Below are 68,651 nucleotides of genomic sequence, written 5' to 3'. Positions count from 1 at the left end.
AGCCCCTGCTGGGCCTTAGCGTGGTCTGGCAGCGCGGTGCCCGCCCCGCCCCCACGGTGTTCTTCGTCAGCTGCTCCGTCTGCACGGCTGCCCTGGACTCCCTGGGCTCTCACTGAGCTCCCGCCACCGCTCAGCATGTGAACCCCCCGGGGTTCTCCCAGGGACACCCCTCACTCCGAGACAGTGCACAGGAAGGGGTCTCCCACGTCCCCTCTGCCTGGTTGGACGCAGGCCTGGGTTTCTCCCTCCGCGGGTCCCCAGAGCGTCCAGCTGTCTCCCCACCCCCCATAGATGGGCCAGGCCTTGGGGGAGACCCTGTCCCCCAAACCCAACACCCCTCTTGCTCTGCACTCTGACTTAGTGAGCGAAGGCCTCCCTCCCTCTCAGACTCCAAGTGGGTGTTGTCTTGGTGAGTTCAGTCTCCCTCCGCCTGCTGATATCTGCTTCGCCAGCCACTGTCTCCCTCCGCCTTTCTCTGCCTGTAACTCCATCACCGTCTCCCTGAGCCTCTCCCCGCCCCCATCTTCGTCACCTGCTCCCTCGCCAGGGTACAACACCCCTTCCATTCTGTCACCACTTCCTGAGCCCTCTCCGGCCTCTGGGGACTTGCCCTTGGCCCCTGGACCAGGTGTTAACAGGGAGGCTCAGAAGGACGGGAGGGCCCCGGCTGCTGTGGTTCAGTGGATTGAGTGCCGGCCTGCAAACTGAAAGGTTGGTGAGTTCGATTCTCAGTCAGAGCACATGCTTGGGTTTCGGGCCAGGTCCTGACTGGGGCCCTGCGAGAGGCAACTGATCGATGTTTCTCTCCCTCCCTTCCCCTTTCTCTAAAAATAAATAAATAAATGACATTAAAAAAAAGGAGGGGCCTCAGACAGGCCTCAGACAGGCCCCTGGAGCTGAGAAGGGGAGGGCAGTGAACAGAGTGGTGCCCTGCTTGGCAGGTGTTGGCCTCCAGACCCTCATTCCAAGGGGGCACACCCCAGAAGGGGGTGATCCTAGGGACAGGCAGGGAGTCAGGAGCCCGGGTCTGATGCGGCTGTGACCCCGCCCCCAGTGTGACATCTCAGCCCTCCCCCCGGGCCTGCCTCTCCTCTGTTCGTGGGGTCCCCTTTCGGCCCCCCTCCCACTGTGAGCACCCCGAGAGTTGACAACCGCTTCCATCCAGCAGGGGCTGGCTCTTGCCACCCTGCCCCGTTGCCATGGCGCCTGCAGCTGCAGTGGACAGCTATGGTGACTGTAACCAGGGAGCCCTATCCGTGGTCCCAGGCTGGAGCAGGGAGTGACAGGGATCGCCCATGGTCCCGCCTGGCGTCAGCAGCAGGGCCCAGGCCAGAGGCCTGAGAACCCCCTGCCAAGGGCCCGTTTCCCCACGCCACCCCCCGGGACTGAAGGGCCGAGGACCCAAGCGCTGTTCAGCACTGAATGCTCTCTCGTCCTTACGCATAGTAGGTGCTCAACAAATCTTTACTGAATGAAGGAATGAGCAAATGCCACAGGACCCTTTGAAATGTGTGTGGGTGGGTGGATGACCAGGACCCAGGCCTCTGGCGGGGGGCTCCCCCCTGAGGCACGTGTGGAGGTTTTACACCCAGGTTTAGGCGGTCAGTGAATGGAGTGAGGAGGCAGCTCTGGAGGGCGCCTGCAATTGCAGGGGGCCGAGTGGAGAGCTGGGTGCCCTCCCAGTTTGGCCAAGTGCCAGCTCTGGTCTCCCCGCCTTTTCCAGAGACCCCCTGCCACCTTCTAAAGGGCATAGGGGCAGGACCCTAGGTCCAGCGTCGAACTTTAAAGGAGGAGAGAAAGAGGTTTAGAGAAGGGACAAGATTACCCAGGATCACACAGCAAGTCAGAACCCCAGGTCCTTCTCTAGCCTCCCAGTCCCCAAACCTGAGCTCGATCAGGTTTCCCTTTTTGGCCTGGCCACCAGGAAGCTCAGAGGTCAGTTCTCAAACTGTCTGTCTCTCATAGGATAAGCCCATCAGAATCCTTTTAATAAACGAGGAAGGCAGCTGTCATTGCTTTGGGTCCGCTCATAGGCCCAGCACTGCGCCATGTCTGATCACCTAGGCAACCGGTCGAGCCCACACAAGGAGCATGTGAGACAGACAAGGATCAGATTCAGAGACGTACATCGACTTGCCCAGAGTCACACAGTGAGTGGCAGCAGCAGAATTCACACCCAGGACCCCTGGCTCTCACCCCCAGACATTTCCTCCGTAAATATTCGTATGCACATGAATGCCAGAGCTCTTGTCCGTGTGCCCTGGTGCCACCCCTGTGCCCCCAGGCGCCTCCCCCCGCTGCGCTGGCCCTCTCAGCAGCAGCCCCTGGAGAAGCCGCGGGGCGGGGAGCTGTGTGTTCCCCGGACCTCAGATGCAAGTCTACACTGTCCTGTGGGGAGACGCCGGGGCCTGCGCTGAGACAGAGTCTGGCAAAAAGTTTGTGTCGGATTTATCGGGCGGACATTGTTGAAATTCTTTGTTTTCTCTTTGAACTTGGGTTTTGTAGGTGAAGTCCAACGGGGGGCATTGCCGCCTGCCTGTGAGCAGGCGTGGCGGGGGGGGTGGTCCAAAGAAAGGAGAGGCCTTCCATTTCAGTGCCTTCGCTGCAGTCTCCCCGACTTTTGGACGAGGGACGCCCGTTCTCATTCTGCAGCCGACCCTGGACAGAGACCATGTGGCCGGGTCTGTGCGGTGGAGGGAAGGGCTGGGACCGGAGGGTGGGTTCCCGGCTACTCCCCTCCGGCAGGGGTTGGCCCGCCGAGTTCCCATGTTGAATGACAAATGTGTGGGACCCACCGATGCCGAGGGAAGTCAGCACCCCAAAAAAGAGACAGTGAAGAGGACCCAGATCCCAGAGGTGAGAGTGTGATGGGGCGAGGCAGAGTCGAACGCCCTCTAGGTTCTTTTCCATTTTTCTTTAAGTGATCTGAGTTCCAAGTACACATGTTTCAGAAGCGGGTGGGAAGGAAGCACAGTGCACCTACAGGAGCCGGGCCTGAATGGTGGGGTTTTCGGCACGATGAGGGCGAGGTTTTCAGCTCCCATTTAGACCACGCCCTCTTCCTCCGGGCGGGGCCCTTTCCTCCGGTCCTCCCGCAGAAGATGCCGGTCTTTCTCTCCCTGCCGCCCCCCGCCCCTCGAACCTGGGCTGTGGCCGAAGGGGGCAGCGGGAGGGCAGGGCAGGGCAGAGATGCTGGGGAGGGCTGAGGAAGGACCGCGGTATCTAAGGTTCTTTCACCACCAGATACATCGACCCCCCTGTCAGCGCCGCCTGGAGTGAGGGAGAGAGCGCAGGGGTGGGGGAGGCAGGTGGGAGGGCTGTGGAAGGGGAACAGGTGGGAGCAGGAAGGTGAGTCAACCAGGAGCAGCGCGGAGCAGCGAGCAGGGTGCAGCTGAGCCTCCCCGCCCCCTGCAGCTGGGTGCGTGCCTCTGCGAACCCCTGCGGCTGCCCTCCCCTCCCCCCACCAGGGCCCACACTGGCACTCGTTGCGACATCCCAGAAAGTCGTTGCTCTGGGCTTTTGTGAAAACTCGCCTCTGCCGTGTCCCCCGGATCTGCTTGCGTGCTCACGAAGAGACAGGCCCGCTAGAGGAGTCACGGACACTGGTGACTGAGCAAATGGCAAGCTGGGGACCAGGAGAGCATTTGGAAGGGACCGGAAGTGCCCCCACATAGCCATGGACGCGAGGCCCTCTGAGGTCCTGCCCTGCCCTTGTGGATGGAGGGCAGGCGCCCTCTGTGGTGCGCTCCTCGTTGGGGGTTCCCGGTCTGAGGGAAGCGTTTCTGAGCCTGAGGTCGCTTTGCTCACTGCTGCCGCCCCCGGGTGCCAGGGCTCTGCTGAGAATGAAGTGGACGCCAGAGCCTGAGACCTGGGAGGTCCTCCCGAGGCCTGCAGAGGCGGGCGAGGGACATCTCTGAGAGGCCTCTGGGGTGGGGGGTGAGACCCCGGGTGCTGTCACCTGGCAGAAAGGCGCCAGGGGTCCTTCTGAGAGCGTCGCAGCCGGGTGACCCCTGCAGGGCCCTGGAGGCGCACTCTGGCAGACCTGGATAGGGGCGGGGAGTTCCGCGGGCAGCCCCGCCCCCTCACTCAGCCCCCGCCTGCTGGAGGATGGGATTGGAGGAGAAGCTGGCAATCATCGCCCTGGCTCAAGCCAGCCCCTCAGTTCTGGGCCTGCGTGTGCTCCTCTGAGGCCAAGCCCGTGTCCTACCATCTCCCGGGGCTTGGCGGGAATTCAGTGAACTAAAGGATTCAAATGACGTCGTGCCAACGAGAGACATTAGGATGAGTTATTTGTTGGGGGACTTGGAGCCCAGGCAGCTTCTCTCTCCGGCAAAGATGCTTCAGGCCCTCTGGTTAAACTGCTAAAGCGCAGGGCATGCACCAGGCTTCACCCCACGGCGGCCACGTTGGAGGCGCTGGTGCGCTGTGGTCATTCTCTAAGCAGCTCACCGCACGTCTCAGCAGGGGCGCTGGCCTGTGGGCTCCCCGTGTCTCCTGAGGCAGCTGGCGCCTTTGCATAGATGATTCCTAAGAACACAGAGGGTGCCCTTTTCTTGCTCATACACCGAATGTTCGGTGCCCAGTTCACGTGCAGAGTGGAGTCAGAGCTGGAAGTAGCCCCCAGCCCCAAAGGTTTTGTGGTAGATGGCCAGGTTACGGCCACAACGCTACCCTGGTGCCTATGCCCTTCGCTGTGTGGCTTCGCCATGCTCCCAAGAGGGGAAGCCCAACTTGCCACCCTTTGAGTCTAGGTCAGCCTCGTGACCTGCATTGGCCCACAGAATGACCAAGGAGGTGACGGTGTACAAGTTCAAGGCGAAGCTCAAGAGACCTTGCAGCTTCTGCCTTCATCCTCGGAGGTTGCTGCCCTGAAACAGCGTGAGGGAATTTGTGGGAGAAGAGGCCCTGGAGGAGAGCCGGGGGCCCCCGGCCGACAGCCAGACCAACGGCCCCGCACACGGGACCTTCCGGCCGAGCTGGCCCTCCAGCCGGGCACAGCCGCTGGGTGAGCCCGGAGAAACCAGACGAGGAGCTGGCAGCCCACCCACAGCAGCTTGAGGAAGAAGAAAGCCTTGCTGTCTAAGTGTGGGGTGGTTTGTTAACCAGCACGGGCCGCTGAAGCCTGGACAAGGGAAGGGACTGATCCATGGTCCCTCATCTGCAGCAAGGCGGAAGCCGGGTCTGACTGTGACCGGGTTTCCCCGTGGCTCCCAGAGCCCTTCCCGCCACCGTGCCCTGCAGCCAGCCCCATGTGTGTGTGCACGCGTGTGTGTGTGCGTGGTGGAGTAAACCCTCCCCGCTCCCCCTGAGTTATAAAGGGTTGGCTGACGTCCACATGGGGTTCTCCTGTCCGTCATCTCTGGGGGGAGGGAGGGAGGGCTCATCCCATCCTACAGATGGTGAGACTGAGGCCAAGCTGACGGGCGGCTTGCTGACAGCCACGACTCGAGAAAGCAGCAAAGCTGTGACTCACACCCACTTAGACCTCTGAGGCCCACGCAGAATCCTTCCCACTGGCTCCCGGGAAGGAGACTGGGAGGCGTCACGGTTGCCTGCAGGGGCCAGTGTCTCAGAAAGGGGTGCACACACACACACACACACCACACATGCACCCACAGCACACACATGCACACCACACATGTACCCACAGCACACACACAGCACACACACATATCCACAGTACATGCACACACTACATGTGCACACACACCATATGTACACAAGCACACACACGTACAATGCACATACCACATGCAGACACACTCACAGCATGTTGGTCTCTTTCTTCTTCCCAGCCCTCCATCTTCAGCCAGCCTATCCCAATGGACCATATACTTTATTAAAAATATATCGTTACAAACTCCATTGTCAGTCTGGGCTGGGCCCAGGGGCCCGGAGGGACCACAGGAAGGGATGGCCTTTGTCCTGCCCTTTGGGGTCCCACGACTGCACCCAAACCCAATACCATCCAGGGGGCAGATGGCTGGCTCTGAGGGCTGCAAGGGACCAGCCAGCCGGGCGGGGGCAGGGGCTGGGCTGGGCGGGTGGGGGAGGGGCGCACAGGGAGGGCTGCACCCCCCGGTCCTGCAGCACAAACGGCAGGAGTGGGTGCGGTGCCTCCGTCTCTCTCCATGTACAGATATTTACAACAGAAAGTCATGAGCAACAGGCCACAGTCATGCAAAAGAAACGCACCCCACCCTCCTCCCCCCACACTAACCCCTGCCCACCCCAGAACCCCATGATGCCCACCCCCCCAGAAGTCCAGCCGCCTTCCCCAAGGTTCTGAGAACAAAGGGGGCGTGTCCTCAAAGGGTCGATGGGGAGCAGAGGTGGGGGGGTCTGGGTCCCCGAGCCACCAGCACATAGGCACCGGGGAGCTGGACTGGCAGGGCTGAGGGTTTCCTGGGACCTTCCCAGGCCTGGGTTCTGCAGCCAGTAGGGAGGGGGCCCCCAGCTTTAAAGCCCCCACCTCCCTCGAGGAGGTTCATGGAGCCAGGGTCGGCTCTGTCCCTGAATGTGGAGAGGGGTCCTGGCATCCCACGCTGGCAGCAGAGGCTCTCGCGGGAGGCGGGGGGCGGGGCCAGAGGTCAGATGGCCGACTCCCTGCGGTAGGAGACGCTGTCCAGCGGGAGGGTGGACTGCATGCGCTCCAGATCCAGGTGGCTACCGAACTCTAGCATCCGGATGATGCCCGCCTCCTCCTTGGGGCCTGCTTCCAGACCCAGGCCCGCGGCCACGGCTGCCGCGGCCGCCGCCTCCTCCTCCATCTCCTCCTCCTCCTGGCTCATGAGGGCCAGCTCGTTCTCGTAGCAGAAGGCACTGGGCGGGGGCGGGGGCGCGGGCAGCACGGTGATCTTGCTCTCCTGCAGTTCCCGGGCAGAGCAGCAGGGCGTGCCGGCCACCTCGTAGGTCTTGTGGAAGCGCGAGTAGTCCACCTTGTAGTGGCTCTTCTCCTCAAAGACCACGGGCTCGAAGCGGTGGCCCCACAGGATCTCGCTGGCCAGGTAGGAGCTGCGGGCCTGGGTGGTCATGGCCGTGGCCTCCACCATGCCCTCCAGGATGACCACGATCTCGAAGTCCTCGGACTCCAGCTCCTCCTTGCCCATGCTGTACAGCGGGCTGTCCTCGTCGATCTCGTGGACGATGATGATGGGCGACACCAGGAAGATGCGGTCCAGGCCGATGTCATAGCCCACGTTGAGGTCCCGCTGGTCCAGGGGCAGGTACTCGCCCTCCTGGGTCATGTAGGGCTTGATGAGCTGGGCCCGCACGTGGGCCTCCACGATGTGGCTCTTGCGCAGGTTGCCCACGCGCCACATCAGGCAGAGCTTGCCGTCGCGCACCGAGATGACCGCGTGGTGGCTGAACAGCAGCGTCTGCGCCCGCTTCTTGGGCCTCGCCATCTTGGCCATGATGGTGCCGATCATGAAGGAGTCGATGACGCAGCCCACGATGGACTGGACCACCACGGCGATGACCGCCAGGGGGCACTCCTCCGTCACGCACCGGAACCCGTAGCCGATGGTCGTCTGCGTCTCCACCGAGAACAGGAAGGCGCCCAGGAAGCCGTTCACGTGCATGATGCACGGCTTGGGGGTCGCGGGCGCCGCCCCGCTGCTGCCTGCCGGGGCCCCCGCCGCGGCCACCACTGGGCTGGCCTCCAGGTCACCGTGGAAGAAGGCGATGCACCAGAAGAGGAGGCCGAAAAAGAGCCAGGAGACGAGGAAGGCCGCGGAGAAGATCATGAGCATGTAGCGCCAGCGCGTGTCCACGCAGGTCGTGAAGATGTCTGCCATGTAGCGCTGCGACTTGTTGCTGAGGTTGGCGAAGTAGACGTTGCATTGGCCGTTCTTCTTGACGAAGCGGTTGCGGCGTTTCCGCCGGGGCACGTGGGCCTGCCCGTTGCGGCTGTGCCCGAGCATGTCCTGAAGCCGGCGTGGTCACCTGGGAGACGCAGGGCCTGGTGAGGAGGAGAAGCCAGACACGTGAGGCGCCTGGAAGCAAACGCCTGCCGCGGGGGGGTGGCCTCGCCGAGGGCCCCGGGGAACCCAGGCTCCCGGGGCGAGGCACCGGCCGGAAATGCTCAGAAAGGGAAGAGCCTGGACCAGCACCGGAGAAGTCCTCCGCCCCGGCCAGCAGACAGTGACAGTAGCAGTGGCTCTGACGACAGGGAGGTCAGGACCTGAGCCAGTGCCCCCAGGGCTGGCCCAGCTCCGGGACTGGGCCCTGCCCGGCCAGAAGCTGAGCCACCACCAGGACCCAGGTCCTAGTCCTAGGCGCGCACGCTGCTCCCCACAACCCCCCTCCGCCGCTGTTCCCGGCCGGAGCTTCCTGATGCCCATCCTGACTCCGCCCTCCCACCAAGCCCAGTGGGTGCTCTGGTCCTGCCCTCCTCCCTGGGCCCCGCCTCTGCCTTCTTAGGTCTTTTGGGGGCTGGATGTTCTCCTGTGCTGTCATATATGACAGCCGCTGGCCACCTGTGTGTCTTTATACTAACTTGAAATGAAATAAAAATTTAATTTGGTTTCACAGTTGCACTAGCCACACTTCAAGTTCCAGTGCTCGTGGCGAATGGCTACCCTACTGGACGGAGCTGCTACGGGACTTTCCCATCACCGCAGAGAGTCCTACTGGACAGTGCTGGGACCTGCAGCCTCTCCTGGGTCCCCGTCCTGTCCCCAGACTTTTTGGGAGTGTTGGTGGTGAAGACACCCAGGAGGGTCAAAAGAGGGGAAGGGGGAACCTGAGCTGTGGCTCCCGTGTAGGTATTGCTTTTCCCATGGCATAGGTAAGGGAAGAGAGGCTCAGAGAGGGGTGGTGACCTACCCAAGGCCACACAGCGGATAAGTGGGTCCTGTCCACATCGATGAATTCATGGTGTGGAGACCTGGGGGGGGGGCGCGGTTACACATTCACTGCCCAGCTGTGTCGCCTTTGGGCGATGCTTCCCGTCTCTTTGAGCCTCACTCTCCTCATTTGTAGAATGGAGATCAAACCCTACCTCACAGGACCCAAGGAGACAGCAGACACTCAGTTAGAGCCGGTTGCTCTCCTGCCCACCTCCCCGCTTCCTGGCAGCAGAAGGAAGCCGGTGAGAGGCAGGACCGAGCTGTCAGCCTCCCCAGCTGTCCCAGCAGAGGCGGCCCCTCACCCCAGTGAGTGGCGAGTGGCAGGTGCACCAGCTGGGCCCGTGGAGGCCAGACCCTCCCTTCCGCCGGGGACCCAGGAGAGAGACGAGGCACCAGCGGCTGGCAGGGCTGGCCCGAGCCTGGGTTCCTGGTAACATTTTGGCCCAGAATTATATAAGGCTGAAAGTTTCTATTTTCTGTTCTATTCTTCTTCCTGATCTAATTGTGCATCTGTGGCAATGTTTATACACTTCCCCGGTTCAGGACAACGCGGTTGCCGCAGCAACCGGTGCGCGCCAACGCTGTAATTTAGAGATCAACAGCTTCGGAGTCTGCCTCTTCCAGGGAGAAACGCCCTCTCTCAGCCCCGGGAGAGTGAGCCTGCCCACCCCCCCTTCCCTGTGGTCGCCGCCCCACCTCTACTCTGGGTTCTTCTCCCTTCTCCCCGCAAAGGAGATCCCTGGGTCCCCCAGTCCTGGGTGGAAGTCCAAGATCCACCCTGTAACTTGAGCAAGTTACGTGACTGCCCTGGACCTCAGTTTCCTCATCCAGAACACGGGATCAGTGACACCGGTCAGTCTGAAGACCTGGCAGGTGGTGTGGGCTCCTGATGCTGGCCCTGGAGGGGCCATGACTGTACCAGGCACCCCGGGCTCTCTCTGGCACCTCCCCCAGGGTCTCACCAGCCAGGTGCCAGGTGCACCTGCTAGGCTAGAAAGTTTTCAGGAGATCTTCCTTCACGAAACATCTCTGCCTCTGCTCTGCCCCGCTGTCTGGAATGGCCCCATTAACGCCACAGAAGGAGCTTGAGCAAGAAGGAATGGAAGATGGCCGATTTCAAGACCCTCGGTGTACACCTGAGGCTGAGGAAGTCCGAGTGGGGACAGACCTGCTGAGGGCCCCAGAGTGAGGCGGGCTGGACCAGCCCCGAACCGGTCTCCTCGCCCCCACTCCGGAGGGTCCGGAGGAGGCAGGAAGAAGACCCCCCTCCTGCCACCTCTTGCATTTTCCCTCTGATCTGGTGGCACTGCAGGCCTCCTCCCGGCCTACAACTCCCGTTGCAAAGCCAAGCTGATACAGTGGCAGCAGCCCCAGGAGCCCCAGCAGCCGGGCCAAGTCTCCCGAGCTGCACCCTCTCCACACATGGGAGATGTGAATGGGAGGCAGAAACGGAAGACCAGAGACAGCACCTCAGGCGGCCTCCAGCACCAGGCGGCAGCCACGGGAGGCCAGTCTGAGACCAGGGCCAGCACAGCCCCCTAGAGGGCGGGAGGGAAGGGGCAGCAGCCCACACTAGGGGGCACCACCCCAGCCCGCAGGGCCTTTATGCATCTCCCTGCTCTCCGGGGCGCAGCAGGGAGGCGCAGTGACTTCCTCTCAGGGCACAACCCCCGGAACCGCCAGGTCTGCCTCCCTGACGCAGCAGCAACCTTCGTGTGTTTCACAGGGACTTAGTAAGCACCCCCATGGCTGGGCCAGGGTTATGATTTCTCTGCCCAGCTGATTCTTCAGCTGGGGGGGGAGGGATGCGCATGGGGGCAAGGTCACACAGTGGAAGAGGCACAGCTGGGATCCGAGTCAGGCCTGGCTGGCTCTGGTTCCGGGCCCACCCCGGTCGCCAGCCTCTGGCTCCCTTCACCTCCCATGTGACCTGCCCCGCCCCCCCCCCCCAGATTCCTGTCCTGTCCTCTCTCTCCCCAGCCCACGGGCCCATCCTCCACTGCCAGCCTCCGGCCCTGCCTCCTTGGAGCCCGTGGCCCCCACCGTCTGTCTGTGACACTTGACTTCTTTCTGACTTTATGAAAATAACGTGCTGGTTGAACCTTCGTGTGTGGGGTGGCAAGACCTGGCTCTCACTCTCAGCTCTGTCGCCTCCTCGTATGTCCTCTTTGGACCTCAGTTTCTCCATCCTCGCGATGGAGAGGATCACAACGGCACCCCTCGCAGGGTCACCGTGGGGGCGCACGGGGCAGCCACTCCGAGACAGGCGTGTGGGCTGGGGCTGCAACTGGCATCGCGGGTAAAATGCACAGACTGTGGGGAAGAGGATGGTGAAGATGCTGAGGATGAGAGCGACGTCAGAGAATCTGGCTCCAGCCCTGGCTCCCCCACTGAGTGCCCGAGCCAGGTGCTCCGATCTCTGTCTGCAGGATGTGGGGGGTTGGGGGGTGGTGCATGACAGCTCCCAGGCAGGACAGTAGGGCAGAGGTCCTGAAACGAGGTGCCCAGCAGAGTCTGGGGTAAGGTGGTGACCCAGAGAGTGGTGTCCCTGAGCCCTGCTTGGGTCTGGATGGGGAGACAGACTCTCCTGCCACAGGGAGCAGACTTAGAGGGCGGGGTGGGGCCACGGGACTCACTCGGTGCACCCAGAAAGAATTCTAGAGGATTCTAGAGGGCGGGACAGTTTCCCTGGGGAAGCGGCAGGAATTCAAACCGTTGCCCCACCTCCCAGCCCCCGGGGAGCACAGAGCTGCCCCCACTCCGGCTCTGATGGAGGCCTCCCAGGCCTGACTGCCTGGCTGGGGTGGGCGACCTTCTGGCTGCGGCCCGCGGGGCCGTGCAGGGGAAGGCAAGGGCTCGAAGGCCGGATAGCCGAGCTGTGCTCCTCAGCGGGCAAGGAGCTGAGGATGGATCTCCCTCTCTGTGGGGGAGATCGTGGCTGACTGTGGGCAGGAGGTGTCCCCTGCTGTCCACTGACCCTGGGAGGTCAGACTCTCTTCTCTCAGTGATGTGGGGAGCTCATGTCTTCTTCCCCCCATGCGGTGGCTTTGACTGCACTGGCAGTCTGTCTACTTTTCTGTCTGTGTGACCTTGGGCAAGGTACTCAGCCTCTCTGGTCCCTGCACTCCTCATCCCTCAGCGAGGATGATGAGAGTCCTTCCTGCGTGTGGTTGTGATGAGGGATAAAGGAGCCCGTGGACACCACACACCCAGAACATGGCCAGGGACGGATAAGCGGTCACTCCGGAGGCTGGCCAGCCCCCCTGGCTTTCAAAGGCAGCGCTCAGAGCCCACCCTGCGCGCATCTCGTGGCCCTGCCCAGCTGGTTCCGACGCCAGCACCGGGAAGAGCAGTGGCGCAGAGCCTCACAGAGCTGGGCTGGGAGTGGGCCCCAGCAGGGTCCTTGGCACCTCTGAAGCTCGGGGTCTTTTTTTTTTTTTAGAGAGAGGGGAAGGGAAGGAGAAAGAGAGGACGAGAAACATCACTGTATGGCTGCCTCTTGTACACCCCTCCCTGGGGGCCTGGCCCACAACCCAGGCATGTGCCCTGACTGGGAATTGAACCGGCGACCCTTTGGTTCGCAGCCTGCACCCAATCCACCGAGCCACACCAGCCTGGGTTAAGCGCCTTCATCTGAGAGAGCATATAGCAAAGCCCACCTTGCGGGGTGGTCGTGAGGGCCAGACACAGGTTGTCACTTGTCATTCAAGCACAGAACACTCGGCGGGTGCTCGGGTGACACCGTCCCTCCCCCAGACCTCCGTCTGGGACCTGACACCCCACCACCCACCTCGCTCTCCCCCGGGGCAACGACGTGACCTCGAAAAACCCACTCGGTGTTTAGCACACGCCTCCCGTTCTGAGTGCTTCCTCAGGACCCATTCCTCACCCTCCCTGTGACCTCGGAGGAGGTCACCGCTCTCACCCCACGGACCACGTAAGACGCCCCAGGCACAGAGAGGTCCGGCAGCTGGCCCCATTCACACAGCCCGTGAGCAGCAGACTCAGGGTTCGGACCCAGGCAGTCGACACCAGAGCACGTTGGTGAGATGCGGCCACGTCGCCCGTGTCTCCCACTTAGCAAACATTTATCGCTCTGTGCCAGGTGCTCTCATGCCAGTCCTGCTGGGGAAGCACCAACTGGGTCCCAGGGAGGAGCTGGAGCCAGGACCAGGGTCCCTGGTCTCAGGTCCAGCCAGAGCCAGACACACAGGTGACTCAGGCCCCAGAGCGGCTCTGAGCAGTGGGGCGACCCAGCTCATTCCCCGGGCTCTCTCTGCTCCCGGCCACTCCGCCTGCAGGTGGATGGGCTTGGAGAGCAGGTTCCCCAGAAAGTCCACACAGGCCTTCCGGTCCTGGCCAAGTGGCAGGAGCTGCCAGCTGGCCGGAGGACCGAGGGCCACTGCTCTAACCTCTAAGTGTGGCCTTTGCTGCATTGCCCACGCCTGGCCCCTGCCCGCGGGAGAACTCCCCGGACCACGCCCCCAACCCGCAGAACTCCCCGCCCCCCGCTGGGAGCCCCTCCTACTGGCTAGCCCATCCCACCCACGGAGGGACCACCCCAAACACCGAGCCCCTCTTCCCTGCAAGGGTTGGGAGGTGACGGGGGCTCCCTGAAGGCTTCCCCTTCCCGGACCCCAGCCTCTCACTGCGGGGAGATTCGGCCCCCACCGCCTGGCTGGGCGGCCTGGGATGTGGTCTGCTGCGCATGCGTGCTCCGAAGTCGCTCCTTTCAGTCACTATTGCCCGCGCACCTGGCCCACAGGTCAGACCCGGCCGCGGCCGCGGAGCAATGCTCCTCCACACATAAGGAGCAGAGGCGCCCCCCCCCCGCCCCCACTGCAAGCTCTTGAAGGGAAAGTCTGCCGTGATGTGAGAGAGAGGATGAGGGTCTCTAGTCCGGCGGGGTCCCCAAAGGGCTCTTGGAGAAAGTGGCCTCTAAACTGGGACCAGAGTGACAAGTGGGAGTCAAGCTGGTCATGAGAACCGTGTGTCTGTGTGAACGGTGGGGTGTAGAACGTTCCAGAAAGAGTCCGGTGTGCTGGGAATCCGCGGCGAGGCCAGGTGGCAGGAGTGGAGTGAGGGAGCAGGAGGGTGAGGCTGCAGAGGCCGGGGCCGGGGGGGGTGGAGGGGGAAGGTTGTGGGTCTGGTCCTCATGGCTGCGGGCAGCAGGCCAGCCGGTGTCACCGGGTCTGGGCATCTAAACCGGGTGGTGGGGAACCTCTAAGACACGTGGGAATAAGGAGCAACCCCTAAGCCCCTGTGTATCCGCCACCAGCCGTAAGGAAGGAATCACACCCAACACAGCCCCAGGGCGCCCCTGCCCCGCCCGAGGCCGTGCGGACACTGGGGTAAGGCGTGTCCGCCGCTGTGTGGGGCCCCGGCTGCTGCCCAGGCAGGCGACGGGGGCCGCTGGGAGCTGCCGGGGCAGGGGCAGTGCAGTGAGGGAGAAGGAAGCGGATTTGGGACACCTCCGGACCGGGAGGCGGGGTGGGGGATTGGATGGGGAGGTGGGGAGAGGGATGACAGGGGTCAGTGAGGGTGGGAGGCTGAAGGGGGACCAGGTTTGAGGAGTGACCCTTCCTAGTGTGCGGTGGCCTTGGAATGTCCTGACGGAGACGTCCAGGAGTGTCGGACCCCGGGTCAGGGCGGAGTTGGACCGCTTGGGTCTCAGCTGCCCAGTGACACCTTCAGCTGCCAGAGCGGACAGGCTGGGGGCCAGACTGCTGGACGGATAGAGGGGAGGGCCCAGCCCCAGCTGTCCTGCAGGAGAGGCAGGCTTGCCCCAGCCCCCAGGGGCCAAGGGGCAGAGGAACGATGTGGGGGGGCGCTGGGGGGGAGGCGTAAGCGCCCAAAGCCAGGGAAGAGGGTGTTTTAGCCGAGTTGCCCAGTGGGCCCTGAGCAGCCCAGACCACCGGAGGCCACTGGCCCCACCTCCCTTCTCCACTCAGATGCCCCCCCCCCACCGCTCCCCAGCCAGATGGGGCAGAGACCCCTCCTGAGCCAGGAGAAGGGAGATGCTGGGGCCGGGGTGGCTGTTCTGGGCCAGGGCTCCCTCCCCCGGCGCAGGTGACCTCACCAGGCTTTGACTGTGCACCCCAACCCAGCACCCCAGCCAGTGGGGGGCAGGGGGCACCAGGCGTGAAGATCCCAGTCCCTCACCCTTGTACTTGGCCTCTCAGCAAAAAAGTCTCAGGGAGCTGGGGCTGCCGGTCAGGGGCCAGGGTCACCCAGAGCTTTGGGGTGCGGGTGCTGTTGCCCCTCATTCCCACACACGGGATTCCCTGGACTTTCTGCCAGGCCCAGAGGCTGCCCCTGAGAAGGGGCGCGAACACAGGAAGGACTGGGGAAGAGCAATGAGACCCGAGGGCCAGGCTTGCGCCCTCCCTGGCTTGGGGTGGCCCCGATGGCTCTGGGGGGCCCCGGCATGGCCCCCGGCGCCGTGCACGCTCCCGGGACCTCGGCTGGCAGACAGCCCCGCCCGCAGGGAGCCAGGCACCTGGCCGGCCCGGCCCGGCCCGGCCTGGAGGCAGCTGGCCGCCCAGCCCTGAACGGCTCACTGCGCAGCCGGCAAAAAGGAGGAGGGAGCCCTGGAGGAGCGAGCGATGTGGGTCCTCAAGATGTGTTTTCAAGTTGAGAAAAGGCAGCAGTGGTGAATACCAAGTATAGTAGCTACCATTTGTACAAAAAAGGAGAGAAAGAAATTTATAGATACACATATTTGCTTGTCTGTCTGTCTACGGATAGAGACCCAGGAGACGGCGCCTCCGCTGCCTGCGGGGGGGTGGGGGGGGAGCAGGTGGCTGGGGATGGGGTGGGAGGAAGAATTCTCACTGTATTCCCGTGGTGTCTTTTTAATTTTAGAACCATATGAATGTATTACCTACAGAAGAAAAAAAGGCACATAGAAAGTTTTAAAACCAGCGTGTACATGTGTGTATGTTTCTGAGAAGGAGCAGAGCATTCGTAAAGTCCTCAAAAGGGACAGCCATCCCAGAGAGCTTGGAAACGCTTCACCTACGTGCTGTGCAGCCCCGGGAAAGTGTCCTAACCTTTCTGAGCCACGCCTGTACAATGGGGAGGAATAACGCTCACCTCGTAGGTGTGTTTCAAAGAGGGACACTGACACTGGAAGGTAAGGGCTCGTGCACTGTAATGGGCAGAAGCCCTTCTTGGAGGGGATGGCTGCAAGTCGCCCCCCACCCTCCCCATGGCCCCCTCCGGCGCCCCTCTGAGCCGCTGTCCTGCCTCCCGGCAGCAGCTCTGCTGGGGGCCTGGCTGGCCCTGGCTTCCTCCGTGGCTCCCCAGGCCCGAAGGCGCCCCTGGGTTGCCCTCCTCACTCTCCTCCTCCAGCCTCTGTTGCACACCCCGGGCGGTGCCCAGGCTGAAAATGCCACCTGGGCCCTGTCACCTCCCAAGCAGTGACAAGCAAATTTGGCTCCCACTCCCAACGTCTGCGGGGTGTCTACGAGGCACCACACACTCAGCACCGACCGATCACCCCTCCCCCGCCTCCTCCATCTCCGCCGGCCGGCGGGTCCAGCGGGCCTGCTGCTGGGAGCCCTCCTTCAAGCCTCCCCAAAGCCCACAGCTATGACACTGGTGCCGCTCACGTTTAGTGCTGGCGGGGGGCCAGGTCCTGACCACCCCTTTCATCCTCACAACGCCCTGGAGGGGGTTGCTGCTGCTTTCATCCCTGCTGGGGGCTCCGGGGCTCCCCCAAGCAGGAGAACCCCGAGGAGTGGGACCTGGACACCGGCCCCGCACCCAGTCCGCGCAGCCTGCACAGTGCGCCCCGCTTGGAGCTGCGTCGGTACCAGACAACTGCACGGCCCCTCCCTGCACCTCTCCACCCCCTCCCCCTGCAGGCCGTCTCCACGGCTCGGGACCCCCGGCGCTCCTCCTCAGCTGGGAGCTCTCCAGGGTGCCTCAACCCCAACACTCCTCACCCCGACTGGCGGCCACTTGGGCCTTTCTTCTCGCTCCTCGAACAACACCCCAAGCTTGTTTGCGTCTCGGGCTCTTTACACTGGCTGTCCCTCCTGGCTGAAGTCTGCCAGGACGCTGCTGCTCCCCCCACCCTCCCACCACTCAGGCCTGGAGTCCGAGGCCGCCTCCTCCCAGAGAGACCTCCCTCCGCCTCCCTGCCTCCCAGGCACTCTGCGCCGGGTCTGGTCCTGACCTCCTCCCGGCGTCTGCCCCAGGTCACCATCTGCAATCTCCCGAAGTGCAGGGACCTTGTCCCTGTGCCTCACCCCGGGCCCCAGACGCCGAGTAAACATGTGATGACTGACAAAGCAACGAGACGACTCCAGCCCGTCACAACTCCCATAAAGGACCCAAGCCGAGCGGCGTGGCGGAACGTGACCAAGCAGGAGCTATTTTTGTCACCGTAGTCAGGGAGAGCCTCTCGACAAAGGTGGCCTCTGAGTGGAGGCCGGAAGGAGACCTCCGGTGACACTGCAGCGGGGGCAGGACGCCCGAGGCCTGGAGCCTCTGCCTCCCCCGCCCGCAGAGCGCTGTCCCTCCGGTGTCCTTCCGGGGGGGTCATCGGGGCGTCTCGGCGGCACAGCCAGGGTCCAGGGCTCAGAGGAGAAGCTCCAAGGACGGGGGTGGGGGGTGGCGTGGGCGCGGCCCAGCAGCGTGCAGGCAACAGGTCTTAGGAGGGTCAGAGGCAGCGGTGGGAACACTCAGGCCCTGCTCCTGACCCAGCTCATCTGCGGCCATGAAGGCCTACTGCGCGCAGGCAAAGTGCTGGAGCGTATGCCTCACTTCGGACCATCTGCCCAGCTGGGGACTGAAGCCAGAGGTTCCCAGGCTCCATTCATTCATTCATTCATTCGCTCTCACCCCGACCACGTGCTGAGCTGCAGCGGCCTCGGCCCTCCCGCTCGGTGTGTCTCCGGCCCAGACCAGCGCCTTGCCTCGGAGGGCGCTCCACAAACCACCATGCAACGACGGGACGTTTACTGAGCACCTACTGTGTGCTGGGGGAAGAGAAGTGAGGCGTGGCCCCACTCTGCTGAGCTCCGCGTGTTAGGTGCGTGAGGACAGGAGGCAAAGGGTCTGCGCAGCCACAGGCCTTGGAGGGGGTCCCCAGGAAGGTGTGGGCAGGTGGGGAGCCCAAAGGTGAAGCAGGGCTGGGCAGAGAGCGGGGCCTGGGCCGGGGGTAGGGTGGTGGAGGGCAGGCTCGGGGCCCAAAACTACATGTGCCGCTGGGCAAGGAATGGGGGGTCTGAGGACACAGCAGTGCCTCCCAGAACTCTGGGCACTTATGTTCTTAGGAGCCGAGCACCCTGGAAGACAGGGGTCTGCACACCCAAGCCCCCGCCAGCAGCGCCCACGGGAGTTCTCCGCCGAGTAACAGCTTGCAAACGTTTTGACCAAGACCCAGAGTAAAAACAAATGTGCCACACACCGCCGTTCATTCTACAGTGTGTGTTTTAAAGGCTGAAACAAAAGCATCACAAAGTAATGCCTACCCCCACTACCTGCAAAGTGCTTGCTATTTTCTTTGCATTTTGTTTAAAAAAATAAGGCGTGAACTCACTCAATCAACTTCACAACCACTGGTGGGTCAGGACCTGCGAGCCCTGAAGGCGCAGCCCTGTGGGGTGTTCAGGGGCCGCAGGCAGGTTGCAGTGGGGGTCTAGGGCTCGACCTGACGCTGTGGCTGGCGGGCTTGGGTCACGGGCCTTTGCGGGCACAGCCAAGGGGGGCATTGTTGGAGGTCACAGGGATGCCTGGGACAGGCTGTCAGACCCTTAGGGTCACAGGACTGCTGTGCTGTGGCCCAAACAATAAGGACTCTGGGTTCTGGGTCCAATCTTGTCTCCTGAACCAGTGTTAAAGCCCCTGCTGCCCCCTGCTAACATATACCACTCAGCAGTTGCTTGCATACCTCCAATGACAGGCAGCTCACCCCTTCCTCAGGCAGCCCACCAGAGTACGGGGAGCGAGGGTCTGCCGTGAGTGCAGGGGGTAACTGGAACTCCCTCCATGGCTGGCTGCACCCTCCCCTCCCTGTGTCCTGGCCTGTCATCTCTGGGAGCTGGGTCAGCTCCAGCATGAGGCCACGGCCCGCTCCGTACCCCGTCCGGTTCCCTCTCTTCCCCGTGGCCCAGTTCCTGCCCCATGTCTAGGGGACAGCACTGAAGCCCAGCCAGAGAGAGGCTCTTTCCAAGGCCAGGTGGCCTCAGGATCTGCAGCCGCAGGGCCTGGCGCGGGCCCCAGCCAGCCCCACCCCCACCCCAGCAGGTCAGAGGACTGAGAGGGTGCAAGGGCAGCTCAACACAAAGGTCAGGTGCCGACACCCAAGACGGCCAGGAAATGGGTATCTGAAGGAGGTGGCCGGTGGGTGCGGGGGCTGGGAGCCCAGACGTCCGCCAGGTGCTGCCCCCGAGGGGTGGGGCCACACGGTAGCTGGTGTCAACAGCCGGCCACGTTACACTCACAGGCTCATGGGATCCCCCCAGCAACCCCCAGCAGGCAGGTGCAAGGGCACAGGCCCACCCTTATGACTCAGAGCAAGGAGGCTCAGAAAGGAGAAAAAGCTGCCCAAGGTCACACAGCCACTCAGGGGTGGAGCTGCACTTGAACCCAGACCTTCCGCTTCCCATCCACAGGCCTCGGCTGGGACTGCTGGGGGTGAAGGAGATGAAAGCCTTGGGGGGCGAAAGGGGGGACAGGGGGAAGTGGCTGCCCTCCTGTCAAGAAGAGGCTGGGACCCTCGGGCCCCAGGGTGCAGAACAAAGGCCAAAGGGGGAGGCAGGTATCCATTAGCAGAACTTTCTAGAACAGCAGTCCCCAAGCTTTTTGGCACCAGGGACTGGTTTTGTGGAAAACAGTTTTTCCATGGACTGGGGCCAGGGGGATGGTTTTGGGGTGACTCAAGCACATGACACTCAGGCTCACCTCCTGCTGTGAGACCCGCTTCCCGACAGGCCCCGACCGGTACCCGTCTGCAGCCCGGAGGTTGGGACCCCCGTTCTAGAGACAGGTGGGCTGCCCCGGGAGCTAGTGAGCCCCCCATCTAGGGGGTGTGGAGGGCTCTGATGCCCACGCGTCAGAGAAGCGGCAGCCCCTTCTGTCCCCATGTCACCCACAGCCAGGAACCCTCTAGTTCTGCGCCTGCCGCCCCCCCTGTCCGGCCTCATGCAGTTCCTGAGTCACTGGCCCCCACCCCACCTGTCCCCAGACTGAGTGGCACCTTAACTCTGCAGGGACTTCTCAGGCCTGCAGTGGCAGAGGAGGAGCTCCCGCAGGGAGTCTGGGGTGGCAGTTGGGGGACAAGCTGCGGGGTGGGGTGGGGGGTACAGCTGAGAAGTCCCAGAGAGCCCGGAGGCCGCCTAGACGGTGCAACCTGGTGCTGACTCTGCCGCCACCCCCTCCCCAGCCCAGTAAAAAAACGGGACCAGGCCGTCACAGAGCACATACCCCGTCCTCCCCGGCCTCACAGTCCCCATGGGGCCACAGTGAAGTGGGGCGGGGGGGAGCCAGGCACGTCTCCCAGCACTACAGGTGGTCCGTGTTTCACAGAGGACCTAAGAAAGTTCCCACGGGGACAGTCCGCCGGTCAAGGTCATGTGGCGTAAGTAACTGGCTGAGCCCGGGCGCTGTCCCTGGCCGGCCTGAAGGGGCGGCCTTCCTAATGCAGCTGCAGCAGCTGCGACTCGGGGCTGGGCCCCTTCCCTCTCTCCCACCCGGGCTCTGCCCCGGGGGTGGGGCTGATGAGGGGGGGCCCTTCCCTTCCCTCCCCAAACCTGGCCGACACAGGGCGTGTCCGGGAGAGAGACAGGCATCCACAGCCCTGGGGGTGGGAGGGGGAGCAGGGAGGGGGAGTCCTGGTTCCAGCCAGTCCCTGCTCTGCCACCACCGCTGTGTGACCTTGGGGACATTGCCGTGGTCTCTGGGCTCACCTGCTCCCTCTCGCACTGGAGTGCAGGAGAAGAAGCGGACGCAGGAGCAGATCGGGGCTGCCAGGTAAAGCTGGGCAGAGTTTTCTCCGCGTCCAAGGGCCCAGCAGTGCCTCTGCCCATTCGTCCCTGTGCCCTGCCCACTGGGCCCGCCTGAGCAGACCTGGAGCAGAGTGCCCAGGGATAGGTCTCCATGACAATGCTTCCTCCCTTCACAGCAGGGGTCTGGACCACCGAGGCCCACCGTCTTCTCCTTGACCCGCCGATACCCCCACGGGCGCCTCTCCGCCCCCTGCCCACAGAGGCCAGGTGTTCCTGCTGCTGGCACCAGGGCTGGTCAACCGCCGGCCAGGTAGCCACAGGCAGGGGGGCACTGCCGCAGGGAAAGAAAGGGGGGCCCCGGGCTATAAGACAGGCACGCTCCCTCCCCCAGGAGGCCGAACGGAGGGTCCCAGGGTGGCGGGAACCGCGAGCACCGGCAGGCCAAGGACTTGCGGCCCCTTCCCCCCGAGGGGCCTGGGGTGAGCTCTCGCTGCTCACGGGGCCTCAGTGTCTTCACCTGCCAAGTGCGAGTGACGGTCGCACGGGGTGGCAGGAGGGCTAAGTGAGGTCATGAACGTAAGGGTGGCACACGGGGGCTCGTCCCCCCTCTGCAGCAGGACCCCCGTGGAGACCTCTTTGTCACCCCCAGCCACCAAGCAGCGTCACCATCTATCTGAGCAGCTCTCACGTGTGAGTGTGTGAGTGCATGTGTGTGCGCACGTGTGAGTGCGTGTCGGGAGGAGCCAAGGCCCAGGGGTGCCAGGGGACATGTGGGGGCCACAACCCAGCATTCTATCCGCCCATCTGCCTGGCCGACGTCCTGGAAAGAACGGTGGTCTGAGAATCGGGCAAAACCCACCCGTTCAAATCTAGTCCCGCCCCCTTTCTACTTGCGTCCAGCCAGCCACTCCTCTGGCTGAGCCTCAGTTTCCCCTCCTGAAAATGGAGAGAACCGCCAAGGCCCTGAGTCTCAGGTTCGCCACGGGGAGCACACAGTGGGCCGCAGGGCCAGAACTGGCCTGGCCTCTGGGAGTCGGGGGGCGAGACCCAGAGCCACCTGGCGGGCACCCCTCCGCCCTGCCCCCCCCCACCCCGGGCTGCACCCACCCACCACCCCGCGAGCCGGGTGCGCGCCTGCAGGAGCGCGCGTGCGTGACTCAAGGTCTATTCATAGCTGCGCTCCGCCAGCTGCGTCGTCACAGCAGAGGGGCCTCAGCCCATATTATTATTTCAATTACCATCTGAATTAAAAGTTTGAGCAGCGATCAGCCCACGTAGCGAGGGGAAGAGGGAGCAGGAGGAAAATAAAGATGAAAAGGAGAAGGGCTGGGCCCGGAGATCCCCCCACACCCCTCGGAGGGCTGCGTGGCTGAGGGGGCTGAAAGGTTACGCCAGCCCCCGGGATTCCTGCCCGTCCCTTGCCCAGGGCCCAGGGGCCGCGTGGGGACAGGAAGAGCACTTCGGGATGACAGCCCGATGGCGGCTACTTTGCAGAAACGGCTCATACAACCAGACTCTTGGTCACGCGGATGGGCGCACCGAGCTCAGAGACGGTGAAGAGCTGACCTGAGGTCACACAGGAACCACGCCCAGCGCTGCTGGCTCCGGGACCCTGGCGTCGGGCAGGTCCCACCCACAGTTTCCCCCGGACTTCCCAGGCGGTGTGACAGCGGCCTGTGCGGGAGGCTCTGGGGCAGGACCAGGGAGGACAGAGGTGGACCTGCTGTGCTTGCTGGTTCCCCTTCCTGTCCCCAAGGCTGGCTCCCCTCCCCACCGCCCTTGCCCGGGGGCTCTCGCCCTCTCAGCCCTCTGCGGAGCCACCCAGCTGTGTGCAGCCCCGACCCCGAGCCTCCCGCCCCTGTTGGCCCGGAACCCCTCCTGAACCGCTGATGCAGGGGACAGAGCCCGGGCTCCGATCTACCTCTCTGGGTCCTTGTGTGCAGGCCACTCTTTGTATCTGAACCCCGGTCTCCCCATTTGTCAAACAAGTCCTCCCTTGACTGTGTCTTCAGAATGGAGCCCCCAGCAGGTCCTGGGGCGGGTGCAAGCCCTGGGGGCAACAGACCACCTCTGGCAGGCTCCCGCCCAGGGGCGGGACAATCTCAGCTCCTCCCAAGGAAGCCCCAGGGACAGCCCTGAGTGAGAATCAGGCGGGCAGGGATTCAAATCTCAGCTCCTCCACCTCCCGGCTGTGTGACCTTGGGCAACCCACACAGACTCTCTGAGCTGTGCCCCTCCCCCTCCCATAGCACTGGGACATGGTCTGACATCGTGGGGTGGCGGGAAAGACTAAAATGGGAAGGGTTTGCCAACACTCCTAGTCCAATGCCTGGCGACAGCATGAGTGTCCACGCTGGGAAGTGGGTAGGTGATGGGAGCTGCCTCCCCGCTCCTCCTGGGGGCGCCAGAGACTCCGGGGACTCCGGAGGGAGGTGTCATTCGACCTGGCCCAGGAAGCAGCAGTCACGGGCTCAGGATCCCCGGCAGGTACTCGTCTGGTTCTGTGTGAATGGCTCCAGCAGGTGGGTGAGGAGCTCCCTGCCTCACAGAGCATGCGCCTCCCCTCCGGGGACCTTTTGGAGGGGCCAGGAGCCCCCAGCCCGACCCCGCCTCCAGCCTGCCCCCCCAACCCCCCCTGGGGACTGCCTGCAACTGGCTTCCTGGTGAACCTTAAAGGGAGCTTTTCGAACAGACCCAGTGAGGGATGGGCTTAATGTCCAGAGGTGGTGGGGTGGGGCCAGAGAGCAGGAAGGGAGATGGAAGGGGGCCACAGAGAGCCGGGCCCTCAGGCCTCCTGGGTCAGGGCCAGCATGCCGCCACCTCCCACAAGGCTGTGCACCTGCCTGCCCGCTCCCAAGCAGGGCTGGGAGCCAGGAGCCCCGGGTTCAGGCCCCAGCTCTGCCTGTCCACCCCCCAAACCATCTCTTTGACCTTGTGTGTGTGGGGGGGGGGGTCCACGTCCCTCTCCGGGCCTTGATGTCTGCATTTGTGAAAGGAGGGCACCAGGCCAGTGGTTTGAGCGCCAAGGCTTCCGTCTGCACTGAGACGCTGTCCTCCTGCCCCCTCCCCCCACCGTCTGGGCCCGGCCGGGCCCCGCCTCCAGCCCAGCACGCAGGGAGCCTTGGGGCCCCCGGGGGTCCGCACCTCCAGGGCCAGGGACCCTCTCTCTTCCCCTGCTCGGCCTTTCACATCTCGTCCCTTTGAAGACTCTGTGGTCCCATCTCACAGGTAAGGAGATGGGGCAGGAGGGGTAAAGTCACCTCCTCAAGGTCACAGAGAGCAACCGACTCCAAACCCAGGCATCCTCCTCTGTGCCCATGAGAGCAGTCGAACCCGAGGGTGTCTTCTCTCAGGAGAGTCCCCACGATCTCGAGTGGCCAGCTGCTGTCTACACAGATGTAGGCTCGGTGTGGGGCGGGGCGGCTGGCTGCCCAAGGTCACGCTGGAGGCGGTGACAAACTGGGGTCCTGAGTGCGGGCTCCCGGCCTCCTGGACCCCATCTAGCCAGGGCCACAGCGGCCCGTCTGGCCCCCTGCTCAACCCTGGGGGCTCCCCGGGATCGGAGCCCTTGCCCGGCCCTAGGTCCCACTAGGCTGCTCCCGGAAGCCCCCACCCCGGCCTCTGGGACCGAGGCAGGAAGAGGGAGCGGGAAGACAGGGGAGAAAGTTGAGGGCTGGCCGCTTGTCCCCTGCGCCCCCCCAGCCCCCCCCACCACCCGCCCTCCCCTCTCCCTGCGCAGGGGGAGCTGTGGTGATGTAATGCACTCGGCTTTGGTCTTGGTGCCAATCTCAGAAGAGAGACGACAGATTGCGTGAGCCAAATTTGGCATCCTAGGGGGAGAGGCACGAAAAGCGGAGATGTGGAGGAGAGGAGCGAGGAGCCTGGGGGCTGCCGGAGAAGCCCCCTGCCCGGCGGACCCCAGGGGCACCTGCCTGCCTTCCACTCCGGCCTCCCCCTCCACAGCCCACCGGGCCTTAGGGCCCCCCCCCCTCGCTCTGAGAGGCCAGCCGGGCTGCTTCCCGGCCCCCCAGCCCCGGTGCTGTCAGTCCAGTGCACCCCCCACCCTGCCCGCAACACACCGTTCCAGCTCCATTTCCCATCGCCAGTCTCCTGGTTACCATGTTGCTGGTTGTCATGTCGCTTACATGTCCTCGTGACTCAGTGGTCCCCGCGGCGGGGCCCCCTCCTCCTCACACCCCCTTCAGCTCTCGCCCCCGCCTCCCCCGGATCCACATTAAGAACCAGCCCGCCCTGCGAGCCTACACTGTTCCTCCTCCCTGTCCCTCTTATCCCAAGCTAAGAAATCTTTTCGCAGCATCTCCTACTGCTACCTCATTCCCGGGTCCACAAATGTCTGTCAAGAGCCTACTAGGCTCCAGGCTCGAGCCAGCTGCTTTCAGAGACACAGCATAGTCCGTGAAGCACTCGGCAACCCACTGAAGTCTGTCCCGTTGTCCCCATTTTCCAGTTGAAGACATTGAGGCTCAGGGAGGTCAAGACGGCTACCCAAGGTCACCCAGCAGAAAGTCAAGGCCAGCACTGTCTGTTCCCAGTCACCCCAGAGGCTTTTCCTGGGAGAGGAGCTTCCTTTTCAAGGGTAAACCAAGGGATCCTGAAGGACAGCTCCTGAGCCTCTGGTCACCCCTGTAATTCCTGGACCCTCCTCTCTGGTCAACTCTCTACTTGGAGTCGTACCCCCCCCCCCAACCCGGCAGCTGGGCACCTTCCCGAAGGTGAAATGAGCCCATGCTCCCACCTCCCGGCACCTTCCCCAGCCTGCGACCGGCCCTCTGTTCACTCGAGCCCAGGGGTCCTCCTTGGAGGTCTGTGTGCGCCCTCGGTCCACAGATGCGGAAGGTGAGGGGCGGGGAGCACGGGACTTGCCCCGGGCACTGGTTTCTGGTCCAGCTCAGCTGGTTTCTAGGAGCCTGCGTGGAAGATCACAAGGCCCTCTGCCCAGTGTGGAAACCCCAGAAAGAGTCCTTCTTCCCAGTGGAGAGCAGACTCGAATGTTCTAGGCTCAGTAATCTAGGCTCTGGCTTGGATGTGGGACAGCTCAGTGGCCACCAGCCTCGGCTCCTGCCGTGGGCCCCCCCCGGCCCTTACCCCACTGCCCCCTTCCGCCTTTTGCTCCCTTCATCCCAGCGCAAGCCCCGGCCACAGGGCGGCCCTCGGATCCCCACAGTCCTGACGCGCTAGAGACCACAGAGCTGGCTGTGGGGAAGTGAAACAGACATTGCACACACATGCGTACACACACATGTGCACACATGAACACTCAGGCACTCAGGGCACGGCTCCTCCGTGGGCCTTGCCCGTGTGGCCTCCCTCCTTGAGCCCTCTGTCCCCTCAACCTGCTGCTCCACATCACGCTCCTCTGGAGGCCCTTCCCTGCTGACCTGGCCGGGCCACCCTGCCTCTGGTCATCCGTCCCCCCACACTCCTGCCCACTGCCCTCCCCCTGCCTCCGCTCCCCACCCTGGAGCTGGGGCCCTGGGGCAGGAGAGCGGACGGTGCTGGTGCGGGCACACGCTCGGCCCGTTGGAGGGGAAGTTTCCTTGCTCCCGGGTTCATCCCTCTAGGGAGGAAAGAGCCCTCCGCGCCTCTCCCCACAGCCAGCCTCCGCCACTCTGGGACATGAGATGTCTCCTTAACTGGATCCCTGTCCCCTCGCCCTGGGGTCACCAGGCCCAAAGTGGGTGCTCAGGACGTGAGACGGGGAGGGGGGGGTGTTTTCTGTCCGATGGAAGGATCATTTGCAAATAGGCTGCAGTTGGGGCTGTGGAAAGGAGAGCCCTTCCACCCCCTTGCCACAAGCCTGCCTGGAAGCTCCTCTGAAACCCAGCGTGACAAGTGGGGGAGGGTGGAGGCAGGGAGAGGTCGGCGCTGGGGCAGGAGGTCAAGGCCAGTTCCGCCCACCTCTCCTCCGTTCCCGGCATCGACCCAGACCTCGCTGCTCCCGAAGACGGGAGGACAGAGCTGCCAGCTACTGGGAAGTCGCGGGAACCCGCGTCAGGACTAAGGTAAAGACGCTGAACTAGCGCGCGCGGGGCCAAAGCGGCCGGCCCAGGACACACAGACACGCAGACGCGGTGGGACAGACGGACGGACAGCGCCAGCGGAGGGCACGGGCCAGGCTTACCGCGGGGCGGAGGTCCGAGGAGTGTCCGGGCGGCGGTGAGCGGGCGCTACATCCCCGGCGCGGTCCGGCGGGCGTTGCTCCCAGCAGAGAGGGGAGTCCGGGCTTCCCAGTCCCGCGAACCCGGGGGTCCAGCCCCGCCCCCTCCCCGGCTGCCGGCGGGTCTGTCCGTGGGTCTCCGCGTCTCCGCGTCTCGGCGTCACCGCACAGTCCCGGGCCGCTCGCCGCCGGCCGCCCAACTTTCAGCGCTGCCCGGCGCCGCACCCTGGGCGCCGACTGGGCGTCAGCATCGTCGGGCCCCGGGCCCGGGCTCAGAGCGCGGGGCTCCGGGGTCCCATGGCTCTCGCCGCCCCGGGCTCGCGCCCCCCGCCCCCGCCGCTGGCGCCTTCCCCTCCGCCCGCCCTCGCGCTGTCGCTCGGCGCTGTCCCCCTCCTGGCCCCGCCGCGCTCGCCCCCCGGCCCGAGACCCCTCTGGCCGACCGGCCGGGGCTCCGCCGCCACTTCCCGCGCCCGCCCCCGGGGCTCTGCCCTTCTCGGGTCTCTGTCTCTCCGCGGGCGTCCCCCGTCCCCGTCGCCCTCGCCCCTTCTCCCCGCGGGGTCTCTGTCTTCGCCCCGGCCGCCCTCCCAGCCTCCCCCCTGCCTCCTCCGCCCTCTGCCCTCTCTCCGCGGCGCGTCTCGGTTTGTCTCCCACCGCGCCTCTGTCCTCCTCTGTCTCCCTCTCCCTCGCACTCTCCGCGCGGCCCCCGCGGTCCCGGACCCCGGCCCCCGCCGCCGCCGCCGCCGCCGCCGCCGCCGCGTCCCCGGCTCGCCCGGGAGCCCGAGCTCCCGCCGCCCGCGGCGCGCCGAGAACTCCCAACTCGCCGCGAGCCGCCCCGCTTTGCGAGACTTTCGCCCCTCCTCACACGTGACCCGCGCCCCGCTGCGGGGGCCGCGCCACCGCCACCGCCCCAGCCCCGGAGCCCCGGGCGGCCCGGGGGCCCGGCCCGCCCCTTCCCCTCCGCCTGGCGGGGCGTCAACCCCCCTCCCACCCGCTGTTCGCGCGGGGCAGGGGCAGGGGCAGGGGCAGGGGCCAAGGGGGCTGCGTGGCCCCGCTCCTGCCCCCAAAATCCTGCCCGGGTTTTCCTCCTGCCTCCAGAGGAGCTCCTCCCAGAACCCATTCCGATAATCCGCTCCCGGGTTTTCCACCCCGCCAAGGGGCAGGTGGAAAAGGTTCCTCGTGCCGAGAAGGGAGTGGGTGGGAAAGAGTCGGTCCGTGCTGGGTTCCTGGGCGCCGGGCCACTCCCCTCAGCGGCCCCCTTCCCCTCCTCAAGTACCAGCAGTTAAGGACCCTGGGCAGCCCGCTCCGCAGACAGCGGTGGTCCTGCAGGAGAGACCCTCACAATCACCTAGGGCAGCGCCAGCCCCATTTTACAGGCTGGGAGACTGAGAACCCAGGGTCACGAGCTTGCCAAAGCAACCCAGCGGTGGCACAACTGGTCCAAGCCCCACTCTCTTGTTCTCTGCATCCCCTTTACTTCAAAATGTCTTTATACGGGAGGGTTGCGCTGTTTTCCCCCCACCCACCCCGGCCCCCACCACTGTACCCCAGCTCTGGAAGACCTTGGCACCCTACAGCCCTTGGGGAGCCCGCCACTGCCAAGACCACTCTGCCGCCTTACTCCAGCCCTCCGAGGAAGGGCGTGGGAACGGGCATCTCCTCCAGGGCGGTAGGACACCTGCAGTCAGACAGTCAGAAGAACTTCCCAGGGAGCCTGGCCAACGTCCCAGTGAAGACAGGGAGCGACTGCGGCACCCTGGGGCCGGCCTGAGAACTTATTGACTATGAAGTCTCCTCCAGCTCCTCCGTGCGGACCCCTGGAAGATGGGGCCGGCACAGGGACCACAAGGCACCAACCACGGTGACGGCGGCTTCCCCTCCCCTGCAGACCCTCCCCACCCGAAAGGGTCTGGTCCCAACTCCTCCGGGTGACGTGCAGTCAGGCCCCACCTTGCCCCACAGCCCGTACACCTACACCACACACACCCTGATTCCCATAGATTCCAGAACACACCAGATGCTTCCACACCCCTCTGCCTTTGCACGTGCCGTTCTTCCTGCCTGAAATGCTCTTCCCCGCTCCCTGCCCAGAGAATCCCTGCTGTTCCCCAAGCCCAGCCTTCATGCTACCCCCTTGGGAAGGTCTCCTGACGCCGCTGTAGAGGTTGTCGCCACCCACTCATTCATTCTTCCAGCGCCGGGCACAGGCTTGGTTGGTTCTTGTTAAGTGAGCTTGGGAGTCAGGCCAACCTGGGCTCCAGAGCACTTAGGAACTGCATGATCTCGGGCAAGTATTTTATTTACCCCATCTGTAAAATGGGGGCCCCACAGTCCCTCCCCTCGCAGGGGCAGATCAGAGTGGGGGGGCAGACGCACGGGAATGCGCAGCTCACGGTAAAAGCGGCTGACTTCTCAGCCCTCCCTTCACCACGGGCAGACCTCCCCAGGACCGGTCCCACCCCATGCCGGCCCCCTCACTGCCGGGCTGTGCCCTCGCAGGCGGGCAGCCAGGACCGCAGGGCCACGGCAGGAACTTTGGTGTGCGAATGGACGGGGGAACTCGAGTCCTCTGAATGCCGGCTCAGTGGCGGATGTGTGCCTGGTGCCCGGCACACCTTTCCACGGGTTGAGCGGAGGAGGGCGCAGGTGAGGCAAACAGCCTGTGGTCTCTTTACCTGGTCACAGGCCGGGCCTGGTGGTGGCCCGAGAATGTGGGCTGCAGGGGCAGGTGGGGGGGGGTGGGCAGGCAGGAGGGGGAGACAGAGGCAGCGTGTCTGTAGCCCCAGAGCGCGTGCGCCTGTGGGACCAGACGTGATGCAAGGGCACTGGGCACCAGTTTGGGGGGGTGGGGGTGGAGAAGGAAGGGGAGGCCCAGTGGCTGTGATGTCGCAGGGGCCGAGAAGAAACATCTGGGGGCAGTCACCTCGCTTGGCCTGCTGCTGCAGCCTGGCGCCCCCTGTTCGCCTCCTATAAGGAGGGTCCTGTGGAGGCTGAGGGTGGATGGGGAGGCGCTGGGGAGACGCACAAGGACAGCTCCAGGCAGGGGGCATGTCATGGACTCCAGGCAAAGGGTCCCTTCTCCACCATCCAACCCTTACGTGACTGTGGGCAGCTCCCCTCTCCTCTCCGGGCCTTGGTGTCCTCACACGTACAGTGGGGAGGGTCACACCCACTCTAAGGGGCTGTTCAGAGGGTGATTAAAGCCTGAAGAGGAATTTGCCCTTGTTCATTACGTGTCTGAGTGGCTTCCAGCAGGCAGGGGTGGGGAGCTGCGGGGAGGGATGGGACGCAGGTGTGCAGAGGCTGTGGGGTCGCGGGAGGGGTGGCTTGGGTGTCGTCAGAACCTGGATGACCCTGGGCAAGTTGCCCATCCTCTCTGGGTCTCAGAGGATCATCGAACACAGAAGCACCCCCTGGATGGAGCGGGGCTGGGGGGGGGACAAGCACCCCCTGAGCGCGCACTGCGTGCCCAGCGCTACTCTAGGCTTTCACAGGTGCCGTCTCCTTTAAGCCTCACCAGAACTCTGAGACGCAGGCCCTGCTACCGATGGGAAACCGAGGCATGGGCTGTATTGTATGAGTGGTGTGGCCTGGGTGGCCAGGGACAGCTCTCTGGAAGGGTGAGGCCTGCTCTGGAGTTTGATGGAGAGTGAGGACGGTGAAACCTCTGTCTGTTCGGCCAGAGCACCCCCCTCATTCCCCATTCACATCTGCACCCCATGACACCACCTTGAGGTAGAGGCTGTGACTAGCCCCTCCTCCCACCTCCCCACCCAGTTCACAGGGCAGGAAGCTGAACTGAGACGTGGCAAGAGGAAGGGCCTTGCCCAGGGTCACTCGGCAAGTGAGCACCTGTCTGGCCCAGGGTTCGAACCAGCTGCTAGCTTCTGGGAAAAGGTCACTGCAGGGCACTCACTACGGGGCTCACTCCGTCTGGCAAGGGCCCTGAGGGCTTGTGCCGAGGGCTGGGAGCACTGGAGAAGAGAAGCACCTGGCCAGGAAGGTGGGACATCTGGGCAAGGGCCACTTCAAAATGTCAGAGTCACAGAGTTTAGAGGCTTTGGCCTCGAGAGCTCCTTAAAGTCCAGCCAGCCGATCCTACAGATGGGACACACTGAGGCAGCCAGCTGCTGAGATGAGAAATCAGACCAGGACACAGCTGGCCTATCTCAGAACTCTACCGCCTTGAGCGGTGAGGACTAGAGAGGTAGGGAAAGGGAATTGGGGGGTCCAGAGGGCCAGGACCCATCCTAGCAGGCTGTGCCCTGGAGATAGAGGACTGCAGGGGTCTCTCCCACCCTCCACTCCCACCCTTGCCCCCCCCCCCAGTACTCAGTAGTCACCAGGGTGGAATATTTTAGCACCTATAGAAAAACTGCCACAGACGGCCTGTGGCAGCTGTTGCTAAGGAGACGCTCCCAAAATAGCCCCCCTCCGCCAACCTTTCCCGCTGCTGCTCCTGCTGTGGGGAGGGGAGGAGGGTGGCACACACGCCCTGGCCCCAGATTCACCCACCCACCCTGCCCCCAGTGCCCACAGCTGTCAAAAACCCGGGCAAGCCGAAGGCCTGGGCAGCCACAGGTCTGCAGAGGGGACCGGAGCAAGCCTCAGAGTGCTTGTGGCCTCGGCCACAGTCCTCCGCTGGCGGAAGAAGGTCACCCGACTGGAGGGAGGTGGGAAGGAAGAAAGCTCCGAATCCAAGACCCGCAGCAGGGGCCTACACACGCACAATCACGGACCTCACTGTCTTACACACCTTCCGGACACACCACAAGTACGACCCACAATGCCCACCTAGATGCACATATACACCCTCAAAGACAGAACAGATGCATAGGTGACCACGAATGCCACAAGCACACGACACACACCTGCAAGCTCACTCCACGCAGCCACAAACACACACATTTGCATGGACATAAATACGTGTCCCAAGTACACACATACTAGCATATACACACATGTACACACACACAGCAGTGCGTACACAGCCTCACAGAACATGAGCACACACCTGTCCACACGTGCCCAGCTTGGGGCATGCAAAGGGGATTCAGTGGTGTTACCCATGGGCTCGGCCCAGGGCCATGTCCTAGGGCCTCCAGGCCTCCTCACTTGGTGGGGAACCTCTGCACCCCAGCCACAAGGTGGAGATTAGGGAGAGGTGCAGAGGGGGTGGGTGGAGGGTGATGTCTCTGGGAAGCCCTGTCTGTATTCGGATGGTCTGGGGGTCAAAGGATCCCTGGTGCCCGGGAGCACTGTCCTGGACCCATTCCGTGGGAACTGGAGCAAGGGGGAAGGGAGTTCTCACCTGCAGGCTGGACACCTCTGGGCATGGAGGGAGTTCTGAGCCCCGGGTCCCTGTGCAGCTGGTTGGCAACGAGGCTGCAGTTGGGGCTGGGGTGTTGATGACGGCAAGGAGGCAACAGGGTGGCCACGGTGATGGTCCTCGACACGTGTAAAGCACTTCACAGTTTGTAAGCCACTTTTACACATTATTTCACATACTTGGTAAGAGCTACTCTGAGTGCTGGTGTTCCCATCTCTGAGACCCAGACGGGATTTTGAAGACCACACAGCTAGTTGCTAGCAGAGCCGGAACCAGAACCCACAGAGGCGCCAGCACCCAGCCCTACGTGCCTTCCACTTGGCCGCGCTGTGCCAGCCGGAGAGCGGGCCATGGGGTGCTTGCTCGGCTTCGCCCGTGATTGGAAGTCAAGCCAAGCCTTCCATCTCCCCACCTGGAAAGCTGAAGAGTGAATCCCCGGGGGGGAGTTCAAGCAGCAGTTTGTGGCCGCAGCCGGGACTGGGGAGTGGTGCCGGCTGAATGCCCTCGGGATGCGCGCGCAAGGACGAAGGGAGCTGAGTCGCTTCCCTCCGCACTTGGCCAGCCGCTGTCTCTCTCCAGCCGCGCTCCTTGGCTCCGGTTCAGAAATTCGGGTTCCGGGTCTTCGCTGGCGCCGCGTCTCTCCGGAGACGCGGCGAGCGGCATGCGGTTGCCTTGGGAACCTCGTCCGGGCTTGGGCGCGCGGCGCACGACTGCTGCCGGCGGGCGCTGAGCCTGCGCCGCACGCGGAGAGTGGCTTTTGGAATCTCAGAGACACCTGTCGCCAGCGGCTAGGGGAGGGGGCCGCGTCGTGGCTAGGCTTGTTATGTTTTTCTTTTTATTTACGGTGTAACCTAAAACATACATCTGAAGAGTACAGATGGGTGATCTATATAGATATAGAAACATCGTGTAATCAACACTCAGATCAAGGTGCAGACAACTTCCAGCGCCCCAGAAGGTTTCCTCCGGCCGAGAGGTTATTTATAATTGTCGTCTTCATCATATATATACTTCTGCGGGAAGAAATAGGCGAGGGAAGTGATCGCCTTCCGAGAACACAGAATTTCCGTGTCTTTTCCTGGCCGCCCATGGACCCTAGGTCCTGTAAAGAGGAGCAAGGACGGGCATTTGTCTCGTGGTTTACTCTTTGCAAAGCGCTTTCGACACCGAGCTAACCCACTACCCTACGCAGTCAGTACTGCTTGGTTCACACCCGGGTTACCGGTGAGAACACCGCGACTTGGGGAGATTTGACTAAATTGCCTGAATGATGGAGCCTGAGACTCCAACGAAGGTCTTTCTAACCTTGACATTTATCACAACCCCCGCCCCCCCTTTTCCCTGGCCATTGGCCTCTTTTACAGAGGGAGACAACAAATAAAATGCACTGGGACAGCGGGTCGTGTGATATTTCTGCTCCCGTTGTGCGTGCAATTCCTTCTACTTGGGACTCTCTTCCCCCTGGGTTTTGCCCTTGAGGCAAACAAGCTCCTCCTCATCCTTCAAAACCCTCTGGAGTTTTCCTAACTGAAATCCTCCCTTGAGACTCCCCCAACCCAGGGTAAGACTCCTTCCTCTGTGCTAGTCCAATACACGCACGAGCGCCCACCTCCCGCAGTGCGCCCAGGGGCTCCCCGAGGCTGCCTCCAAGTTCGACCTTCAAGGCGCTCCGCTTACAGCTGGTCTTCAGTAAATATTTGGAACTGCCAGTGGAGAGGCTTTGGAACCTTGGTTTCCCCGTTTTGCAAAAATGGGACCCGCGGTGGCCCTGTCGCATGTCGCTCAAAAGATATTGGGGGAGAGGAGGAGGGCTTCGCTCCCACCTGGGGCGGGACCGCAGGAGAAAGGCGACAGCCCACCGCACTCAGTTAGGGAAGGGACGCGCGCGCGGCTCCCCGCAGACCCCGGCTGCCCCGGAAGAGTTCGTTCCCTCCGCGGGGAGCGCCCCCTCGCCGAGGCCAGGAGAACCTAGAGCGACCCCTAGGGCCCCGAGGGAAGTCCCAGGATGCCCGGCCCACAGCTCCCCCTCTCTCCAGGGTTCTGCCAGGACAGAGGGACAGATTAAGTGGAGCGAGTCCTCAGGATGGGGGTTTGCACGCTTTCCTTCCGCACAGTTGGAAGCACCTGGCGGGATATTCGAACGCAGTGGTGGGAGATGCCGAAGGGCTGCGACAAGGAAGGAAAAAAAGATTACACATACTTTAAAAAATCCTCCCGGGGGATATGCTTATTGATTTTAGAGAGAGAGGAAGGGAGGGAGGAAGAGAGAGAGAAGCGGGGTGGGGGGGAGGGGAGAGGTCAATCGATTGCCCCCCTGTACTCACCCCCACCGGGGATAGAACCCGCAACCTCAGACGGTGCCCAGGCCAGGGGTAGAAACCCCAGCCTTCTGCTGTGCTGGAGGATGCTTCCACCAACTGAACCACACGGCCAGGGCTGCACATATTTTAAAAAAAAAATAGTTGAACAAGTCCCGCGTGCTTCCCTCCATAAATCTGACTTTGAACATACGTTTCGCTTTGTTAATGAAAAGAGAAAAAGAATCCTTGCCCTTTGAGCTGAAGGAAATTTCCCTTCTGGCTTCTCCTCAGTTGTGTTGGTACTGCGGACATATTTTAAGTGTCAAGAAAGTGAGGCGCGAAGGGGCATGGGACTCCTCTGGCACCGCCTGGCATCGGGGACAAATAGAATCTGACGGTGCAGGTGGCTGATGTGCTGGCGTGGGCTGGAGCCAAGAGTTTTAAATGAGGAGGATTTTACCTCTTCCCCGCAGGAGAGCAGAGGGCGGGTATTTGAAAACTGCTCCACCCTTCCCTGGCTGGTGTGGCTCAGTGGATTGAGTGCCCGCCTGCAAACCAAAGGGTCACCAGTTCGATTCCTGGTCAGGGCACGTGCCAGGGTGGCAGGCCAGGTCCCCACTAAGGGGCGCGCAAGAGGCGATCACACATTGATATTTCTCTCCCTCTTTCTCCTTCCCTTCCTCACTCTCTAAAAAATAAATAAATAAAGTCTTAAAGAAAAACTAAAATGCTCCACCTTGAAGATGGGCTAGGTACGAAAAAGGCGGGGCTGATTATTAAGGAGAGAGTGGTAGAACTTTGGGGAGAGGAGGTCCACGTGACCTGGGGGGCAAGAGACAAGTTTGAGCCTCGATTTGCTCATCTGGAAAATGGGGGCCATGATCTCCCTGTCTTGAGACACAGGGAGTGCGGATTTGCTAGGGAAAACTAGATACAAAGAGGCCCCAGGAACCTCTCGGTGACACTTCCGTCTTCATTGTCCCCTTTAACAGATGGGAAAGCTGAGTCCCGGCTTCAGGCCTCAGTGGCCATGACGAGATCTCAGCCCTGGGGCCACTTAGCCTGAGTTCTTTCCCCTTCGCCCCTGCAGCGGTCACTCTGCAGAACCCCCCTGGCCTTGGCCGGTTCCCTTGTGGCCCCCGGACAAACAGAGGGAAGAGGAGGGTTCCAGCCTTGTTCCGGACTCCGCTGGCACCTGGAGTTGCTTCTCGGGAGGGCAGATGTTCTGCCAAATGGCAAATGCACATGCTTTTCCCTGGTCGGGCAGGAGGTGGGCGCTGAGAGGATGCCAGCTGGTTGGGCAGAGAGAAGTGTAGCCACACCTGAGGTTTTAAATAGCCACCACCTTCTCTGGGAACTAGCTGGGGGGGGGGGTGCATCTGGGCAGGGCGGTGGCGGTGGGGGAGCAGGGAACGGAGAGCCCATTCAGAACCCATCACAGCCCCAAGATGGTTGCCTGGCCCCTCCTACCAGAGGTACTCGGCCCCACCGCCTCGCCTCCGCAAGCCTCAGTGGCCACCACCTGCAAAGCGAGGACCGCAAGCCTACTCAGAGGGCGCCTGTGCAGGCCGAGTGGAGGGAACCTTCCTGATGCATCTGGCCCGTGCCGGCATCCAGCAGATACCCACCACTCCACTGCTATTGTCACCCAGCCTCTGTGACAGGGCAGGGGTCCCCACGGCAGCATCCTTGACAAGTGGGACCTCACCCCCCACCCTCCCACTTCTCAGGACGGGGAGCTCAGCACCTGCCGTGAACCCCCGCCGTGTGGCGTGACAAGCCAATCGCATGAGCCCTGAAGTCAGAGTGTGGGCTGGAATCTGGGCTCCACTGTTCCGTGTCTGTGTGACTTTAAGCAAACTGCTTAACCGCTCCATGCCTCAGTTTCCCCAGCGTGTCTGTGTGACTTTAAGCAAACTGCTTAACCGCTCCATGCCTCAGTTTCCCCAGCGTGAAATGGGAATAATATCCATACCTCCCTGGTGGCGGTGTGGGGGTGAGGGCCTCTCAAGCTCTGGAGCACACACGAGTCGCCCAGGGGCTTGTTTACCCCAAGATCCGGATTCAGCAGGTCTGGCTGGGGGCTGGGATCCCGAGTTCCCAGAGGGTGAAGCAGATGAGCTGGCCCTGGGACCACGTTCTCAGTTCCCCAGGACTGCTGTGCCCAGGACGTCAGGATGAGGGGCCGTGAAGGGGCATGAGTAGAGGGCGTGGGAGGCTGGTAGCTTAGGGAGTGATTAAGGTCCTGAGTGGGAGAAGGGGAGAGGGTGGTGGTGGGTAGGCAGGCCCCTTGGCTCAGGTGGTCCGCTCCTACAGAGGCACAGACTGAGGCCCAGAGAGGGTGGCTGAGCTGCTGAGGGCACACAGCACTGAGAGGACTCCTGCCCGACCCTGGCCCTGCACCCTTCGCCCTTCCTGCCTCCCTGCTTTCTAGCTGGCACCCTGCCCCCCACCCCCGCCAAACTCCCTAGAGTCTTTCCTGGCCTGTGCTCCTGCTGTATTTTTTTAAAAATATTTTATTTATTTATTTTTAAAGAGAAGCCGGAGGGAGGGAGAGAGAAAGGGAGAAAATATCAATGTGTGAGAGAAAAGTGGATGGGTTGCTCCTCACACCCCCCCGACTGGGGGGCCTGGCCTGCCACCCAGGCCTGTGCCCTGAAGGGGAATCCAGCCAGCGCCCCCCGCCCTCGGCTGTTAGCCACAAAGCCCAACGCCCGGAGCCACACCAGTGAGGGCGTGAGCTCCAGCTCTGCATCTGGTCACACCAAGAAGAGGGAGACTTGAGTGAGGTCACCCTGACTCCAGCCTAAGGGTCCTGAGGTTCCATCGCTCCCGTCCGGGGGAGCAGGGCAGGACAAGGCGGCTCTTCGAACAAACGTGGGGGCTGGGGACGTCCGCGCCCAAACGCAGGATGGGGACGACAGCAGTGGGTGACGGTGTCCGGGGTGCTTCCAACCTGCCAGGCTCACGCGGCACTGGCAGGCGGGACCCCACTTCGCCCTGGCCCCGGGGTGACTAGCACCGTGTACGGGTGAGCGAACTGAGGCAGAGAGAGGGGCCGCTGGCTTGCCCAAGGTCACCTGCCGGAGGACCCCTCTGTTCTGAGCAGCGGAGGCGCTGCCCGGCCTCCAGGCGGCCGCCGCTCCGCGCATCGGCGGCGCGGGACACCGCGAGCCCCTCTCCCGCACAGAGCGACCTCGGCGGCCAGCGGCGGGCCGCGGCCGGAAGCCCCCGGCCTGGCCAGACCAGGCTGCCCCGCCCGCCCGGAGCCGAGGCTCTGGGACGGGCCGGGGGCGGGACGTCGGGCGGCGGCGCTTCCTGGCTCCCTGGTCCGCGGCCGGCCTGGCCACGTCACCGCCCGGCCGAGAGCGCGCTGGCTGAGCGCTGGCACCGGGCGGAGCTCGGCGCTGGGAGCTCGGAGGCGCGGACAGGGGCCGCGGGACCCGCAGTCTGGGCCGGGGACGTGGCAGCCGCGTCGCCCGCCAGAAAGTTTCCCAGGAGTTGGCTGTGCGAGTGCCGGGCGGGCGGGCTGGACCATGAACGTGTTCCGTATCCTCGGCGACCTGAGCCACCTCCTGGCCATGATCTTGCTGCTGGGGAAGATCTGGAGATCGAAGTCCTGCGCAGGTGAGGGGCGGCCCCGGTGGGAGGTGGAGGACCCCGGGGCCTGGGCCGCCGCGCCTCTGCTGGCCAGCCCCACACCCCCTGCCTGCAGGGCTTGGGGGGACCTCCTGACGTCTGCTCAGGGTGGGGACTTCCGCTTGGGGGCGAAACCGTTTGCATAGCTCAGCTTCCAAAGAAAATCTAAAGTTGTACCATGTCAGAGAAGGAGGACCCCTGGAGACTGTGCAGGGAGGGTGGGCATGTGCTTTCCCCTCCCCTCACAAACACCCCCCCCCCCAACCCGCTGCCCCCTTTGCCGAGGCTGGTGGGAAGAGGAGGGGGACAGGGGTAGGTGACACCCCCTCCCTGGAGGCATCCCCCCTGCTCCACAGAAGAAATGCCGATTGAGGCCCATTGTTCTCTCCACCCTCCCTTAGGCGGGGGTGGGGGGGGGCGGGGGGTGCAGAGGAGACAGGAACACAGAGGCGCCTCACTCTGGCTTCCTTTCAGTCCCCACGCCACTCTCCTGCCCCCTCCACATCCTCCAAGGATCCCCCCCTCCCCCCGGCCGTGTGTGGCACAGGCGTCTGTGATGTGGCAGGAGCGGCCAAGCCCAGCCCGGGCAGGTGCGGAGCTGCCCCGAGCAGGGGCCTGGGGCGCGCAGGAGCGTGGTCCCTCTTTGGCCGATTGTCTGGCTGCCCCGTTGGGGGTTTGGAGGAGTTTCGGGGCTGGGCTGGGCTGGTGCCGGCCACACAGGTCCAGCGCATTCAGAGGCTGCCCAGGCCTCCTGCAGCCATCTCTCTCTGTGGGGTCCTGCCGGCGTCACCCCGGGCTGGGCACGGGGGTGAGAGGACGGGGAGATGAGTGTGGGCTCCTTGTCGGGGCTGAGAGGCAGGGAGCCCCCCCTGAAGGCTTCTCGAACAACGGAGCAGATCTGGGCCGGGTCCTGGAGGATGGGCAGGGCGTCACCCCGGAGGGTGTGCTGTGTGAGGGACGTGGGAGAGCAGAAGTCCAGGCGTCCCAGACAGCAGGGCAGGCCCCTGCAAGGGTGAGCAGCCCAGTTTGGGGGTGGTCCGGGAGGGAGGTGAGGCCAGGGAGAGGGCGGTCCAGATGTGACGGTGTGTGGTCCGACACGCTAGGGAGCTGGGACTGGAAGGTCCCAGAAGGTTTGGGAGCGAGGGAGCGGGTCTCCAAAGGGGACCGCAAGCTGTGCGGAGGGTCCGAGAGCCGGGGCAGAGGTAGCAATGAGAACGCCCCCAGCTGGGGAGGTTTGGTGGGGGGAATGAGGGCTGGGTGCTGACGGGAGGGTCACTGCAGAAGGAATGATCCCAGATCGGGAGGCCATTCCGGTTTGGGGTTCCTGGAGAGATGGGCACTCGCAGTCCCCACTCCGCGGAAGGGGGCCCAGAATGCGGAGAGGGGAGATGGGGGTGCAGAAGGCTGCGCTGAGGGGAAGAGCCTGGCTTGGCCTTGCCCCTGCACTCTCACGGAGGACCCTGCGCTGGGTGCACAACCACGACCAGGAGGGGGCGCTGGACTAGGCCCCTGGCAAATAGCGGGGGGTGGCACAGGCGGGATCCTGGCCTGGGGCAGCTGGCGGTCCAGCAGTGCGAGACCGCCAACAAGCAATGGTTTTGGAGCTCAGCGCCGTGGGAAGAGAAGGGACAGCCGGTGTGTGTGTGCAGAGGGCCGGCACAGGCCTGGCTGCCGTCTGCGGAGGTGAGGTGCCGGATGCCACCCCGTCAGCCCGCGCAGCAGGGCCTGGTGTGACCCCGCTGACTCAAGGCAGACAGCAAGGGACTGGGGCTTTGTCTTGCTCTGCCCCTCACTCAGCGTGTGACCTTGGGCTTCGGTGTTCTCGTCTGTCAGTTTCGAGGGAGGGTGACACCTGGTCCGAGGTCCCCTCTGTGCTTAGGAGCCCTCAGGGACTCCGGCCAGGTGCGGGCCCAGGTTCTCTTCCATGCCCTGCGTCTCCACACGCAGCTGGCCTCGGTGGAAACTAGTCATTGCTTTCAGAAGTGCGTGGAAACCATTGCGCTCCAGATCCCTGGGGCTCCCGGTCACCGAGGAACATGCGAGCGAAGCCCAGGGGCCTGGCAGGCTGAGGATGGAGAGGGGGCAAGGGTCGGGGGAGGCCGTGTCAGCGGGGGGGCCAGGCATCCCCCACCAGGGCTGAGCCGGGACCCCGCTGCGCCTGGCTGAGGGCCTCCGGGAAGGCCTCCTTGAGGGCTCAGGGAGGCGCAGCGGCAATGGGCACCGCCCAGAGCGGGTCTGCATCGCCTCCCCCAGGGGCTCACTCCCACCCTGGCTGCAGGGCCAGACCCCCGGGGAGGCACTCGGAGGCACCCACGTTCCCCCTGAGCGCTCCTCAGTCCTCACACCCATCCTGCCCGGGGGTGTTTTACAGGTGACCGTGAGGCTCAGGCTTGCCACGCTGGCAGGAAAGCTGGGACACGGACCCCGGGCTCTCCGGAACGTTAGGGGCTTCAGTGGGGTTCATCTTCGGTCACCAAGAAGACCGCTGTCCCCACCCTGACCTGACTGGTGTGGCTCAGTCAGGTTGGACTTCGTCCTACAAAGCGAAAGGTCATTGCCAGTTCGATTCGGGTCAGGGCCGTGCCTGGGTTGCGGAATCAGTTCGCGCGGCGTCTGCAGGAAGCAGCTGATCGATGTCGCTCTCACATCGATGTTTCTGTCCCTCTCTCTCTCGCTCTCTACTCCTCTCTCTAAAAATAAACAAGAACTCTGTGTGGTCGGAAGGAGCCAGGCCCTGAACATCAGGTCTCAGCACCCAGCTCGGCAGCTGCTACGTTACATTTAGTGTAAAGTCCAGCGGTGTCACCAGGCCTGCGGGGAGGGGGAGGAGGAGTGCTCAGATGTGGGGCCCCCGGGGGTGCGGGGTGACCCAGGCAGGCCCTTGAGAGCCATAAGGATTTGGTTCTTTATTTTAAGGGTCCTTGGGAGCCACTTAAGGGCTTTAAGCAGAATTTTATTTTACAAATAGCCCACTGGCCCCTGGGTGGAAGTGGGGGAGGGCTGGGCAGCGAGGGAAAACTTGGGAAGACCTGTTGGGGGGTCACTGAGGTGGGGAGGCTGGGCTGATGGGCGGCACCGGAGTGGGAGCTGCGGTGCTGAGAAGCAGGGAGTGGGAGGGGCTGAGGGAGAGAGACGCAAGGATGGCTCTAGGTTTTCTGGCTTGAGCGTTGAGGGGTGTGGTGACCTCTCTGAAGGAAGGCACACAGGAAAAGGAGGGGGTTCGGGAGGGCTGATGAGTTTGGCCGGCCAGGGATGTATGTATAGGTCAGGGTGGGGAGGAGAGCCCAGGGCTGGAGTGTCCCTGGCACGTGGGCTGTGCTGGCGAAGGGCGCAGGGAGACGAGGGGTGTAGGTGGCGGGGAGGACAGAAGTGGCCAGAGGAGGGGAGAAAGCAGTGCTGTGGGCGGTGCTCAGGACAGACGCGGTTTGGGACGACAGGTCGGGTGAGGGCAGAGTTGACCTTTGATGCAGAAACTTGGGCACGTTGACGAGTGAGGCGTGGTGCAGCCTCCAGCCTGCGGGAGGCGTGAGAAAGCCAGAGAAAAGGTGGGCGGGGCCTCTGCTCCCCTCATTCTGGAACCATCTCCAGGATGTGTCCCCAGCTGGGCAACTCAGTTGGTTAGAGCATCATTTCTTTCTTTCTTTTTTTTTAAGCCTTTATTTATTTATTTCTATAGAGAGGGGAAGGGAGGGAAACAGAGAGGGAGAGAAATGTCAATGTGTGGTTGCCTCTCATGTGGCCCCCACTGGAGACCTGGCCCACAACCCAGGCATGTGCTCTGACTGGGAATCAACCAGTGACCCTTTGGTTTGCAGTTCGCACTCAATCCACTGAGCCACCCCAGCCAGGGCTAGGGCATCGTTTCGATACACCAAGGTTGTGGGTTCGATCCCTGGTCAGGGCACATACAAGAATCAACCAGTGAGTGCATCGGTACATGGAGCAACAGACTGCTGTTTGCCCCCCCCCCCGTCTCTCAAATCAACACATTGAAACAAATAAACCCAAGTGGCCCAGAGGAGACGAGGGAGCCTGCCAGGTAAATGCAGCTTCACTTCCGGAACCGGGTCCTGGGATGGGAGAGGGGCACCAGTGTGAGAACTGGGGAAATGCACACGAAGCCGGCCGCTTGGTCGGCCGGGCTGCGCTCACATTGGTTTCTCAGCGGCGGCCAGCGTTCTGTGGTTATGCGAGAGGTGAGCGCTGGAGGAAGGGCCCGTGGGAACCCTCGGCACTGTCTTTGCGACCCTTCTGTATATCTAAAATTATTATTATTTTTTTTAATCATTGTTCATATACAGTTTTCTCCTTTTTACTCCCAATCCAGTTCCCCCTCCCACCCGCCCCCCTTCCCTCCCATTACCACCCTCCCCTTAGTCTATGACCATGTGTCCTTTAATAAAATTATTTTTTTTAAAAGCTAAAAAAGAAAGAGGCCAAAGCAGATGAGGAAATAGCGTAGAAAGCATGACCCCAGTTCTGTCATCTCGATGCATCCAAACATGTCACATGTGTGCACACACGTGTCATGTGTACACATGTGTATGTGCACGGAGGGGCCAACAAAGATTTGGAAGGGTCCACACTGAAGCTTTGGGATTCGGGTGATGGCGGCTTTTGAATTTACAGCTTTATGTGTTTTTTGAGTTTTGTTTTACAAAGAGTTAAAATAAGCATAACATTTATGACTAGAAAAAAGGTTTAAATTTTTAAAAATATTTTATTTATTTATTTATTTATTTATTTATTTAGAGAGGGAAGGGAGGGAGAAAGAGAGAAACATCCATGTGCGGTTGCTGGGGGCTGTGGCCTGCAACCCAGGCATGTGTCCTGACTGGGAATCAAACCTGCGATGCCTGGTTCACAGCCTGCACTCAATCCACTGAGCTATGCCAGCCAGGGCAATTTTTTTTTTTTTTAAATTTGGAGAAACAAAAGAGAATGCGCCCCTGGCCCCCTGCCTTCCTCCACCGGCCCTGGTCTCCCTGGTGAGTCCTCCAGCAGACAGAGCTGTGGGGGTTGTCAGTGGGGCCCTGCGGGGGAAGCCCCCCAGCCCTCAGGCGAAGGGGCGTTTCCTGCCCCTCGGGCGCTCCAGTGCCCGGGCAGGCCCTCGTCCTGGAAGGTGGCTGCTCGCTCTGGAGGCCTTTCCCGCTGGGGCTCCAGGCTTCTCCGGCGCACATGGGGCTGGGCCTCTGGGTCCTCATTGTCTCCTGTCCCCCTCTGCCACAGGCATCTCGGGGAAGAGCCAGATCCTTTTTGCTCTCGTCTTCACCACCAGGTACCTGGACCTGTTCACCAACTTCATCTCCATCTACAACACGGTCATGAAGGTGAGGGGGTGGGAGGCTGTGGCGGTGGGGCCTGCCGCGAGGGGACATCTGGGGAGCCAGGCCGTGGGGCTGGGCAGACCGGGTCGGAGTCCTGGCCTTGCTGCTCGGCAGCTGTGGGACCTGGGCTTGGACGAGACCTCGGGCCTCTGTGTCCCCCAGTCTCCTCCTCTGAGAAATGAAGATACTAGACCCTAGTTTTGTGGTGAAAACTAAACGAGGTAATAAAAGTAAATACACAGTAGCTGTCGTATATTAAACATTCCGTAAATGTTAGCTATTATACTGGTTAAAGACATAAGCAAAAAGTCCAACAAGGGACGCTAAGCTTTCAAAGGACTTACTCAACCGTCTGCCTGACAAATGCTTGTTGAGCACCGACTGAGAGCCAGACACCTGGGCGAGATGCACAGGGCCCCGTTCTCACAGACGCTGTGTCTGGACTGGGGCAGAGATGATGGAACAGGCAAGGAAAACTTTGGTGAGGGCTGCGGACGAGGCTCCGCAACTAACTCAAACAGGGCGATTTGCCCAGCGTTTGTTTTGTGCTGGGCTGTGTGTCAGGGACTTGGAATTTAGATTCAGGTATTTAAAAATTTTTAAAAATAGGGTTACAGCCCTGGCTGGTGCGGCTCAGTGGATTGAGTGCCGGCCTGTGAACCAAAGGGTCACCGGTTTGATTCCCAGTCTAGGGCACAGGCCTGGGTTTTGGGCCAGGTCCCCAGTGGGGGGCACATGAGAAGCAACCACACATCGATGTTTCTCTCCCTTTCTCCCTTCTTTCCCTTCTGTCTAATATATATATATATATATATAGCCTTTCTGAAGAGGTGACATGCAAGCTGAGAGCTGAGGGACACAAGGAACCAACCAGCCATGTGTAGGTCAGAGAAGGTACATTCTAAGCAGGAGTAGCCGGTACAAAGACCCCCAAGACAACACAAGCCTGGTGCACCCAAAGGACAGGCAGAAGGCCAGTGTGGTGGGAGCTCAGCCGGCGAGGGCCGCCCACCGGTGGTGGTGAGGCTGGGTGAGGGCAGGCGGTGCAGGTGAACGGTTTGGATTTAACTTCGTGATGGGAAGCCGCTGCTTTGAAGGATGGCCGTTTTACAGAGGGAAATCCTGAGCATCTCCAGGTTCTGCTCTCATGTCACAGGCCCTGGGCGGTAACTGTGGGGCTGTGTCGAAGTGAGGCATTTTCTGAGCCGTTAGCCTGCTGTCCCAGCTCTTTAAGGCAACGCAGAGCTGTGCGAGGAGCCAGGTTCCAGAGTCAGGAAAATGGGATGTAACTGCCTAGGTATTGGTGACAGAGACTTAAAACAAGAGTTCTTTTTATTTATTAATTTATTTGAGAGGGAAAGGAGGGAGAAAGAGAGAGAGAGAGAGAGAAACATCAATGTGCAGTTGCTGGGGGCCGTGGCCTGCAACTCAGGCATGTGCCCTGACTGGGAATCGAACCTGCGATGCTTTGGTTCGCAGCCTGCACTCAACCCACTGAACTATGCCAGCCAGGGCAAAACAAGCGTTCTTTTGATGAGGGTTTAGTCTTTCCTCACTCGTAACATGCAATCTGAGGGTGGGCACTCCAGGGCTGAGCTGGCAATTCCTTGTAACTTCCTGCTCTGCCGCCTTGAATGTGACCAGGACTCATGGGTGTATGACCTGTGCAAGGACCCCATGCTTGGTTTAACACTCTGCTGTTGCCATCTTGAAATTCATGTTTGAACGAGAGGCCTTGTAAATGACATAGTCCTTCCGGCTGACTTAGAGTCACAGAATGGGTGCTGGAGCTCCTTCCGTCACATCACATCGTGGGCAGGAAGAAGAGAAAGAGCAATAGCGTGCCTGCCAGCTGGGCAAACCCTGTTTAAAGAGCTTGTCCCACACTCTATCCAGTGACTTCCATACACATCACTGACCATCCTTATCTGCAAAGGAGGCTGGGAGAAGTTTTTAGATGGGCACAATTCCCAATAGGAGTTTTAAATGAAGAAAAGCCTAACATGGGAGGGAATCATACCTATCTTGCAGGGTAATCGGAAGATTACACGAGATAATGTGTGTCTATGTAAAGTGCCGAATACCCGTAAGCTATTTAACCAGAGTGAGTTCTGTCTCCTCTCTATCAGAGATGTCCCTTTGGGGTTCCAGGCATCCTGTTCCTCGGGTCGGTGGAAGGGAGGCTGCTGTTCACCATGGGGTGTTGAAGTCAGTGTGAACCTCAGTCTGAGGTCCTGAAATCGCTGTCTTCTTAAATTTAACACACAAGCAGCACACACCACCTGCCGAGTTCACCCTCTGCCGGGTCTGGCTTGTGGCCTGCAGACCTAGCCCTTGGCGCGGCCCAGTGAGGTCCAGGAACTGCAAAGAGGTCAGTTTGCATGTTGCCATGCGACGGAGAGGTGGTCGGCACTCCCTGGACTCACTCACTCGCTCCAGCACTTGCTCTGTGCTGGGCGCTGAATGAGGGGCTGGAAATTCAGACGAGGACCTGTAAGAGGGACCATCCCCTCCCAGGGGACTCGCTGTTACTCAGACATTTATAGAACCTGTGCTGGTGGGCGGCAGCGAGTATTTTTACGGAGGGCTATGGTGACAGGGCACACATGCCTCATTCTCACGAGAAAAGGTGGAGGAAACCACCTGAGTTTCTCAAGCACAAATCATTTTGCAGGCCAGTGTGGTCCGACCCCCAGCTGCAGCACCGCATAGGAACTTGCTGGGGATTTAAATCCCCAGGCCCACTCTGACCTAGGGAAGCAGGAACTGGGGGCAGGGGCCGCCTGCCGTGTGATTTTGACGCACGTGAAAGTTTGAGAACCTCTGGCCCAGAAGGTCTGAGGCCAGATCCTTGAAATCATATGCTGGAGGGTCGCCGCCGTTAGAAAAGAGGGCTTTTCCGAAGGAGCAGTGATCCAGGGCTGAGAGTCCCTGAGAAAGAAGCCAAGTCCCAGATGGCTGCCTAGGAGGCTGAGGTTTTAAAAGCGCCCGGAACGCCACCCCTGAAGCCTCCCAGGAAGACCGACCCGGGCCTTCCTGCCGAGCGCTTTACAGCGAGGAGGGGCCTGGGCACCTTCCGTCTTCATGTGGCACTGTCAGCCCCAATTCAGAGCACTTGACACAGGGTCATTAGCAGCAGGTTCTAGGGCACTGGGCCTAAGAAAAACGGCAAAGGATCTCACCTCTCCCACCTTAAAGCAGGGCACTAGCCACTGGGCTTGGTAGGGCCCAACTCGGGTGACTCTGAAGCCCAGCAAGCGGGCTGGGAGGTGACTTCATCAATTCCTGTGTCTCTCCACTTCTAGGTAGTTTTTCTCCTCTGTGCCTATGTCACAGTGTACATGATCTACGGGAAATTTCGGAAAACTTTTGACAGTGAGAACGACACCTTCCGCCTGGAGTTCCTTCTGGTCCCGGTTGTCGGCCTCTCCTTCCTTGAGAACTACAGTTTCACCCCCCTGGAGGTAGGGACAGGACGCTGGGGCACTAACTCTCCAGCGCAAGCGTGCCCCCTAACATCCCACCCTCTGGACTCGGGTAAAGCCTGTTGTTTCCCAGTGGGTGGGGGTGGTGCCGGTGGCTTGCGCTGTTACTACCATGACTGTTACATTGTTAAAAAAACTACTACTCACATTGTTAAGCTCCAAATCTAAAAACTAGCAACAGGCTACCTCCACCGCTCCATGTGAAAACGGGGAGGTCTGGCGAGGCTCACACACACGGCATCGCTGCAGCACTCAGACCTTCAGTCCGAGGGACTGGTGGGCGCCAGAGCACAGCCCCGGCCGAGTTCAACTCGGCAGGTCGGAGCTGCGGCCCGCCAGGCGCCTCAGGAGATTCCGGTGCTGGTGTTCAGGCTGTATTTTGAGAAACCATGGCCTCAATCAAGGCGAGTTTATACAATAAAATCCTGCCAACCATAAATTATGACAAAAGCATGCTTTTTAAATGGGGTGGAATATACTTACTAAAATATTAGAACTATTAACGTGCTCTTTAATTCACTGTATTCTCTCCAGTTAACGTATTTCAGTAATTCCTTTAAAGAGGGAATCCCTTCTTGGCCTTGACCAACTCTCTCTTGCCGTTGTCTCCTTGGTTTAGATCCTCTGGACCTTCTCCATCTACCTGGAGTCAGTGGCCATCCTGCCCCAGCTTTTCATGATCAGCAAGACGGGCGAGGCGGAGACCATCACCACTCACTACCTGTTCTTCCTTGGGCTGTACCGGGCCCTCTACCTGGCTAACTGGATCAGGCGGTACCAGACTGAGAATTTCTATGACCAGATTGCAGTGGTGTCCGGGGTGGTACAAACCATCTTCTACTGTGACTTCTTCTACTTGTACGTGACCAAAGGTAGGCACTGGGAGAACACAGCCGTGTGTTGGCACTGGCCCGAAGCGCTCCCCTGTAGCGTCTGAGGGAATATGCAAGTGTAAATGAGGCAAGGCTCGTGCTGCTTATCTTCATGGGGGGAGACAAACTCGTACTTCAGGAAATGGTGCCATGAAAACACATCCAATAGGATGTACAGGCAGACCCATTCTGAAAAGCCAGCTTGGTGTGATTAAAGACAACAAGGTAGTCTGGTTGAGATCTACAAACCTGGATGCAGCAGACAGCAAGACCAGCACAGGCCAGGGTAAGGGATTTACACTGCATGACTACCAAAGGAGTCATTTCCACGAGCAATCCGTGAGCAGCCAAAGCAGGACACCAGCTACAGGGAATTGCAATCGTCCAGGGAAGGGGTCATCAGTGGAAACTGAGACATGGACAGATGTTAGTTGAGGGACTGCTGATGGAATGAATGAGATGTCACTAAAGGCATGAGATGCTAAACTTACGGCCTAAGGGGGTGGTGGTGCTGGTACTGTCACCAAGGTGGAGCTCAGCGAGATTGCAATGAACTTTCCTCCTTGGCTTTATCATCTGAATGGCTGGCTGTCAACTGGGCGTTAGAGATACTAAGATCATGCAGTTATAAACGAGCTCTTTCATCAGTATAGAAACTTCTAATCGCATGTCCATTTTCTTCTAGTCCTTAAAGGAAAGAAGTTAAGTCTTCCAATGCCAATTTGAGACCCTCAGAAAACAAGGGCACGAACCCAACTATTTGAGATGTTCTACTGAGTGACTCATACCAATGTTAATGCCAGAAAAATGCTCAGTGTGGATGGATTCGAGCAAAGCACTGACGACTCCATCTACAGGACCTCAACACCACCTCCCCCCTTACAGAAGCAATGAAAAGATCTGGGCCACGCACACAAACGCTGCACCACATGTTAACGAGGACATCGAGAACCCGTGAGGCTCATGCGTAAAGCTGTCCCTCCGAGCACAAAGCAAGACACTAACTTACAGGCTTTGGCAAGACTTTAGTACTTCCACACCCAGTATTTAATCTGAGTAACAATCTTAGGAGGGTACCACTGGTGTGGCCATTTACCGACAAGGCAACGGATGCCCAGGGCTTTTACCTACTAGGTACTGCTTTATTGCTTTGTAACTCAGATTTCCGCACTGCCACCAACCCATCCCACCTTTCACATTTTTAGGTGCTAAAGCAAATCCAACATCCCCAACCCTGGTTGTGAAGCAAATAAAATCTCGTAAGGAGTACTAACTGCCATTGGACTACAGTCAGAATTTTTGGGTAATAAAAAGTTCACACCTTATTGTCAACAGTGTTTATTTATACCTACAAAAGAAAACAAGATGGTATCAAAAGGACAATTTACAAACTAAGAATAACAACATAGCTCTTAGCATCCTGTGCCTGAACGTCACACATCTACAAATCTTTCAAGTCTTAACGCAACAGGAATGTGTTCAGAGACCAGCAAGGACACGAGTAGAGAGCGCTGATCCCAAGCAAAAGCCACCAACCTTGTAGATGAGAGAACTCCACACATGAGCTGTTGGGGAGGGGTTGGGGTGAAGCGGCCCCATGGCTTAGTATCGAAATCCGTTTCCTAAATGAGTTTGAACTATTACCACGAAACCTAGCGCCCGTGAGATCTCGTCTGCTCACGTTCTGAAACAGAGGCAGACTCTGAATTATGCGCAGCCGACACGGAGGCGGTTACTCTAGAGCGCTGGGAGCGCTGTGCGAGTCCACCCGTGCTCGGGCTGCGATAGCTTTTGAGGTTTGGAAAACGCTGTTACTCTGACTAGGTAACATCCCTGGTGGACAGAGAGAGCAGAGACCTCTCCCAAAAAGGGTCACTTTTAAGACCTGCAAGAGTATAAGTCCCTCTGGTGGCACCTGTTTAAAAACACAAACGAACAAACAAACAGAATTTTGGGTGTAAAAATGCCTACAATGAACTGGTGGTCACCGCTTAAATTTTTTTTGAGGGGAAGAACACTTTGGTTTGAAAGCACAAAGCAGTTTTGCCGCATTTTCCTGTGCCTACTGTCCTCCCTCCCTCGGCCTCAACTTCTATGCTGGGGGGTGGGGAGTAGAAAAAGAGCAGTTCAGGAAGAAGGGGGGGGAGGGGTGGGGATTTGTCAGTTTTCAGATGTATTTCAACTCAGGCTGACAACCTACCTGTATGCTGCATATTCAACCAAATTTTCAGAACCCCTCAGAAACAATCCCTTCTCTCTCCCTGAAGAATTTCAAAAGGAAAACAAAACCAAAAAACCTCAAGTATTTAGATATTGGGATCTTACAAACCAGCAAGCACTCTCAGGACTTGGCCGAAGAATGCAGTGGAGCCTTCCCCCTTTAAATGCATTGAGAACGAATACTATCGACAGCATTGAACACTGAGTCACACTAGATGTGGGAGAGGTTTCTGAGGCTGTCCGATCTCCCTGTCCTGCTGTAGCGAACACAAGAGCAGAAAATTCTTCCCAGATCTGTTACAGAAAGTCTTAGCAAAACAGTCAACATTACTACTACAAAGGGGACAGACTCACCTACCTTCAGATGCAGGAAAAGTACAAGGACAGGCCTTAGTCCTCTAACTTTTCCTAAGCACTACCTACCTGTAAAAAGCTGAGTGCAAAAGGATGCCGAGGAAAATTTGCACCCAAAAGCTGTTACAAAGCACTGCAGAGAACAGAGTGTGAAGAGAGTAAGAGTTCCTTCTTAACCCTCAAAATTCTTTGTTCAAGATCACTTGGCCAAAAGGGCTGGGGAGCTGGCTAAGAGCTGCTTTTGTTCTAGCTCTACAGAATTTAAAAAGAAAATTTGCCCACTAAGTATACTGTTTATAATTAAAGGTGGTTTTTACGCTGCAGGTGAATGCACACTTAACTGGGTAATAAAGTACATTTCCAGCGAGCATGTATGTTTGCTCTGCTCACTGCAGCTGTCTGGTTAAAAAGGGAGCCTCACTGATGGTCCCTGTCTACACGGGGAAGAAACACAGGCAGCTTCCACCCAGGTGCTGAGATGCCACATTTAGCCACTGCAATAAACACTGGGGGTTTTAATTTAAAAGATCCACTTAAATACTCAGACTTGGCAATTCAATTTCTAACCTGACACTAAATAGGTTATTTTTCAGTCACTGGGAAGGGGGAAGGCAGAGTATAAGGGAGACAAAACCAATTAGGAATTTTTTAAAGCTGTGAATTCACTTAAAAAAAAAAAAAAAAAGCAATCAGCCAAAATGACAATGGCAAAGCACTGTCTTCAAAACTCATCAGGCCTGACGAACCCTGTTCCAGCTTGGGAAACATTAAAAAGCATCATGGGAAATGTGCAGGGAGCTCTCTCTCTCGGTTCCTAACTCAGCAATGAGAGCGATTTAAAGCACAGGTGCCATCTTCTTCCGCACAATTCACCCCTTCACCCTCCCCACCCAGCCCCGACTCAGGACAACAAAAAAGGGCTCCCACAAAAGGGCCTAATAGCTTGCTTTTTCTCTTTAGATGAAAAATAGCTCGAATATCCTCAACATGCAAGAAGTTGGGCGGGGGGATTTTTTCCAGTCGGCTATATATATATATTTTTTACAAAACCTATCATTACAGACTGGATCAATTTGGCGGGCAGAAGAAACCTGGCAGTGAATTCTAACTAATCTGCATGAAAGACAAATCACAATGGTGGGAGGGAAAATAAAATAGAAAGGGAACAGAAAAGAAGGGAAAGACAGCGTTCCTTTAAATGTAGCAAGTCTGCACAAGTCACTACCACTTGAGTGGTTTCATTTACGTGAAGGAGGAGGGGGAGGAGGAGGTGGGGGGTACTGGTAAGCAGTCTGCCCCATGTAACCTATCATATTGGTAGCTCCTGGAGGCTGTGCAAACTGTTGTGACATCAGTGGCTGTGGCTGCTGCCCAGACCGGCCTATCCCACTAAACTGCTGGCTAGAGCTCTGCGAACTTCTCCCAGTTGAGGTGGTGCTACTAGCCCCGTAAGTGCCAGCGCCATATTCTTGGGCTGTATAGCCACTGGTGCCATAAGCAGCTGCACCATAGGTGCCTTGCCCATAGGTGTATTGGCCTGCTTGTGCTCCAAAGGCAGAATTTGGACTTCCATAGCCACTGCCATTAGCATAACCAGCTCTATCGGTTTCACTACGATCCCGATAGCTTGTAGAGTCTCTCCGGCCACCATCCTTGACTCCTCGAAGCCTCCGGTCACACTCATCCTGATACATCAGATTGGGATTGTTGGCTGAAGAAGTGGTCCGGTATCGAGAACGACCTCCTGATGAAGGATACAATGACTTTTTAATGCCAGACGTATGACCCAAACATAACCAAATGTAAACACTTTCCTAGGTACAAAAGTATTCAATATTGTTTCGCAATTTTTAGCTAGCCCAGCCTCCACGTCACTACTTAAAAAACATACTAGAGCCCTGGCTGGTGTGGCTCAGCAGAATGAGTGCCAGCCTGTGAAACAGCAGGTCGCCGGTTCCATTCCCAGCCGGGACACGTGCCTGGGTTGCAGGCCGGGTCCCCAGTGGAGGGGCACTCGAGAGGCAACCACACATCGATGTTTCTCTACCTCTCTTTCCCCCTCCATTCCCCCCCTCTAAAAATAAATGAGAAAAACAAAACAAAAACAAAACCCCATACTCATAATTTCAATCTTTAATGGAACATATTCAATAGAATGGTAAACATTAAGAATACTCAACTTCCTACCCATTTAGGACCTTTCTTTCCTTGAGGATTACCAAGAAAGTCTTTAAAAATGTAGAACAATGGCAAAAAGGTTATGTGACTTACCATAGGTTAAAAAGGACAGGCAGCTAAACTCGTACCACCATAAAGAAAGGGATCCTCCACTAGTGCACAGTGGTTCTTAAGTGTTGCTTTGTGGTCCTAACTGCATCAGAAACATCTCACAACCTTTAGGAAAAGTTCAGCTTCCTAGCTCAATTCTAAACCCACTTAAAAAACAGCAACAACAAAAATCCCCAAACTTGTATTTATAAAACCTCTCAGGTAATTCTGATGTAGAGTTTAAATACGCAGTAAGTGGGGGAAGGAAATAATACCAAAATGAAAGCCCAGAGGCCTAGATTCTACTGTATTTTGCAACTAATTTTAGACCCAACGGCTATGTCTGTCCTACCACCATAAAGTGGTGTTAAATTGGGTATCTGAATAATCATAATCCAGTTTAATTTTGAACACGCACCACATACCTCAAAATACAAAGGTCCGTTTTATCTTATCTACAGAAGTATCACACTACAGAAGTATCACACTACAAAAGTAGGTCAATCACACATCTTACTTGGAAGATACGAAAACTATTAAGCATTGTCCTTTGTTATTAAGTAACATACTTAAGGTCTTCACAGGATTAAAAACAAAACAAAAAACTAGGCACAATGATTACAGAAAGATACCTTGGCAGTACCTGGAAAAACTCCAGGACTTACCCTTACCCCCTCCTCCGCCGCCTCCTCTGTGGTCCACCAGCTGCATCAGCTTTGGATTGATAGCCTGATTAGCTTCCTCCAGCACTCTGATCAACTCTCGGGCCTGCTTGAGGTTTCCTGGGGTGAAGAAGGTGTAGGCAGTGCCCTTGTTGGTGCTGCGGGCCGTTCGGCCAATGCGGTGCACGTAATCCTCTGAGCTGTTTGGATAGTCATAGTTGATCACAAACTTGACATCTTCCACATCTTCCCGGCCGACGACGAGTCAGTGTGTGTGGATTGACGCGGCAGGGAAAGAGAAGGTAAAGGACATGCCAACAACAGGTGGAAAGCACGAATGCAGATGACAGCAAGAGGAGAGAAAATTAAGTTAGTAACCACTCTGCACAGGACCAAAAAAAAAAAAAAAGACTCATCCCAACAGAGTAAAAGAGGATTAATGATTCTTGGGACATGCACAGGAACTGGCAACTTTATCAGCTGTAAAACCCTAAGGGGATCCCACTCAGCCATCCAAACTCCTGCCTCTTCAGTGTTTAATCCAATACACCGACAGGAGTTCCACCAAATTCCAGCTCTGCCCTTGCCCAAACCGAACGGAGAAGGGAGTGGTAGCACCACTACACTGTAAGGCCGAATCACTTCTACTCTGTTGGGAGAAGCCTGGCAGAATCTACCAGAAATATAACAAACTTACCTTTAAACCAGTCACAGAGCAAAATGAAAAGAAGAAACTTTATATACTTTATTACTACAAGATTTTTTTTTGCCCTCATATTTTAACAACCAACCAGAGCCCAAGTACACATCTAGTTTCCTTTGTGGAAATGTCCAAATCATCCTTCCCCTTCAGTGATCACAAGAGCACATTACACTAAAATTTCACTGTGCTACCAAGCCCAGCTCTGTCAAATAAAGATTTTTGCTCAACTCAAGGTTATTTCAACTCAGTTACTTGCTTCAATTATCAAAGATTGTCTACGTAACCTGGGAAATCAAATAGCCAAAGAGTGCGGGAAAAAACCATGAAACCTTGAGACACAAGTTTAATGTAATGTTCTATCCACTGCTGGGAATTGGGCTGAACCTCCTAAAGCTTAAAGTATGTAAATGTTAGTGTAATGCTTTCAGCTAAATGTATCTTTTTTAACCTACTTAAACAAACAAATTTAAGAATATAACAGAATCCTAATGTTTTGTGGAAAAAATCTGCATTTTACAAAGAATATTCAGAAAATATCCTAGATAAAACACAGATTTTTGTTGATATAAATAATTAAAAAACATTCTCTGTTTGTTACCAGACCGATGCACACTCCCTCCTCCTTTGGGAAACCGCTGCAGCCGATCCCGTCTCTTTGCCTTTTATTTTTGGCGGCCTCCTTTCGAAAACTCCGCCTTCTGACACGGGACCACTGGAGCGCGGGGAGCATGCATCAAGGGTCCGTGGCAGTGAGAAGTCCCCACACACGCTCGCTCTGTGAACTGGCTTAGATGCTTCTCTGTAGCCCCATTTGGTTGCCAAGCGCCGGAGAACCTGGGTTCGGGTAAAAATTTCAGGTCCTCCAACGCCTCCCCCAAGGATAATTGGGGTGATTGTAGAAAAAAATAATTAATAAAAAAATGTAAGTTACATCCAAAGGGTCAGACTGCATCTATTGCCCAGACTGGATTAATTTCAGGGGAAAAGGGGCGATGATTAAAAAAAAACACAACAAAATCGGCTATTGTTAAAGGGCCTGTGAAGAAAGGGGCATTATGTCTGTTTCTTATTACAATAAAGGCTCCTCAGTCTTTACTGACCCCTAAAGTCCTGAAATCACACCAGAAAGACGAGAAGGCAGTCATCACAGGGGGCAGCGTGAGTCTCCGGCAAGGGTCGTTGATGCAATAAAGGAAAAACAAAAATTTACAGGGCCAGGGCGGATGTGAGGTGGGGGCATGGGAAATTATGCTCGTGACCACATCTTCAGAGATAGGACAATCCTTAGTCAATCCCACTGTGGATGACCACGGGCAGGAGAACAAGCTGAGAAACTGCACTGAGTGCCAGGACATGCTTTCCAAGCAGAAAACACTGGGGACTGAGGTCAAAGGTTCAGATACTAATACGTGGCAGTGTTTCTGGAGGGGCTCAGTAGGGGGCAGACATGGTGCAAGTTCTTCATACTAGAAAGGTGTCCTGTGTGTGCACACAGAGCTGGCTGAGGACACGTAAGAGCAAGCGCAGAATTTGATTTTCTCCAGGCAAGCCTGCCCTGATGTTATTTGTGCACGCCACAATATTATCTTGCTGCCTTTAGAGAAGATTCTGTAGCAGGGCGAGAAATTGCAAAGTTAACGTTTTGGCCAGCTGCCTGGGGTAACAACTTTTTGCCTCACAAGCCCTACAACATGGCCTGAATTCTCCAATCGCTAATGGGAAGGACAAACTAGCCAACGGGCTCGTCTAGAGCTGCTTCGGGCCAATGGAGATTTGCCTCAGCCATGTACTGAGTGATCTGCAGCTGATATCAAAGCTTCTGTTAAAAAACAAAACAAAATAAATTCAATACTTTTAGCTTAACAGTGTGTAAACAAAAAAAAAAAAAGAAAAAAAAAGAAAAAAGAAAAATCAAAAATATCCCAGTGGAAAGGGAGTAATAAATAGTGGTTTCCTGAGGATGACTATCATAACATTATTGGAATCAAAGAACTTACCTGAAGGGAACATTTAAGAGGCCATCGCTCGACAGGAGTGAAAAAAGGCCTGGTGACTCAGCTGAAAACTGCACCCCTGTCTATGAGGTAGAAGCCTTCACTTTCCAGGATCTTGTAGGACCTTGGTCAGCATTCTGCCATTTTGGTGGGTTTTCCCCCTCCTTTTGATTGTTACAAGGCAGCAAACAAAGGGGCCCAAAACAAGCACTGATGCTGAGTAACAAGAAACAGACTCGGGTCTTCCCTCTCCCCTCACTTGATGAGTGGGGATGGGATGAAGAGTCTTGAGTTATTCTCACGGTAGCCAATTGGATATGGTTTAGAAATGCAGGGGGACATGGGACAAAGATTTTTAATAGTCTAGGCAAGATGCACAAAGAAGCTACCAGCACATAGCAAGCCTGTTTAAAAACCACCATCACTGAAAGCTTTCATGTAAACTGCTTTCAGGCCTCAGCCTCTCCTCCCAACAGGCCCAAGCCCTAACGGCACGGAGCCAGACATGACCGCAGAGGGCAGAGACCATTTCAGTCATGGCTGCAGGTCACCACCTCTGAAGGAGGGAATGATGAGTGCAACGCATCAATCGAGTCTCCATGACTTTTGCATTCCAGTTTGCAGAGCTGTTCTCTTTATGTTAAATATTATAAAGGAATATGGTACTTCTCACCTCACTGGGCAAGAAATTAGATACCTGTCAATAATTTAAAGATATTGTTGTGACAAATAATCTCATCTTTTTTTAACATGAAAGTTTTGAGTTACCCGTTTAAGCTCAGAATAGGCTAAAGTACCACAAAATATCTTTGTATATATTAAATCAAATGAGTCAAAAACTCCAGAAAAACACTAGCCTCAAATTAACTTCTTAAACTGGACGATAGCATTTTACCGATGAGTATGGGTAGGAGGGGATGACTGAGTACCCATGATAATTTACTTCAGTAAATAAAGGTGGGTAATGCAGATTCAATTGCCAAATGATAGCATGTTTATAGACTTACTACACCCCAAGAATCTATTGTGTAGCATTCATAGAATTGGACCTCCATATATACCTAGCAGACAGGCTGGTATAAGGAAAAAAAGCACTCGGGGGGGGGAAAAAAACCCAACCAAATCCCCCCAAAAACAAAAAACAAAAACCCCAGCTTCTGACAGCTAGGTTCAACCAGGTTCATTCTCTCCACCAGGTAACAGAATAAAACCAGGAGGACGTTAAGCTGTTCAGCTGAATGTCTCCTCTCCCTCTAACTGTTGGAACAGCCATGCCCAGGCCTCGCTGCAGACCAACGCCTGTTTGTTAGGAGCAGGAAGAGACTTTGAAAACAAAAGAAAATAAAATTGTGGGGGGGTAAAAAAGAAAAGAAAAAAGGGGAAAAAACACCTCGTATCCTTTTAAATATTTATCTAAACACATGTACATACAACTCTAGTTTGAAATGACAAACAGATCTTTAAACCAAAAGACACATATGCCATCGACAGAGACACCTATCTATACAAACCTAGCCCACGGGAGGCTACATCTGTGGCAATGAGGATGGGAGCCTTTCCAGAACGGAACTCTGCAAAACAAGAGCGGCACTGTGAAAGCCAAGCCACACACTCCAGGCTGAGTGATATGCCTTAAGTAGCATGACCAAATAAACATTCCTAACTATACAGAACCTTGACCAGACCACAGTATAATGTCAAGTAACGGCAGCAGAACATGCAAGGGTCTTTTAAATTTAAGGAAAAGAGTAATTTTTTTTGAAAATCTTCATTACATTCTCTTTTAGCAGAGGGGCAACTGAAGTTACCTCTAATAATGAAACACCACTAAAATGGCTCAAATGGTAACTGGTAACAAAGTTATGTAAGCTAGAATCCCCCCCTTAAATTATGACACCAAAGTTATCTCCCAAATGAAACAAAATCAAGTTGGATGGCAGGGGACGTAAGTTTAAAAGATGTGGAACAAAGGAAAAAACATAGTTTCCTCTGTAGAATAGTAGTAGTAGTAGTAGTAGTAATAATAATAATAATAATAATAATAATAATAAATTGGTCTCTGCCTCAGTTTCCTGAAACAGAACTTCTAAAACACGTGTAAATCAGGATGCTAGAAGAATCTTTTGTTCTGATACTTAGTCTCTGACCCAGGTTCCTCACAGAGTTCCTAAATCCTCAGATTTCCTGGGTGACAGAGGTGTATTTTGTTCTGATGAGGCAAAGCTTTGTGGGCTCCTGGATGGGGGCTGCTCATGCCCCCCTCCCCCCAAATCAGGCCATGATTAGAAGCTTGGAAGCCTCGGCCCCACCCCCATCCACAGAGAAGGGAACAGGGGCTGGAGGCCAATCATGCCTCCATAAAAATCCCAACGTACAAGGTTTGGGAAGCTTCTAGGCTGGTAAGCTTACCTATAAAGGCAAGAACTTATTACACAAAGGAAGCAGTGATTTCCAACCTTTTCCATCTCATGGCACATATAACTAAACACCAAAAACATATCTATTTTGCGTACCTGATAAAAAAAAATTGGATTCATTCACACCAGACAGCTTTGTTGTGCTGCCTGCCATTTTCTGGGACAATCTAAGGGAAAAGAGGTCAGTGCCCGTGACTAGCCAGGTACCACGTTTTAAAAATTCTTGTGGCACACCCAGCTGAAAATTACTGGAAGGGTGACATAAGCTGTGAGAAAGTGTGAAGAGCCGCCTTACTGACCTTAAAGGACAGCGGAAACATGCCAAAAATGCCCCAGGTAGGCCGACACCAGCCTGCAGGTCAAATCTGGCACAATGCCCGTTTTTGCAAATCAGGACTTGTGGGGAACACAGCCGCACCCTTTCTCTGCACACTGTCCACGACCGTTTCTGTGCTACAACAGCAGGATTCAACAGCTGTGGCGCAAACCCCCATAGGCCTTTGCAAAGCCCAAAATATTTACTACCTGGTCCATTTACAGAAAGCCTGTCAATCCCTGAAATAGAGTATGAACAATGCTTAGTTTTGAACTTACCATTAAGTACCCAATCTCTTTCCGGTTGACTCTTGTCTCCATGGATACACATAGCTGGCCAACTGTCAGAAGAAAAATGACCGATATTTTAGAAATGTTAAAAAAAAAAAAAAAGTGTAACCATATGAAATTGTGAAGATTTGTTATAGATGACACAATTAGATGAGTGTGTCCATTTAAAGAGCAAAGGCATTATTAAAACATTACACAACATTCACAATACCAATTTAGAAATCCCTACTGACCTAAAAACCCGGTGCTAACCAATTACCTCGGTGCCGCACTCACCCATCCCTGCGCATCCTCCGAGTGAGGTCATCACAGCGTCTCTTTGTCTCTACGAATATTATTGTCTTATTTTCCTTTTCAGCCATTATTTCCTCCATAAGTTGAATCAACCTAAAAACAAGATCAACAATAATGCAGCCATTCAGAGGAGACCTCCCTACACATGATATAGAAGCTATGCCTGCCCTATTGGCCCCCTAAAGCCACAGCACTTTCTCGTCATGTTACTTTCTACATAGCTGATAATTATCAGAGCTGGGAGTCAAACTCAAGGACCCAGAATCCTTTCCCTTTAACCACAATTTTCCAGTAAGTGACACAAAGAATGAATTGCTGGAAAGCTAGCAACACTTCTAGTGTTTCAGAACGCATTAAAATTAGTTTCTCCAATGCTTTAATTTTGGAGGATTATTAAGGAAAGGTTCATCAACATTAGCAGAACAGTGAAATCACTCATACTTGTGGTCTTTTTCACTCTCCATGCAGACATCCACAATCTGGAGGATGTTGTGGTTGGCACTCAGCTCCAGATTGCCCACGTTGATCTGGGTGTAGTCATGCAGGAAGTCCTCTGCCAGCTGTCTCACTTCTTTTGGCCAGGTTGCACTCCACATTAACGTCTGCCTGTCAGGCTGGAAAGAAAAGAAAGGCTTCCTTTTAGGCTAAGGAACTGCAACAGGCAAAAGGCATAAACAGAGCACATTACCAGCTTTACACACCCTGATCTGGTCAACAATTTTACGGATCTGGGGTTCAAAACCCATATCAAGCATTCTGTCAGCCTCATCCAATACAAGGTAAGTACATCGGCGAAGATTTGTCTTTCCTGACTCCAGGAAATCTATCAGGCGTCCGGGAGTAGCTATACAGATCTCAACACCTGTAAAACAAGACCAAAGATCCAGCAACTAAGAATCTTTATCCACTGCCCAAGCCTCATTATACTCATTATACTAAGAAGCATCAGCTCTGGTGGTTGTACTAAATGCCATAAAGAACAAGACACATTCTGACATAGTATTTGGAAGAGTATGATATTAAGGAAAATTTATTCATAACCACTCCAAATTCACAAAGTATAAGTCTCTAGCCATACTGAACTTTCCCAAAATATATTTTAACCATACCCGAGAAATTTTCAAGCTGCTGAAATAATGAATTTTCCTCCACAAGAACCTACTATTTTCCCCTTTAATTTCATTCACAGAAATTGGCAAAATGAGATAAATTAATTTTTGCATGCTAATTTTGTAAAAATTACCTCGTTCCAAGTCTCGAATCTGGGGCCCTTTAGGAGCACCCCCATAAATGCAAGTACTCTTCAATCTCGAACACTTCCCGTAGTCATCAGCCACCTGCTGTACCTGCTGGGCAAGCTCCCTGGTGGGAGCTAGAACTAGGCACTGAAACAAACATACAAACACGTAAGACACATACCCCAAGTTAAAAAAACAAGTACAAAGGGCCATCTAATTCTTTTTCTACTATCGAATTTGGTACTTTCAAAGTATGTAATGGGTAGGGAAGTTGGGAAGGCAGAGATATGATGTATACATTTTATTACCTAGTTTTGACTAAAGAACTCTCACAAAATAAACAAGTGGCTTTAAAATATTCCTGCAACAGCCCTGGCTGGTGTGGCTCTGTGGACTGAGTGCTGGCCTGGGAACCAAAGGGCCCCTAGTTCCATTCCCAGTTAGGGCACATGCCTGGGTTGCAGGCCAGGCCCCCAGTTGTGAGTGTACGAGAGGCAACTGCACATTCATGTTTCTCTTTCTCCCTCCCTTCCCTTCTCTCTAAAAATAAATAAGCAAAATCTTAAAAAATATATATTCCCGCAACAAAACTATGGATTAAGTATTAGTAAGAAATAGATGAAAAAGAAAATAGTAGAGTGGACACTATTCTGACTTCTAGTTTAAGCTCTCAGCCAGACACATTAGGCAAAAACAAGAATTTATACGCAATGACTAGTTGGCCAAAACGACACAAAGCTAGGACACTAAAGAAGTACCATACACAATGCCAACAATGAATCTCGCTCTCTGTACTGATGTATCAGATACTAACATAATAAAGCTAACTCAGCCATGTGGAAATATGTTAACACATTACACAATGGAAAGCAGTGCATTATTTCTTTTTGTAGATATTGAGAAATACTATAATAATGTACATACTTATTAATATAGCAAGTGCAAGCTGAATTTTTAATAAAACAGATACAAATGTTCACTCAAAATGTTTAAAGACCACTCCTCAAATCTCACAGGAAAACAGCACAAGTAAAAATAATCAAAACAGAAAATCATGCTACCCCATAAACATCTGTGAAATTATTACTTAACCACAAAGAATACACATCCCAAACCTGACTTAAATCCAGAGCAGGGACCTCATGTCATTCATACCTTTTGTATCCCTCACAGAATCATTGAGCAATTAATAAATGCTCTTAAATAAATGCACAGCGGCTAAGAGTAATATTGATTCAAATTCGAGCTCAGTTATTTAATAGCTGTATGATCTTGGACAAGTTATTTAATTGTACTGTCTAAAATTCATCAGTAAGATAGGGGTAATATCCCTTCCAGACCATGGCAGACGGGGCTGGGAATGAAATCTGGGAAAGCATGTAAAGCACAGTGCACGAAACACAAAATCATTAGCGTGCAGCTATTCCAGAATTACAAGCAAACTGAAACACACTTACGATTGGACCATCTCCTCTTTCCAAGTATGGCTGGTGGTTAATATGAACAATTGCAGGCAGCAAATACTGGTGGGGGGAAAGAACGACAGTCTTATAAGAAAATTAAGCCATTATCTGAGCTGTTCTAAATTATTAGAGTAACTGATAATGCCTAACTGGAAAAGTGGAAGTACTTACAACTGTGACAAATACGTGCAATTGTAAATTTAAACACGAAACGCTTACATCTATTTCACACAGCTAGAAAACCTAAAATATTACCTATATTCTATGAACTACAGCCTTATAAAGAATTGAAAAATACTCATATATGGAATAATTAGAAGAGCAAAATAAGTCACCACAATGTTAGAAATCTTCCCATGCTGGTACGTACCGCTAGTGTCTTCCCCGAGCCAGTCTGAGCAATGCCCACCATATCCCGGCCACTAAGAGCCAATGGAAATCCCTGGCACTGGATCGGAGTTGGTTCTGTGAAGTGCTGATCCATCAACACATCCATTACGTATTCTGTAAGAGGATAATGTTACTGCTTTTAGGTAAAACTTAAAACAAAGCCAAAAGAATTATTTATTTTTAAAGATTTTATTTTATTTTTAGACAGAGGAGAAGGGAGGTAGAAAGAGGAAACATCAATTCGTGGTTGCTTCTTGCTGGGGACCTGGCCCGCAACTAAGGAATGTACCCTGACTGGGAATCGAACCACCGACCCTTTGGTTCATAGGCTGGCACTCTGTCCACCGAGCTACATCAGCCAGGGCCAAAAGAATTAGTTTAAAAACTGTTAAGTTTTTGGCTGGATTTACCCAGCTTTACTTTGTTCCATGAGTAGTGTAGTTTTCTTTCCAGTCACTCTATCTCTGACCTGCTGGCTACTACTTCTCAGAAGGCTGTTGTTGCAACCATTTACCCTCCCCCTCAAACACTTAAAATCACTGCAAGAGCACCTTGTGAGAAAAGTATCTCACAGGGCACTGGCATGTGGTAGTCACTTATTGTTTGACAAATTCAAATTATATCCAGCTAGAAAGCAATTCCATTCTGCTATTTTCTAAAGTGTAGAGGCAAAATCCCTCGGGGGAAGATGGAACTTTAAAAACAAACAAACAAACAAACAAACAAACAAACCCAAACCAGAAAACAGATGAACATAAAAAAAAATCTCTTATGCAACTATTCATTTCTAGTCTTGGGTAGGTCTTTAAAAATAAAAAAATTTACATAGCAATTACCTTTGTGAAAGGTATTCTGCTTGGGTTTTCAACAAAATTCTGAGTATGGTTCACAATCTTTAAATAACCTATTGCCCATATTTCCCATTCAACCCACACGAACCGTGGAGACCCCGCTGAGGACACTTACGAGGGAAGTTAGCATGATGGAAGGCGAACACAGGTTTGGGGCACACGTCCCCCCCTCTCACTGTGATCTCCTTCTTCCGGCGCAGCTCCTCAACCTCGTACTAGGGAAGAAAATGAAGCAAGATGAATCAGTAAACAATTTATACTAAACATACAAAAACCCTATGTAGCAATCCAGCTGAATGATGACCCAATTCAAAATTAAAAGGGAAAATGTGAGGAGCTTCCCAATTTTGTGTCAATAAAGCAAGTGATAAAAAGTTTCATTTTCCAAACAAGGTAACAGATACCCAGAAACGTTAGGTGGCTTGCTGGAGGTCAGAAATAAGAGGAGAAAAAAAATGTAGAACTTGGGACCAAGTGCTCTTTCCACTGTGCTTTTTTCTAAACAAGTAACCACAATGGGTAGAGTCCAAAACAATCATAATGAGGTTACAAAAACTGGAGTACATAACACTGCTATTTTAAATTGAACCTCATAGATGAAAAGACATTACCTCATATACAGTTAAAACCATTTATGACAAATTGGTTGGAGGCATAACCAACAAATAAGCACAAGAAATCATTTGGCAATCATATTTAAACTGGTTCCTCGTATGAGTACTAGCAGGTGAAGTACGAATCGAAGGAAAGCACCACTGCACTGGAACCAAGTATGTGACAGCAACAGCCGTGCACGCATAAACTCCGGCTACCGTGTCTGCTCGGCCCATTACTGTGTATGAAAAAAGGTAAGTCCACCCCACCCCCCAACTCACTGGAGTCAGCCGCGCCACTTCTGGATGTTCCACATAAAAGTTCTTCTCAAACTTGGGGAGTTCACTCAAATCCCACTTCTTTTTACGTAAACGCTCCCCAGGATTACCAAATTTCTTTGGGGTAAGGCCTCCACCACCTCTCGCTCCAAATCTGTAAATATCAAAAATTTTAGCTGTTAGTGTTTTTAAAGAAATATACCTTAGGTGCCATAAACACATACAAAAGTCAGGACTCTTAGAATACTGACTGTCAGCCCTCTCCAAGAGTGTTTTCTTTCTCTTATTTGAAGGTATGGAGAAGTTCCCACACCTTCCTTTACCATCCAACAATATTGTTAAGGGTATGGTTACAACAGGGGAAAAAATTTTAATTCTTATATTTAGAGAAATGTATCATGAGGATTACAACCGTAATCTGGAGTCCATAACAGTTTGAATTTTAATTCTGCCACTTACAGTATGAGTTTGGGCAAATTATTTAACTCCTCTGCCCCTTAGTTTCTTATGCGAAGCAGAACAAAATACCAGCGCCTATCTCAGAAGCGAGATAGTTCTTCAAACAGCATGTGCTGTAGTAAGCATCGAGGACCAGCCAGCATTCAAACAACAGTTACCGGGTATCAACTACACAAGCACTGTTTTAGGTGGTCAAAACACTAGTGTGAATGAAAACAACAGCCTCTACTCTTGTGTAATATTCAGACATGTAGGTAAGGGAGAACATTAGCTTAAGCTTAAATTAAGGGCAAGACTGCAACAGGTAGAAAAACACCCTTGTAGCAAGTTGCCCCACAATTGGCATGGGTTCTTAGTTCCCTTATCCTTTTAATACAGTGAAGAGCAATCCTTCCACTAATCTGCTTAAAAACAAACAAACAAAACCCTCTAGGACTCAGGAAAAAAACCCAGAAACTGGTAGGTTGGTCTTCACCTTTAGTCTATGCTAATGAATAACTAGAACGAAGATTTATGACCTTTCCTTCCTATTCATCTCCACCTTCAGTTTATATTTCCTTTTTGTTCCCAAGCAAGCAGCACTATTAACTATAAATTTACCCCCCAAAACACTCAAGGTTTTAAAAATTCAGATTTAAAACCATTTTTTCCTTTATCTAACTTTCACAACAGACAAGTTCACTTGGAATACAAATATGGTCCCTAGCAGAATTTGAGACGTTCTACTTTTCCTAGAAGAATCCTAACACTAAGATGGTCTACAGCATGTTTTCATCCCACTTCCTCACTCCTGAAAACACTATACTGAATTTAATTTCCCTTTTCTATTCCAACCCACTCATAACATCATCTTGCAGATGGTTCCACTTTGTAATTGACAGGCAGTAGTTGTACTATTTTAAAGGTCCGCAATTTCCTAGATTTCAAACCATTCTTAAAACGCTGGCTTAAAGACTCAGCTAAACATTTCTCTAAATACAAAGCCTGATGGCAGCAAAGTTTCTCAGGGCCACCAAGTATCTGCCTATTCCACAGGCAGAACTGAGTCAACTTTATTTAGAACACTGCTGAACTGGTAAGAGAAATCAGGAACCAAAACAAGGGTTTTTAGATCATAGAAAAGCCCAGTCTCTAGGCAGTTTTGTAAGAAAGTAAAAATGACCAAAGACCAATTTTTAAATAGTCTAGTTTATATAAATTTATGTGGTTCCTAGGTGTCATTTCAACCTCGCTGCTGCATTCCAATGCTACCCTTTTTAGAAAGTATTGACTTTGGAAGGGGGGGATGGGAGGAGAGCAACACTGATTTGCTTCTCTACTTCCTGAAGCACTCACTGGCTGACTGCTGCATGTGCTCTAACAGGGAATCAACCCCCACCCCCAACACTGGGGATAGAGACAAGGCTCTAACCGCCCCCCCCACCCCCAACACTGGGGACAGGGACTAGGCTCTAACCAGCGGAGCTACCAAGCCAGGGATTCTAAATAAGGCTCCTTTTAAGGCTTGTGAAAAAGTAGCCCTTACTTTCTTTTTTGAGAGAAATGTTTTTCCTTTCTCCCTAATGCCTTGGCTAATTATATCCAAGATACATCATCCTACACTCATGATATAATTTGAAACATGGGGTTCTTTACAATTAATGCTGATTTAAATATTCAAGGGAACCTTCTAACTCTCGCCGAATTTTTTTAGCACATTCACACACCCTTTGGAGATGCACACCCTAATCACCCTGGAATACTACGCTGCTCATTAAATGCTCTGTGTTAGCCTACCACAATTTGCTTTTTTTTTTTTTTAACTGTTGTCTTCTACTGTATGCATACCCACAACTTATCCAGCCATTTGAGCTGTTTCCAGTAGTTGTGAATGATGCTGGTACAAATATCCTTGTACATCAATGCTGAAGCACGTGTACAAGGATTTCTCTAGGCCTTAGAGTTTAGGGTATAAAGCTTGAGAAATTACTGCACCACTTTCAACTTTAGAAGGTAATGTTCTTTTTCCTAAGCGGCTGTACTGAAATTCACTTCTAAATGTAGCTGTACTGTGAAACACTAAGCAAACAGTCCATTTCCAGTCTTCCAACCTTAAGTTAACACTAGGACAAAATATTTTACTTCCTAACAAGATATAAATAAAAACGATCCTGTTTTTATTCTGTAAGTTAAGTGATAAATGAGGTGCTTGTGACTAGATGATTGTGTAGCTGACCCACAAAAGGCAAGTTTGGACAAAACATAAACAAAACACCTACTACGGAGAGACAAATACATGAAGTATCTCAATTCCCGACAACAATGCAAAGTCACTTTTATTACAAAAAAGAAACAGCATCACTCAGAATGAGAATGGATCTTTAAGAAACTTTTTCGTTTACACATTAAGGTTTGAATTTCAGTATCTGGGAGGACTTTTAGATTTAAACCCGTTATCTTCCTACCCTGAAACCGTGGCGTTACTACACCAAAACTTTCTAGCTAGGCGGAAAAGTTAATACTCCAGTCCAGTTACAGAAAATTAAAAGCGAAAACACGGGAAGAAAAAAAAATGCAATGACCAAACAAAAAAAAAGACCCCTCCCTTCTCAAACACGGCCATTTAGATGGCAATTCCGTTGCTTTCTATTCCAAAGTGCGTCCTTCCTATTATTTAAATACGAATAATGGTGATTTTTAAACATTTTAAAAACTAAAAGCCAACCCTCTTAGCTTCTAGTTTCAAACGAGGTTTCCAGTTCCGTTAAGTGATCTCTGGCGACAGATAACCCAAGGGAAGCCATTTCGCGTTAAGATTTTCCTAGGCTGAACTCCGAGATCTCATTCCAGTCTCAACAAGAACATCCGTGTTTCACAGATGCGCGCTGAGGCCCGGAGAGATCAAATGACTTGCCCAAATCGGCCGGGCTCGAAAGCCGGGAGGCGAGGGGAGGCCCGGGCCGCGCCACGACCGCCGTCCGCACGGAGTTGGGGGGCCGCCAAGCCACCACCCCCTCGCCAGATCATCAGTGACCCCGGGGCCCAGGCCCACCCAGAAGCTCCTGCACTTAATCGCTATTATGCCCAGGGTCGCTTCGCTTCGCCGAGTCCGGAGCGGCGCTACAGGCCCGCGGTCCGCTCTGGCTCCCGCTAGTCCGCCGGCTGCCGTCTCCTCGGGAACCCTCCCCTCCCCCCACGCACACCCAGGGCCTGTCCTCTCCTCCTCCTCCCTTACCCTCCACGGTCACGATCCCGGTCCCGGTCCCCAAAGCCGCCTCCGCGCATGGTCCCAAACGGATAGAGATCTGGGAGCGGGGCACGGATGGCCGGGCTCGGGAGGGCCTGCGGCTCCGGTCTGGTGACGACCGATGGCGGCGGCGCCTCCGCTGTTGGGGCGGCGGCAGGCGCGGCGCTCTCTCGCTCCGACGCGCTGTCTCCCGTCGCAGACGCCACCGTCGCCGCCTCTCTCGTCGGAGACGGGAGCAAAACACAGAGAATCGGGGTTATAAAATCAGTGGGTAGGTTTGGCTACGCTCAAACCCGGCAGTGCCGCGGTTTAGGCGTCTCCTTCCTTCCCGGCGACTGCACAAAATGGCGGCCGGCGCTGAGACTGCTCCAACTTAACGCTACGTACGTCGTCGACGCTACGTAAACAGCGTGTCGAAATAGGCCCAAGGCTTCGCGGGGTGCTACGGCTATTCTTAGAAGCATTTTACGTCAGTTGCGAAAGTGGACGCATTTTACGGCCCGTAGAAGAGAAACAAAGTACGCAGCGGGCGTAGAGATCTCGCTCCATCTCAACTGGAATGTGGGGTGGGGGCGGAGGAAGAGTCTCTGGAGCGACGTAACATTCTTTGCGTCGTTAGCCGGCCCACTGTTGCGAAGATGCGCAGTGTGCGTAAGGCATTCTTTTTGAAGAATAGAGGATTTTGCCGGGTTCCACCG

The 68,651-nt window shown here is 56.3% G+C and overlaps 3 protein-coding genes across 6 annotated transcripts; 1 reads left to right on the top strand and 2 right to left on the bottom strand.

Moving 5' to 3' along the window:
* Positions 1–6,263: 6,263 nt before the first annotated feature.
* KCNJ4 (potassium inwardly rectifying channel subfamily J member 4) lies at positions 6,264–27,145 on the bottom strand. 3 transcript variants are annotated; one of them, XM_045834996.1, is made up of 2 exons: positions 26,952–27,145; positions 6,264–7,963 (listed from the first exon to the last, which is right to left on the bottom strand). In XM_045834996.1, the coding sequence occupies exon 2, from the start codon at positions 7,923–7,925 to the stop codon at positions 6,591–6,593; it is 1,335 nt and encodes a 444-aa protein (XP_045690952.1). In that variant the 5' UTR covers positions 7,926–7,963; positions 26,952–27,145; the 3' UTR covers positions 6,264–6,590. The 3 variants fall into 3 exon arrangements, with proteins under 3 accessions (XP_045690952.1, XP_045690953.1, XP_045690954.1); XM_045834997.1 differs by lacking the exon at positions 26,952–27,145 and adding an exon at positions 17,035–17,076; XM_045834998.1 differs by lacking the exon at positions 26,952–27,145 and adding an exon at positions 8,830–8,933.
* A 10,802-nt stretch (positions 27,146–37,947) lies between these two features.
* KDELR3 (KDEL endoplasmic reticulum protein retention receptor 3) lies at positions 37,948–49,261 on the top strand. The gene is made up of 5 exons (XM_045835057.1): positions 37,948–38,240; positions 43,482–43,582; positions 46,885–47,043; positions 47,684–47,936; positions 48,622–49,261. Exons 1-5 carry the CDS (start codon positions 38,150–38,152, stop codon positions 48,660–48,662), a joined length of 645 nt encoding a protein of 214 aa, XP_045691013.1. The 5' UTR covers positions 37,948–38,149; the 3' UTR covers positions 48,663–49,261.
* DDX17 (DEAD-box helicase 17) lies at positions 49,259–68,320 on the bottom strand. 2 transcript variants are annotated; one of them, XM_045835055.1, is made up of 13 exons: positions 67,942–68,320; positions 64,272–64,422; positions 63,512–63,611; positions 62,526–62,659; positions 62,150–62,215; positions 60,698–60,839; positions 60,156–60,316; positions 59,896–60,068; positions 59,437–59,547; positions 59,149–59,210; positions 57,649–57,708; positions 53,444–53,686; positions 49,259–52,254 (listed from the first exon to the last, which is right to left on the bottom strand). In XM_045835055.1, the coding sequence occupies exons 1-13, from the start codon at positions 67,989–67,991 to the stop codon at positions 51,749–51,751; spliced, it is 1,959 nt and encodes a 652-aa protein (XP_045691011.1). In that variant the 5' UTR covers positions 67,992–68,320; the 3' UTR covers positions 49,259–51,748. The 2 variants fall into 2 exon arrangements, with proteins under 2 accessions (XP_045691011.1, XP_045691012.1); XM_045835056.1 differs by having other exon boundaries at positions 53,450–53,686.
* Between the last annotated feature and the right edge of the window lie 331 nt (positions 68,321–68,651).

Source organism: Phyllostomus hastatus, unplaced genomic scaffold, assembly GCF_019186645.2.
Source record: "Phyllostomus hastatus isolate PE091 unplaced genomic scaffold, TTU_PhHast_1.1 phas_contig_198, whole genome shotgun sequence".
Lineage (NCBI taxonomy): Eukaryota > Metazoa > Chordata > Mammalia > Chiroptera > Phyllostomidae > Phyllostomus > Phyllostomus hastatus.
This window is presented reverse-complemented; position numbering and strand designations above follow the sequence as displayed.

Coding starts and splice junctions, on each gene's coding strand:
- KDELR3 (XM_045835057.1), top strand. CDS start 38,150: ATGAACGTGTTCCGTATCCTCGGCGACCTGAGCCACCTCCTGGCCATG. Junction 43,583..46,884: donor TCTACAACACGGTCATGAAG/GTGAGGGGGTGG, acceptor CTCCACTTCTAG/GTAGTTTTTCTCCTCTGTGC. Junction 47,044..47,683: donor ACAGTTTCACCCCCCTGGAG/GTAGGGACAGGA, acceptor TCCTTGGTTTAG/ATCCTCTGGACCTTCTCCAT.
- DDX17 (XM_045835055.1), bottom strand. CDS start 67,991: ATGCGCGGAGGCGGCTTTGGGGACCGGGACCGGGATCGTGACCGTGGA. Junction 60,069..60,155: donor AAATTGTTGACCAGATCAGG/GTGTGTAAAGCT, acceptor TTTTCTTTCCAG/CCTGACAGGCAGACGTTAAT. Junction 57,709..59,148: donor AAGAGATTGGGTACTTAATG/GTAAGTTCAAAA, acceptor CTTGTTTTGCAG/AGTTCCGTTCTGGAAAGGCT.
- KCNJ4 (XM_045834996.1), bottom strand. CDS start 7,925: ATGCTCGGGCACAGCCGCAACGGGCAGGCCCACGTGCCCCGGCGGAAA.